This window comes from Mesoplodon densirostris, chromosome 5 (assembly GCF_025265405.1).
Source record: "Mesoplodon densirostris isolate mMesDen1 chromosome 5, mMesDen1 primary haplotype, whole genome shotgun sequence".
Lineage (NCBI taxonomy): Eukaryota > Metazoa > Chordata > Mammalia > Artiodactyla > Ziphiidae > Mesoplodon > Mesoplodon densirostris.
In genome coordinates this window covers 101,719,340-101,780,287 of record NC_082665.1, presented here as the reverse complement: position 1 = coordinate 101,780,287, position 60,948 = coordinate 101,719,340, and the positions used below count along the sequence as shown (strand labels likewise).

The 60,948-nt window shown below is 38.0% G+C and overlaps 1 protein-coding gene across 4 annotated transcripts; it reads left to right on the top strand.

The window, feature by feature from the left end:
- Positions 1 to 24,414: 24,414 nt before the first annotated feature.
- On the top strand, positions 24,415 to 53,861 carry ZMAT3 (zinc finger matrin-type 3). Of its 4 annotated transcripts, none has more exons than XM_060099152.1 (7): positions 24,415 to 24,621; positions 24,797 to 24,886; positions 28,155 to 28,481; positions 44,811 to 44,930; positions 48,096 to 48,262; positions 48,385 to 48,485; positions 50,439 to 53,861. In XM_060099152.1, exons 3-7 carry the CDS (start codon positions 28,212 to 28,214, stop codon positions 50,645 to 50,647), a joined length of 867 nt encoding a protein of 288 aa, XP_059955135.1. In that variant the 5' UTR covers positions 24,415 to 24,621; positions 24,797 to 24,886; positions 28,155 to 28,211; the 3' UTR covers positions 50,648 to 53,861. The 4 variants fall into 4 exon arrangements, with proteins under 4 accessions (XP_059955135.1, XP_059955132.1, XP_059955133.1 ...); XM_060099149.1 differs by having other exon boundaries at positions 50,436 to 53,861; XM_060099150.1 differs by lacking the exon at positions 24,797 to 24,886 and having other exon boundaries at positions 50,436 to 53,861.
- Positions 53,862 to 60,948: the final 7,087 nt, after the last annotated feature.

The window sequence follows — 60,948 nt, the reverse complement described above, 5'->3', positions numbered from 1 at the left end:
ATTTAATGTCATTTTTAGGTGGGACTGGAAGAAGAGGAACTAAACATCTACAATCAATGTGCCATCCATTTCTGTCCATTTTAATGTATTTATTCTTCCTGATGAACTTATAATCAGTTTCCATGTTATACTAACTCACCTACCCATCCACACACGGAAATTTATATAAAATTACATTGAATCCATAGGTTAATTTGAGAGGAACTGATATTTCTACAATACTGAATCTTCCATTCTCCATTTATTCAAGGGTTCTTTGATATGTTTCAGTAAATTACTCTCAGGTTCTTCTTATAAATCTTGTATGTGTCCTGTTTCCTGTAATTGTACTGATAGATATTTCATCTTTTTGATTGCTCTATGGAATAACCCCCTACTCCAACTACCCCCATTACATTTCTAATTGATTATAGAACAGATTTGTATCTTGTACTGATCACTTTGATGAACTGCAAGTTCTGAAAAAGTATAGTTGATATTTTTATGTAAGTGTGTATAAATGTAATTAATAGATGTGTATCATTTTATAACAAGAATATGAAATGAAAGCTGTTTTATTAAGCTTGGTAAATTTTGTTAATAATTATTACCTTTTATTTTCTTGTAGCAGTTAATCTGTGAGACTTTTTTTTGTTTTCTTTTTATGCAAATAAGCATTATACGTTAGAAGTTCCCTTGATGGAGACCTATTCACAAACTTTCATTTGAGAAGTATTCCATGATCAAATAAATTTGAAAAATGCTGTCTTAAAATACCCGCCAACACTTAGCACAGTACTAGACACTTAGCAGTAGTTCAACAAGAACTTACTGAGTAAACAAATATATTTAATCTTCCCAACCATCTTCTTTCCTTCAGGCTTATTCTCTAAACTCAGACAGATGGGGAACATTTTCTAAAAACTCTCCAAGGTGAATATTTCATAATATCCCTAGAAACCCATGTTAGTGTTTGACAAATCTCAATGTCAGGAAACTTCCTTACCCTAAGGCTATTTTGCTGTAGTTTAAGTCATTTCCTTTTATTCTTTCTTTAATGCTGTTAGAAAATAGTTTTCCATTCCTTGTGTATAAATCTGAGAAGGTTACATGGAACTAAAATTTAGTTTAAGGTGTGCTTTAGAAATTCTTTTTTCCTCTTTCCACTATGATTCTGTAAAATGAGGATAATTCTGCCACCCACCAAAAAAAGTGGATTTATTTATTTTGTTTATTTACTTATTTATTTTTGGCTGTGTTGGGTCTTCGTTGCTGTGTGCAGGTTTTCTCTAGTTGCGGCAAGCGGGGGCTACTCTTTGTTGTGGTGCGTGGGCTTCTCATTGCAGTGGTTTCTCTTGTTGTGGAGCACAGGCTCTAGGCTTGCGGGCTTCAGTAGTTATGGCACGTGGGCTCAGTAGTTGTGGCTCACGGGCTCTAGAGTGCAGGCTCAGTAGTTGTGGTGCACGGGCTTAGTTGCTCTGCGGCATGTGGGACCTTCCCGGACCAGGGCTCAAACCCGTGTCCCCTGCATTGGCAGGTGGATTCTTAACCACTGCACCCCAAAAAAGTGGATTTATTTATAGCAGAATATTGGAAAAATATGTCCAACAATTTTAGAAAAGTGATACTGCAATATGAAAATGTTTACCTTGCTCTCCTCAGAACTCTTTAAACCAATGGTTTCCAAACTTGACTAATTTTTATTTTTTATAAATTTATTTATTTTATTTATTTATTTTTGGCTGCTTTGGGTCTTCGTTGCTGCACGTGGGCTTTCTCTAGTTGTGGTGAGTGGGGGCTACTGTTCGTTGCGGTGCGTGGGCTTCTCATAGCGGTGGCTTCTCTTGTTGCAGAGCATGGGATCAAGGCATGCAGCTTCAGTAGTTGTGGCACATGGGCTTCAGTAGTTGTGGCACGCAGCTTCAGTAGTTGTGGCTCACGGGCTCTAGAACACAGGCTCAGTAGTTGTGGAGCACAAGTTTAGTTGCCCCACGGCATGTAGGATCTTCCTGGATCAGGGCTCAAACCCATGTCCCCTGAATTGGCAGGCAGATTCTCAACCACTACGCCACCAGGGAAGTCCCTTGACTAAGTTTTAAAAACACTTGGGGAACTAAATAGATATAAAGATTTTTGGTCCCATGAAAATGTACTGAATTTGATTACCAGAAGGGTAGTGCTTGGAAACTTGTAATTAAAAAAAAAATCCACTCTGGAAGCTTTTAGGATCTCCTTTTTATTTCTAGTGTTATCGTGTTTTGGTTTGGGTCATTTTTCACGCTTTGTGCTAGGCAGTGGGGAAGTTCTTTTAAGAAGTTAGAGATGTGTCCTTCAATTTGGGGAAAATTTTTAATTTAATTATCCCCCCTTTTATTTTCTTTGTTTTCTCTTCCTGAAATTCCAATTATTTGGGAATTTGAGCATCTGGATTAAAACTGTGTTTTTCTTACCATTTTTCTGAGAGTAACCATCTCTGACTTTTTAACTTTACCTTTTAATGTGCCTACTAAATTTTTTTTGATGGTCATGCTGTGATCATATTTATAATTTCCTAGAGCTATTTTTCTTCTTGTGTGGTGGGTTAAAGTATTTCCACAAATTCTTTGATGCACCCATCTAAAAGCAAAGCCTAATAATCCTCGCTTTGAGTATGGACTAGACTTAGTGACTTGCTTCTAATGATTATAAAAAAAAGTACAAGTGAGAGTGTGTGGTTTTTGCATACCAGGTCATAAAGGGCAATGTGGCTTTCTTATTGCTCTTTCTTTGGATTACTTGCTCTGGGGGAAGCCAGTTGCCATGTTGTGAGAACACACAATAGTGTTACAGAGAGTTCCATGTAGTGAGAAACTAAGGTCTCCTGCCAACAGCTATGTAATAAGTCATGTGAAGGAAGATCTTCCAGCCCCTGTCAAGTCTTCAGAAAACTGCAGCAATCTCATGAGAGACTTTGAGCCAGACCATGCTGCTAATTTCCTCCCAGATTCATGACCCACAGAAACTGTGTAAGATAGTAAATGTTTGTTGTAAGTTGCTTAGTTTGGGGATAATTTGTCATGCAGCAATAGATAACTAACATATCTTGCCTCTGAATGTTTCTTTTTATAGCATCCTATTCTTGTTTCTGATGCCCTATCTTCTGTCATTTCATAGTACATTAGTAATCTTTCTTTGCTTATTTTAAGTTTTCTTTTCCTCACTACATTTCCTCTAATTCCTTTGAATTTCTTTTTTTTTTTTGGATTCAGGGTAGTTGACAAAAAAACCAAAGAGATGGAAGCGGGTACAGATTCTGGACATGAGGTCACGGGAGAGGAGGCAAACAAACAGCTAACATCTGCTACAGGAATCAAGGAAAACAAAGTAAAAGGAAAAACTTAAATAGCCTGTAAGAGAAAGAGATGTATGAATATATTTTAGAGGTGTTTGTTTGTTTTGCTCTTTGTTTGTTTTGCTCACGATATCATCAACTATCATCAGTACTCAGATTCCTTAGTCCACAGCATCTTTGGCAAAGATTTCTAATATAGTGTAGGTTAGAAGTACTCAGTGGTGCCTCTTTACTGTTTTACTTGGATTGAATTCTCCTATTCCTAAAGCTGTATTATAGATAAACCAAGGTGTTATAAGGCTGTGTTAAGAAAACCTGCATATTGTTTGTATAACTAGTGGATTGAGAGTTGAGTTAGTCTGATGGTAGGTTTCAGACAAAACTAAAGGTCAATGGAATCATTGTAGACTCCATCACCTACTGTCTGTCACCTTGAGTATGTTTTTCAAATGTTAAGAGCCTCTTTTGTCAAATGGGAATAATAATAGATCCTACCCTGGGGTATTATAAAGATTTAATGAGATAAGTTGCTTAGAAGAGCACTTGGCACCCTGTTCCCTTTTTTCCTCTTATTCTCCATCTGCTTCCCTTTCTTCTCTCCTTTCTTCTCTTCTCATTCTTTTCTTCCTTTTCTGCTTCTCTTTCTCCACCTCATATTTCTCCTTATTACAGGCATATATCATTTTATTGCACTTTGCAGACATTGCATTTTTTACAAATTGAAGATTTGTGGCAACTCTGTGTCGAGCAAGTCTATTGGCACTATTTTTCCAATAGCACTGGTTCACTCCGTGCCTCTGTGTCACATTTTGGTAACTTTCACAATATTTCAAAATTTATTATTATTATTATATTTGTTGTGGTGATCTGTGATCAGTGATCTTTGATGTTACTACTGTAATTGTTTTGGGGCACCACGAACATATAAGATGGCAAACTTAATGGATAAATGTTGTATGTATGCTGACTGTTCCATGGACTGGCCATTCCCTAGTCTCTCTCCCTCTCCTCAGGCCTCTCTATTCCCTAAGACACAATAATATTGAAATTAGGCCAATTAATAACCCTACAGTGGCCTCTAAATGTTCAAGTGAAAGGAAGAGTTGCATGTTTCTCACTCTATATCAAAAGCTAGAAATGATTAAGCTTCGTGAGAGAGGCATGTTGATAGTCAGGATAGGCCAAAAGCTAGGCCTCTTGTGCCAGTTAGCCAAATTGTAAAAAAGTTCTTGAAGGAAATTAAAAACGCTACTCCAGTGAACACATGCATGATAAGAAAGCAAAACAGTCTTATTGCTGATATGCGGAAAGTTTTAGTAGTCTGTATAGAAGATCAAACCAGCCACAACATTCCCTTAAGCCAAAGCTTAATCCAGAGCAAGGCCCTAACTCTCTTCAATTCTATGAAGGCTGAGAGAGGTAAGGAAGCTGCAAAAGAAAAGTTTGAATCTAGAAGAGGTTTAAGGATCCACCTCCATAACATAAAAGTGCAAGGTGAAGCCTCAAGTGCTGATGCAGAAGCTGTAGCAAGTTATCCAGAAGATCCATGAAGGTGGTTATTCTAAACAGATTTTCAATGTAGATAAAACAGCTTTATATTGGAAGACTATGCCATTTAGGACTTTCATAGCTTGAGAGGAGAAGTCAATGCCTGGCTTCAAAGCTTCAAAGAACACAGTGATTCTCTTGTTGGAGGCTATGCAGCTGGTAACTTTAAGTTGAAGCCAATGCTCATTTACCATTCCCTAAATCCTAGGGCCCTTAAGGATTATGATAAATATACTCTGCCTGTGCTCTATATGTGGAACAACGAAGCCTGGATGACAGCACATCTGTTTACAACATGGTTTACTGAATATTTTAAGACCACTGTTGTAACTTGCTCTTCAAAAAAAAAGATTTCTTTCAAAATAATACTGCTCATTGACAATGCATCTGACCACCCAAGAGCTCCAATGTAAATGTGCAACAGAGTAATGTTTCCATGTCTGCCAACACAGCATCCATTCTGCAGCCCATGGATTAAGGAGTAATTTCAGCTTTTAAGTCTTATTATTATTTTTTTAAATAAATTTATGTATATATTTTTGGCTGTGTTGGGTCTCCGTTGCTGTGCACGGGCTTTCTTTAGTTGTGGCAAGTGGGGGCTACTCTTCGTTTGCGGTGCGTGGGCTTCTCACTGCGGTGGCTTCTCTTGTTGTGGAGCATGGGCTCTAGGTGCGCGGGCTTTAGTAGTTGTGGCTCGCAGGCTCTAGAGCTCAGGCTCAGTAGTTGTGGTGCACGGGCTTAGTTGCTCTGCGGCATGTAGTATCTTCCCAGACCAGGGCTTGAACCCGTGTTCCCTGCATTGACAGGCGGATTCTTAACCACTGCACCACCAGGGAAGCGCCCGTCTTATTATTATTATTATTTTTACATCTTTATTGGAGTATAATTGCTTTACAATGGTGTGTTAGTTTCTGCTTTATAGCAAAGTGAATCAGTTATACATACACATATGTTCCCATATCTCTTTCCTCTTACGTCTCCCTCCCTCCCACCCTCCCTATCCCACCCCTCTAGATGGTCACAAAGCACCGAGCTCAGGGACTTCCCTGGTGGCACAGTGGTTAAAAATCTGCTTGCCAATACAGGGGACACGGGTTTGATCCCTGGTCCAGGAAGATCCCACATATCATGGAGCAACTAAGCCCGTGCACCACAACTACTGAGCCTGTGCTCTAGAGCCTGCAAGCCACAACTACTGAGCCCACCCACTGCAATTACTGAAGCCCATGGACTCAAGGGCCCACATGCCTCAACTACTGAGCCTGTGTGCTGCAACTACTGAAACCCACGCCTAGAGCCCATACTCCGCAACAAGAGAAGCCACCACAATGAGAAGCCCACGCACCACCAATGAAGAGTAGCCCCCACTTGCCACAACTAGAGAAAGCCCGTGTGCACAAATGAAGACTGAACGCAGCCAAAAATAAATAAATAAAATAAATAAATCTTTTAAAAAGGAAATATATTTTTTAAAGGCTATAGCTGCCATAGATAGTGATTCCTCTGATGGATCTGAGCAAAGTAAATAGAAAATCTTCTGGAAAGGATTTATCATTCTAGATACCATTAAGAACATTTGAGATTCATTGGAAGAGGTCAACATAACAACATTAGTAGGAGTGTGGAAGAAGTTGATTCCGATCCTTATGGACGACTTTGAGGGGTTCAATACTTTAGAGGAGGATTTAATTGCAGATGTGGTGAAAATAGTGAGAAAACTAGAATTAGAAGTGGAGTCTGATAATGTGACTGCATTGCTGCAACGTCATGATAAAATTTCAAGCTTGAAGAGCTGCCTTTTATGGATAAGCAAAGAAAGTGGTTTCTTGAGATGGAGTCTACTCCGGGTTAAAATGCTGTGAAGATTGTTGAAATGACAACAACGAATTTAGAATATTACATAAATTTAGTTGATAAAGCAGTGGCAGGCTTTGAATGTATTGTCCAATTTTGAAAGAAGCTCTACTGTGGGTAAAATGCTATCAAACAGCACTTCATGCTACAGAGAAATCATTTGTGAAAGGAAGAGTCAATAGACATGGCACACTTCACTGTTGTCTTATTTTAAGAAATTGCCCCAGCTGCCCCAAACTTCAGTGATCACCACCCTGATCAGTCAGCAGCCATCAAAACATCAAGGCAAGACCCTCCACCAGCAAAAAGATTACTACTCACTGAAGGCTCAGATGATGCTTACCAATTTTTAGCAATAAAGTATTTTTAAATTAAGATATATATGCTTTTTTAGACATAATGCTATTGCACTCGTAGTATAGCATTACATGTAAACTAAACTTTTATATGTACTGGGAAACCAAGAAGTTTATGTGACTCACTTTATTGTGATACTCGCTTTATTGAGATGGTGTAGAACTGAATGTGCAATATCTCGGACATGTGCCTGTATTAGTGTTATGTAACAATGTGTCATCACAAACCTTGAATCTGTTTTGGAGGGAATTCTGGTCTATTGACCACTTTTACAAGTCTTATCCTTATGGTACCACAACGAACTATAAGATATTGGCACTTACATTTGTTAGTCATAAGCAGACCTCTAACACAGAAGCTTGATTTCCTGTAACACAGCTAAATCACTCAACAAAATTTTACAGAAGGCCTCCTCTGTAAGAGAAGCTGCGCTGGGTGGTGACTATATAAAAATGTGACACACTGCTCATAGTCTAGTGGAGAAGACAGTCAAATATAATACAGAACTCCCCACTATTGTAGGCATCCTCAGGATGCTGTGGGAACTTAGAAGAGTGAGCTCTGATATGCTTATGATAGTCACTGAAGGTCAGGCAAAGAGAAAGCACTTGAAAGGGGTGGGGTGTGTGTGTGTGTGTGTGTGTGTGGTGGGGAGTTGGGCATAATTCCAGATATAGAGAACAATATATGAAAAACTACAGAGGTATGAGAGTGCATGTTGTGACTGGAAACTAGTAAGTAACTGAATGTAATATCTGAGAACCTACTATGTATCGAAGTTATACAGTAGATGGGGAGTCTTCAAACACCAAAACATAGCTCTTTGTACAAGAGCAACAAAGTAAGTCCTCGTGTGGTATCTAAGAATTATAGAATCCGCGTAGAGGAAGTACTCCCATAGTACTTTGTAGTAGTCTAAATTTTTGTTTAATAATTTGTTAATGTTTGTTGAATGAAGGAATAAATAAATGATAAATCTTAAAGAATGTTTATGAGTCAGCCAGGTTTTGTTTTTCTTTCTCAAATATTACCATTATGTCTCTACTCACTCCAGCGCTTCAATATTTATGTGATACTCAAATATTTTATTTGGCCCTTCTAATTATTTGCTGCCATCTAGTGTAATAAAGTTGATGTTGTAATTTTTCCCCCAGTTTTATTGAAAACTAATTGACATACATCAGTGTGTAAGTTTAAGGCATACAGCATGATGGTTTAATCTAAAATATTGTGAAATAATTACCACATCCATCTTCCCATATAAATACAATAAAAAGGAAAGAAAGAAGAAATAGATCTGCTGTGATGAGAACACTTAGGATTTATTGTCTAAACAACAGTCCTATTTATTGAACAGCAGTGTTAGCTAGAGTCATCCTGTTGTATATTACATCCCTAGTACTTATTTGTCTTATAACTGGAAGTTTGTACATTATGACCACCTTCCTCCAATTCCCCTTTCCCATACCCTCCACCTATGGTTATCAAAGTCTGATCTCTTTTTCTAGGAGTTTGGGTTTTTTGTTTGTTTGTTTTTTGAAGATACCACATATAAGTGAGATTGTACAGTATTTGTCTTTCTCTCTCTGACTTTTTTCACTTAGTATAATGCCTTCATGGTCCATGCATGTTGTCATAAATTGTAGGATTTCCTCGTTACATATCTCATAACTTCTTTATCCATTCATCCATCAGTGGACACTTAGGCTGTTTCCACATCTTGGCTGTTGTAAATAATGCTGCTATGAATGGGGGGGGGCAGGCATCTTTTTGAATTAGTGTCTTTTGTTTTCTTTGGATGTATTCCCAGGAGTGGAATTGCTGGATCATATGGTAGTTCTATTTTCAATTTTTTGAAGGCCCTCCATACTGTTTTGCATAGTGGCTGTCTCAATTTACAATACCACCAACAGTGGGATTAAAGCTAAGTCAGTGAAAGAACCTGATATAAAATTCAAGGAATTGTGGGTACAAAAGGTAACTCATATAATTTTAAAAATTAACACTATGAAGTAGTGCAGTGGAATGTGGTGCAATCTGGAATACCCTCTGTCCAAGGTTGCTCTCTCCTGGGTTCATGTACTCCATCTGCTGAAAGTTCATTAATGTTTTCCTCTTGATGATTTTTAATGCTTAAAATGATGTGTATCTTATCATTTCTTGATAATTAAAAAAACCCTAAGTAAATTAAGGTCAGAAAATGCCATTTAATTTATTCACTGGCTTTAATTTGTCATATGCCTATCACACTGTCATTCTCTCTTTCTCCCTCCACCCCATCCCCTTTCTTTTTTATTCTGTGCAGAGGAAAATACTGCTTTGGTTTTTATTTCATTTTTAGAAAACTTGTGGTCCTGAAGGAGAGTTGGCTGGGTAGGTCAGCCATGACATCATCACTAGACTTTCAAGGCAAAAGTAAAATTAAGTTGTTTTTGAAGCCAGTACTTGCTGTGATGGAAGAGACTCCGGAAGGAGGACTTCCTCTCCTTCCAGGCTTAGGGGCCCTTGAAGTTTCCTCTGAGAAGTACCAAATTAGAATTGGAATGATTTATTAGAATATTTTATCTTTCTCCTTTTCCCCAATTCTCTATCCAGTTGTACCATCAACACCATGAATTCCTAAATAGAAGAAACTCTAAGCCAATGCCAGGAGACCTGAATTCTAATTCTGGCTCCTGTTGGAAGTGGTGGTGTGACACATGGACCTTACTTTCCTTTTTTATAAATTCAAGCCTTGAATTTAGATTTTTGTTTTGTTTTGCTTTTATCTTTCAGTCTCTAAGATGCAGTGATTTTTCTTGCTATTTACTTTGCTGAGCTTTATTTATTCTCCAGTTTTGAGGGGAATGCAAACCTTGATTAGAAAACAATTCCTGAAGGGTGGGGAATTGTAGTGAAAGAGTTTTTGGAGCAATAAGGAAAGTTAACTGTTTGCCATTCTTCTTTTAAGTCCATCTGCTAAAAGGTAGCAAAATCGTTTCAGGCATATCCTCATCCTCTCACAATTAAACAAAAATCCAGAAGATTAAGTCTGAACATGTTTCTATAATTAAAAGGATTCAATATCCAGTATTGGGAAAGATGTATGTTTACAATATGCAGTTTATCACAAAGAAACCTAAAGCTGGGGGGAGAGAAAATAGAATGGAAGGTACAGTAAGTACTGGAAGCATGTTTAAATATTCAAAACACATAGAAGATGCAGAATATCTTGACTCCTCTATGACAAATTGCAGGCTGTAGCCATCTACTTAAATTACTTGTGGAAACTGGAGCTCTTTTTTATGAAGAAGTTACTGATTTTCTAGGGTGGTTTATGGAATTGGTCTTATTATCTCATAAATAGGATATTAGACTTGAACACATTCTTCAGATAATCTGAAAAAAGAAAGAATTTCACCTTTTTTAAAAAGTGGGGCAATTTTACTTCATTTGGGGATAGCAGCAAGGAACCACTTAACCTTATGAAAAAAATAGAAAGTTATGTGTCAGATTGAGAGTTTATCACTGTTAAGAACTTTTCCCAGGAGGTTGTATTACGGGAAAGAAGATTCAAGCACTTCTTTCTTTTCTATATTCTGCTTTCAAGCCCCTCTAACCTATTCAAACCTATTTGTTTAGCACCAGTTTCCCACTATTGCAAGGGCCCCTTGTTAAAAACATAAAAAAATTTATTATGCCCATCTCATTGAAATTATATTTTTGTATCTAGTAATTAGAAGATGAAACATATATAAAAACCTGCCATAAATGTAGAGCACTTTTAATAGAATTTGATTAGTTATGCCTAGCAGTTCCATGCATTTGAAACAAAGTACAACAAGTCCCCTACAAGTTGCAAACTTTGAAAGATGCGAACGTGCCTTTTCACGTCCAATCACATAAGTTAGTTCACATGTCTGGCGTACATTGTCACGTGCATGCGTCCTCTGCAAGTGGTTGTGCTTTTGTGTACTTACATTGTGCAGCTTACTAATGAAGACCTGATGGAATTGGAGGCCCAGAGAAAGGACAAAGAGAGACAAGAGGAAGAAGTAACTGAAGAACCGAAGAGATTCATGATGCAGGAAATGGCAAGGGGATTTTCTTTATCTGAGGAGGCACTGTTAGTTTTTGAGGCACAGGACCGAAGCGTAGAACAGTACACAAAGTTTGCAGCAGTCATTCAGAATACAATCCAGTGCTACCATGTCATCTACAACGAGAAAAAGAGCTACTATCCAGACATCACCGGATCGTTTTTTCAAGAGGGTAGATGGAATTGAATCCAGCAAGGAACCAGAACCTGTGCCATCAACGTCAGGCGTGAGTGAACTTGCAGTTGCCCTCCATCTCCTATTGCTGATGATCCTTCAGCTCTACCCTCTCCCACCTCCTCTACTCCTCTCCCTCCTCTACTCAGTAACTCTTCTTGCCTGTTCACTCAATGCCAGCCCCTGGATGCCAGCTGTTGTACTCTACTACTGTACTTTTCAATGTACTGTACTGTAAGATTAAAAATGATTTCTTTATTTTTGTGTGTTTGTTTTTTATGTGTTATTTGTGTGAAAAGCATTGTAAGCCTATTACAGTACAGAACTATATAGCCGATTGTGTTAGTTGGGTACCTAGGCTAACTTTGTTGGACTTACATCAAATTGGACTTACAAACGTTCTCTTGGAATGCAACTCATTCATATGTAGGGGACTAACTGTACATATATTATCTGTAGACATTCTTCAGACTGTAGGTAATGTTAAGTGAGCAAAAGTGTTGTATAATCTCTTGTATTATCTCCACAGGCCAAGGGGCAAAGGTAGGAAGCTGTCTATCTACTGCTCTGGAACACTGAAACTCAAGCAGGTTGGGGTGGGGAGAGGGCCTGAGGTGCACGTTGGTTGAGCTGTCTTGTCTGGAGTTTGTGTTATGAAAACAAAGTGTATACTGAAAGTATGTATGTTTTTGTCCCTCAAACATGGCCTTGCCTTGAGATCTGTGCACTGCCCTGCCACCTCCACCACCATCCCTCAATACTTCTCTAGGAGCAGTGGTTTCTGCACTTAGTGGTTTCATGCACAGGGAACATTTAATAAGATACAACCAAGCAAAAACACATAAATATTGGGAGAAATGGGGAAACTGTGTGATTAAGAACATTAAAACCCCCCCACAATATACTATCATTACCATATTCTAAAAGAAGATACATCAAGATTAGAAAGAACATAATCTCAATATAAACAGCCAAATTTTAGTTAAATAAATTTAATTTAATGGAAAATTGACTGCATTGCCCTTATTTTTCTTATTTTCTAGCAGACAGGTGAAATTATCTTTGTGGACTAGTGGTTCCGAATCACTACTCAGAGGATAAAAGCATAACCTTCATTTCAAATGGCTTATACTTCTGTTGAATATTTTTTATTTTTTCCTATCTAGAACTTACATCCAAATCCTTTAAGAAAGCCTCAGATGATAGCTTTGTTTCTTCCATGTTGAAGAAAGCTTTAAACTTAGGTCTAGCATGGAATACTAACTTCTTTACTTATATCTTGTTATCCTCCTCTGGTTATTTTTCTTCATTTTGTCATAAAAAATACTTTGCCTTATTCCCATAAAACTATTTGAGGTGGCTTTAGCATATATTGTAATAAGAGTATATAAATAGAAGAGGAAATTGAGATAAGAAAAAAATAAAAATAAGGAAATAATGTTAAAACACAAAAATACATGCTGAGCGTCCTGTATAAATTTTAGAGGTGAGCCTCATATTTGAATCTAGGATTCCTAACAGTCCAAAGAAAGAGGGAAGCAGATTGATAAATGACCTATTACTGTATAACAAATTACCTCAAAACCTAGCTGCTTAAAATAGCAAACATTTATTATCTCTGAGGGTCAGGAATCTAGGAGGGGTGTAGCTGGCTGCTTTTGGCTCAAGGTCTCTCCTAAGGCTGAAGTTACGATGTCAGCTGGGGCTGCAGGATCCCTTTCCAAGATAGTTCATCACATGGCTGTTGGCTGAGGCTGATGGTCTTGGTTCTTGGCTGGCTGTTGGCAGAAGGCGTTGATTTTTCACCATACCTCTCCACAGGGTTGCCTGGGTGTCCTTATGATATGACAGCTGGATTTCCCAGAGTGACTGATTTAAGCGAGAAGGCAAGAGAGGAAGCCATATTGCCTTCTGTGATCTAGTTTTGGAAATGACATACCATTACTTCTGTAGTATTCTGTTTGTCACACAGACCAACCCTATTACACTGTGAGATGCAACTACACAAGAATATGATCATTGGGGATCACTGGGGGCCGTCTTGGCAAATGGCTTCACCACAATCCAATTAAAAGAATCAGCATTATTAATTTAAAAAACAAAGCAGTTTTGTGGGAAAAAGAAAATTGTTTCCCATCCCCCCCTCCAGACTGAGATATGAAAGAAATTTAATTTATTTCATGGAACTGCATAAAGAGAACATTATATGAAATCACAGACAAGCTCTCAACAATATACCTAAAAGAGCTCTAGTATGAGTTACATATGAATTTTTTTTTATGTTCCAAAATTTATCATATATATGTTGTATGATATTGGGAAGTGAGGCTTTGTGGAGGTAATTAAATTTAGATGAGGTCATGAGGTCATGGGGGGGCGGGGTCCTCACCATGGGAACTGTGTCCTCATAAAAAGAGACCTAAGAGCGTTCGCTTTCTCTCCTTTTCTCTCTCTCCCTCTCTCTCTCTTTCTGCCACGTGATGGTACAGGAAGAAGGTGGCCATATGCCAATGAGGAAGAGAGTGCTTTCACCAGACACTGAATATGCCAGCACTTTGATCTTGGATTTCCCAGCCTCCAGAACTGCGAGAAATAAATTTCTGTTGTTTAATCTACCCAGGCTATGATATTCTATCATAGCAACCTGAACTGTCTGGTACCCCTTAATGTAAACTGGTGGCATAGAAACAAAACATCACTAAGTGAAAGCACTGATATGAAAAATCTACACACTCAAAATTGAAAGTGTTCAGATGTACTAGCGTAATACAAGGATAATCTTTAGGGAAATTGGAGTGATGTTTCTCAAACTGAGGTAATTCTGTCCCTGGGATTATATATATCAGCGTACTGGGGATACTTAAAACCAAAGAATTAACATGTCCCATCTTTCTGAAGCATTAAATTTTTGTGAAGATTTTGGGGGAAAGTTGTGAATATTTTTTATTAAAACATTTTGTCACATAAGTCCACAAGAAAAATCAGTAGTTACCTTGTGTTTTTATGTCTTTTACCAGTTTTATGTTTTACATTTTTTCAATTTTTATATGTTTTAATATTTTTATATACCGGGAATTACTGGGAAATTTGGACTTTGGTATCATTAAGGAAACCTTGTTTATTTGCCCCTTTGCCCCCTCCCAATTGGGTACATTTTTGCTGTGAACCCACTTCCACTCTATTATTCATCCTCTGCCCCCTAGATCTAGACCATATGATTTTTCAGTCACCCTGTGGAGGATCACACATTTAGTATTTTGAAAAGGTAGCCTCTTTTCAAACCCCTGCATACATTTGTTTGTGTATTTGTTTATATATAATTTAGATTGTAGAAAATAATTTTCTCACAAATCAGCTCAATTTCCTAGCATAATTTCCCATAATTAAATCTTTTGTTTATAAATATGAAACTTAGTTTTACTTTCCTTGGCGGCTAGTTCCCTTGTAATACAAATATACCTGAAATTCTGCTTTAAAAATTACTGTAATGCCTCTCTTTTTCTTCTTAAAAATGTAATATTATACATTTAAAACTGTATTTTCAACTAGGGCCACCCATGGGTAGTGGCAAATGAAAATTTTGGTGTACAGTATAAGCTTAAAACGTATGAATATGTAAATTATTCATACTCGAATAAAGAAAATAACTGAAATGATCAAAGGTTGTGAGCGAGTGGCATTTTCCGTGAAGACTACCTCATTGGCAGAAAATAAAAGAATTAGCATTACTCCAATCACAGTAGGGAGAGTCAGCAGTAATCAAAAATTGTAGAATGGGGCTTCCCTGGTGGCACAGTGGTTGAGAATCTGGCAGGGGACACGGGTTCAAGCCCTGGTTTGGGAAGATCCCACATGCCGCGGAGCAACTAGGCCCGTGAGCCACAATTACTGAGCCTGCACATCTGAAACCTGTGCTCCACAACAAGAGAGGCCGCAATAGTGAGAGGCCTGTGCACCGCGATGAAGAGTGGCCCCCACTTGCCGCAACTAGAGAAAGCCCTCACAAAGAAATGAAGAGCCAAAACAGCCAAAAATAAATAAATAAAATTTAAATCAACCAACCAAAAAAAACTATTCCCTTTAAAAAAAAATTGTAGAATGTACTCAGGTGCTAGGTTATGCTAGGTTAACAAATTAACCTCAAAATCTTAGTGGCTTAATAGTACAGTGGCTACTTTTCACTTGACCAGTCAACCATGGGTCCAGTTGCTCTGCAGGGCAGCTCTGTTCCAAACAGGGACTCAAGAATCTAGTTTGCTTCCATATTGTGACTGTTATCTCAAAACCTGGCTTCCAGATTGGAAGATCACATACTGGCTCTTAAAAGCTTTGAGTTAGAAATGACATACATTATTTTCTTTCCCAACCCAAAGCTAGTCACACAGGCTTATCTAACTGCAAGTGTCTAAGGAAATGTGGAGTAGCACATGTATATTTGGTGAGGAGTACAGGACTCTACCATTGGTGCTTCTTCAAGCATGAGTCACTATTATGGAGGTGCAAAATAGCTTGAACCTTAGCATGACTTACGGGGATAAAGTCAGAGTAACTACATAAAGTGACCCATCTTCCAGTGGTTTTTAAAAACCAACCACACAAATTATGAAGAAAATCACTAAAAGTTTTAAACAAAAAAGTTTTAAACAAAAATGAAATAATTAAAGCTGCCTTTGAAATTACTTTCAGAATTCTTGTAGAAAATGATGCTACTGAATGGGAGAAAGTTTGGAGAAGATTTGGTACTGTAGATTTAGCTAAAATATGTTTTGCCTCAAAAATTGGTATCCAAGCTGAAACAACTGACCTTTCTGAACTATACTGTTGAAAGACACATTTTTATATGTTCAAAACATGTATACAAACATGTTGATGACAAACATTATTGATCTAGCTTCTCATTGATTTTTGTTTACTATTGTTTACAATGAGAATATTTGTGAATTCATGTTTATTTGCAAAGTACAAACAAAAATATTTTCAACAAGATGATGAATTTTTAGTGAACAGAATAGAAACTGAAAAAATTAATAAATGTGGTGAAATCACATATAAAGTTGGGAGGTGCTTATCTCCTGAATTTATTAGCTAATACTGTAGAATTTATTGAGAACATTTCACAGGATGGTAAAAATGATAAATTGTGAATGTTTTTACTGAAAACAATAGTGTTGCTTCAATGAAAAATGATCTTTGAGGGTAGATCTTGAGGATTGAAGAAGAAGGTTGATCTTGAGGGTCATGAACCATTTGAGACTGTTAAATATACATGTGATTGAAAATTATAGCTTTTATGGTAAAATCTCACTTTCTTCATTGAAAATGTCTTTTGACAAGTAATCCCCAACTTGTAAAATATATTGACCCTGGATTAAGGAGCCTATCAGTCTTTCTTATGTCACTAGTGACTTGTTCTTACAGAATGTCTAACATTAGCCTGATGTTTCTGCTTGCACCCACTTATCTTTGTAGCTGCATTCTGAGTGCCTCCTCTTGATTTCCCTTCATAGCTTGAAATGTAGTAAAAGCAAACACATACAAACAAAGCTCTTGTTATCTCTACCTACACATTTATGGGGTTCTGGGTCTCCAAAATATTCTTACCTCAAGAGAATAGAGAAAATTTAGAAGAAATTGAAAATATGTTTGGTAGGAGCTTGCTTGAATCTAATTTTTCAAATTGGTGTTCACTGTTACAGAATTCTGTCAATTTACCACAAGACATGCTTTTACTAAAATTTTCCCTAGCAGTGACTAATTCAAAACATTGTTTCTATATTCAAACAAACATATCATAAAGTAGGATACAAGAGTTCTAATAGGTATTTTTTTAATTCTGGAGATCCCCACTGGGTATGCCAAGACTGTCAGATCTACATTGGTTTTTGGTGGCTTTTCCTGCCTAGTCCTGCTTTATTCCCTCTAACTTTGATAGATCTCACCCTCCAATAAAACTCTTGCACTCCTAATACTACCTTAGTGTCTGCTTACTCAAGGACCTGAAGTGATGCAGTAAGGCACCAGCAGTGAAGATTATGAACTGGATAATTCACCATCTGGCTGGCATCCCAAGTGGTATGTGTGGCAAAGATAGTTTCTAGCACAAGATGGCAGCCAAGTTGTTTACACTTTCACCATTAGTGATTTGGGAAAATGTTCTGGTGGAGAATGCCTTGACTGGTACAATAATTCAAGCTTTTGAAAAGTGCCAGGGTGGTAGTGGGTGAACAATGAAAACAATGACATGAAATTTGCTGACTGATAGTAAGTTGCATTGATGCTTTACAGGGGGCTAAAGAAATGTTGAGGGAATTTAACAAACACTTGAAAACTAAGTGTGAATGTCATAAGACCTCTTTGGTAATTACAAAAGGCCTTTATCTCCTGCAATGAGAGAACAAAAATTGCTGAAAACCATACTCAGTACTTAGTTTGAGTCACCGGTCTTCAAAGACAATTGACTTCTTAGCTAAGGCAGGACTGCTATGTCAAGGTGAGGGCTTTGGTTTGAAAACTTGGGTCCCTGATGTATGGGATGAGGATATTTGTGTGGATAACCTCAAAGATCTTGAATCCCCAGATTCCTCTGAACCATCAGAGCCTGCAGAGATATCCCACCCCTCCGTATTAAGAGCTAGTACTCCTATCTTCTGTCCCCCATGGGGGAAGATACTACAGAGGACTATTCTGCAAAGCAGTGAAGGTTCCCTCAAGATCTGTCCTTACTTCCTCTTCTGGCTTCCAGGCCAATAACTAAGATTAAGTCACAACATAACCCATCCAAGGACATGCTGGACTTGACATGGAAAGAAAGAGACCATACCCCAAAGGAGCTGCAAAAATGAGTCAGCATGTACTGACAGGAGCTAGGGAAGGTTCTTGATCAACGTGACTAAAATTTAAGACTGGATAAGGAAGAGGTTATTGACTTGGGGCCACTTTCTTAGGATATGAGATTTAACATCCTGACAAGGATGCCAGAGGATGGCGCAAACTCAGAGCTAGGATGACTCTTAGAAGCTTGGAGAAAGCAATGGCCCAGGCTGAATGAAATTTAAATGGCTGATGGTGGAGGAAGGGATTAAAAGGCTTAGGGATTGGGCATGCCAAAATGTTTATATTATGCACCACCAGAAAACCCACCAAGGAATTATAGCCCAAGACCCAGAGGACACATCATTACCAAGACCATCCTGAGTGCATAAGTGAGAGGGGAATAACTAACAAGGTCAATGGTGGCTCTCCTTTGTAGGTTATAACTGATGGAAGGGGAAGTTGTCACAGAGCTTGGCTCATGATAGCAATGGGAACAATGGGACCCCAAAGTTATAGAGGACAGAGGGTGATGCTTATCTGCCAGAAGCCAGGGGGTTGCAATTATTGTAATGTCCGGAGGGGCTGGAATGGCAGCTGTCTTAGTCAGCTTGGGCTTTTATAACAAATACCATACATTCGGTGGCTTACACTGCAGAAATTTATTTCTCACCATTCTGGAGGCTGAAAGTCAGAGATCAAGGTGCCAGCACGTGTGGTGGTTTCTGGTGAGGGCCCTTGCCCTGGTTTATAAACAGCAGCCTTCTTTCTGTATCCTCACATGGTAGAGAGAAGAAGCTCTGGTCCCCACCTCTTCTTACAAGGATGCTAATCTCATCATGGAGGTACTACCATCATGATCTCATCTGAATTTAATTACTCCCCAAAGGCTCCACCTCCAAATATCATCACATTGGGGATTAAGCCTTTAAATGTATGGCTTTTGTGGGGACACAAACATTCAGTTCATAGAGGCAGGCTTGAACCACATAACGTTGTGAAGATGGTTAACAGAGCATGGCATCCCTAGAGACTAAAGAGATGAGCATGCAATGAGGGTGCTGTTTAGTACATATAATCAAAAGAAAGTGGCAATGGATAAGCAGGCAACTGAGGGTTATCTTCCATTAAAAAGTAAAGAAGAAAGGTGATATATGAATCCATTTATATGAAATGTCTAGAATAGGCAAATCCATAGAGATAGAAAGTAGATTAGTAGTTGTCAGGGGCTGGTGGGGGGTTGGTGGGATAGCGAATAGTGACAACTACTTAATAAGTACAGATTTTCTTTTTAGGGGTAATAAAATGTTTTGGAATTAGATAGGGGTGATAATTGTACAACATTGTGAATGTGCTAAAAATCACTAAATTGTACACTCTAAAGTGGTTAAAATGATGAATTTTGTGCTATGTAAATTTTACCTTAATTTGAAAAGAGATGATCACTTGCCCAGACCTGAGTCAGTGTTCAGGTCCAGAAACTGCTACATGAAGAGGTAGCTAGATTCCCAAGAGGAAGGTCTCTGAAATACCACAGGAAGTATATGCCCTGATGGTAGCCTCAGTCTTTGCCCAAAGGGACCTATGGCCATTTATTCAGGTGACAGTTCTGTTCACTGAGGAAAGGGAACAGTCCAGACATGTTGAAGACTATTAGACGCTGCAGGAAATAAGTTGACATTGATAAACAGAAACCCAAAGTGTCATAATGCCCCTATATTAGTCTGCTTGGGTTGCTATAACAAAATACTACAGACTGGATGGATTAAACAACAGAAATTTATTTCTCACAGTTCTGGAGGTTGGGAAGTCCAAGATCAAGGTGATGTCAAGGTAGGTTTTATTCTGAGGCCTCTTCTCTTCACTTGTAGGTGGTCACCATCTCCCTGTATGCTCACATGACCTCTTCTATGTGCACATGTGAAGAGAGAAAGAATGAACTCTCTGTTGTCTCTTCTTATAAGGGCAACAATCCTATTGGATCAAGTCCCCACCCTTATGATCTCACTTAAACTTAATTACTTAATTACTTATGTCCTTACAGAACTCATTTCCAAATAGAGCTACACTGGAGGCTAGGTCTTCAATATATGAATTTTTAAGGGACACCAACATTCAGTCCATAATACGCCCTATTAGTTTGGAAGCACATGGGGGGGCAGGTAATGAATGGAGTCCTGACCAAAGTGTGACTTCCCACTGGTCCATTAGACTGCAGACCCACCTAGTGTTCATTTTCATGTTGCTAAATTGGGAACGACATTCTTGGTTATGTCAAGCATGTCATAGCCCCATAATGGGTCTTGGTTTGTGAGGTAAGAAATATCATACCAGGGAAAACTAAGTGGAAGCCTTTGAAACTTCTCATCCTTACCCCCAGCCAAAACAGTAAATCAAAAGCAATGTTGCATCCCAGAGAAGACAGTGGAGTGCGTCCCTTAAATATCTAAAAGATGCAAAGATGATAATCTCGATTTAATCCACCAGACTGGCCTCTGTAGTAGCCATATAGATCCTGCAGAATAACTGTAGACTACCTCAAGCAATAGCCTCGCTGCAGTAGTCACGCTGGGTGTAGTATTTTTGTTAGAACAGATGAATGTGGCTTCAGGTACATTATTTGTGGTCACTGATTTTGGTAAATAAATTCTTTTCCATCCCAGTGAGGAAAGAGGATCATGAACATTTGCATTCACATGAAGTGGATAACAAAACCTTACACCTAATGGAACTAGAAAAAGAAGGACAAACAAAACCAAAAGTTAGTAGAAGGAAAGAAATAATATAGATCAGAACAGAAGTAAATGAAATAGAGACTTAAAAAATAGAAAAGATTAATTTAACTATGAGCTGATTTTTGAAAAGATAAAACTTAAAAAAATATTTATTTATTTTTGGCTCCATTGGGTCTTCGTCGTTGCGTGCGGGCTTTCTCTAGTTGCGGCAAGCGGGGGCTACTCTTTGTTGTGGTGCCTGGACTTCTTGTTGCGGTGGCTTCTCTTGTTGTGGAGCATGGGTTCTAGGCGTGTGGGCTTCAGTAGTTGTGGCACATGGGCTCAGTAGTTGTGGCTTGCAGGCTCTAGAGCGCAGGCTCAGTAGTTGTGGCACACGGGCTTAGTTGCTCCGCGGCATGTGGGATCTTCTCGGACCAGGGATCAAACCCGTGTCCCATGCATTGGCAGGTGGATTCTTAACCACTGCGCCACCAGGGAAGTCCCGAAAAGATAAACAAAATTGATAATGCTTTTGCCAGACTCATCAAGAAAGCAATTAAAAAATAAATAAATAAAATCATAAATGAAAGAGGTTACAACTAACACCACAGAATTACATAAAAGATCACTACTAACAAATACATGCCAATAAAATGGACAATGTAGAAAGAGTGGATAAATTCCTAGAAATGCACAATTTCCCAAGACTGAATCAAGAAGAAATAGAAAATATGAATAGACAAATTACCAGTAATGAAACTAAATTAGTAATCTAAAAAACTCCAAACAAAAAAAGTCCAGGGTCAGACAGCTTCACAGATGAATTCTGCCAAAAATTTAAAGAAATTCTGTCCTTCTCAGACTATTCCAAAAAGTTGAAGAGGAAGGAATGCTTCTGAACTTACTCTACAAAGCCAGCTTCACCCTGATACTAAAATCAGTCAAGGACACTGCAAAAAAAGAAAATTATAGGCCAATATCACAGAATGTAGATGCAAAAATCCTCAACAAAATATTAGCAAACCAAATTCAGCAATATGTTAAAAGTATCATGTACCTTGATACAGTGGGATTTATCCTAGGGATGCAAGGATGGTTCAGTATTTGTAAATCAATCAACATGATACACCACATTAACAAAAGGGAGGATAAAAATCACATGATCACCCCACAAATGCAGAAAAAGCATTTGACAAAATTCAATATCCATTTATGATAAAAAAACTCTCAACAAAGTGGGTACAGAGGGCATATACCTCAATATAATAAGGGCCACATATGACAAACCTATAGCCAACATCATACTCAATGGTGAAAAGCTGAAAGCATTTCCTCTAAGATCAGGAACAAGACAAGAATGTCCACTCTTGCCACTTTTATTCAACATAGTATTGGAAACCCTAGCCACAGCCATCAGAGAAGAAAAGGAAATAAAAGGAATCCAAATAGGAAAGGAAGAAGTAAAACTGTCACTATTTGCAGATGACACAATACTATACATAGAAAATCCTAAAGATGCCACCAAGAAACTATTAGAACTCATCAATGAATTTGGTAAAGTTGCAGGATACAAAATTATACAGGAATCTGTTGTAATTTTATACACCAACAACAAACTATCAGAAAGAGAAATTAAGGAAACGATTCCATTTACCATGATATTAAAAAGGATAAAATGCCTAGGAATAAACCTACCTAATGAGGTAAAAGACCTGTACTCAGAAAACTATGACACTGATGAAAGAAACTGAAGATGACACAGACAGATGGAAAGATATACTGTGTTCATGGATTGGAAGAATCAGTATTGTTAAAATGACAATAATACCCCTGGCAATCTACAGATTTAATGCAATCCCTATCAAAATACCAATGGCATTTTCACAAACTAGAACAAATAATTCTAAAATTTGTATGGAAACACAAAGACCCTGAACAGCCAAAACAATCTTGAGAAAGAAAAACAGAGCTGGAGGTATCATGCTCCCTGTCTTCAGACTATACTACAAAACTACAGTAATCAAAGCAGCATGGCACTGGCATAAAAACAGACAGATCAATGGAAAAGGATAGAGAGCCCAGAAATAAACTCATACTTATATAGTCAATTAATCTATGACAAAAGAGGCAAGAATATACAATGGGGAAGAGACAGCCTCTTCAATAAATGGCGATGGGGAAAAAGGACAGTTTCATATGGAAGAATCAAACCAGACTACTTAAAAACAATGTGGCCATTTAAAAACTTGACATATAAAGTATGTATATATAAACAGAAAATTAGTTCAGAAAAACAATTTGTTTTCTACCTAAGCATGATGGATTACTCTCCCCAAATGGCCTGTGTACACTAGCTGTGGGTGTGATTGCTAAACAATGTATTTATTAAGTCATTTCTAGAAAACAGTCAATTTGGTGTGTTGGTGGTAGCATTGGATGGTGTGTTTCAACCAAAGAAACAGCTTTAATTTCCTGCAGTAGTTTGCCTACTACTAGGGCACATCTTTCTATAAGTAGGTCTCCTTGACATTTTAATTAATGATTAAAAAATAAGTACACAACGTTGTGAATGTACTTAATGGCACTGAACTGAACATTTAAAATGGTGAAAATGGTAAATTTATGTTATGCATATTTTACGTGCCTCCCCCCCACCCCAGAAATATTCCTATGGGATAATTTACAAGTTAACAGAACTTCAGAGCTGGAATTTTCTCAGCTCATCTCTCAATGTCAACCCTGAAAAGTGTTGAGGTTGACTATGAGAGGATGTGACATTTTGGCCTTAGCCCGTCTCTTCCTAGTCTTTCCTGTTTTGCAGGCGAGGCTGGTGTGTGTGTGTGTGTGTGTGTGTGTGTGTGTGTGTGTGTGTGTGTGTGTGTGTGTGTGTGTGTGTGTGTGTGTGTGTGTGTGTGTGTGTGTGTGTGTGTGTGTGTGCGCGCGCGCGCGCGCTCAAGAGAAGGTCTTCTCTATCCCTTGCCCACTTTGATGCTGGGGAGAGGGCAAGTCTGTCTGTCTGTCTGTCTCTGTCTCTCCCTCTCCCTCCGTGTTTTCTTGTGTGATTGGAGACCACTGAGTAGGCAGCCGCACTAGTCTTCCTCCTTCCTGGGGAAAGGTGCAATTTAAAGGTTCTGTCGCAGCAGGTTAAAAGACCCTGGATATTTTGGCCACTCCACTCTGCTGCCTTAGCCGGCAATCAGCGGACTGAGGGTGGGGCTGGAATGAGAAAGGTTTGGATCTCAATGAGAGGAGATGAAAGCTGCAAAAACTCTGCCCAGGTTTCCGCTCTGGATCAACTTTCCAGGTTATATGATGAACAGGTCTTAGGACTCGCGGTGGTGCATCCTCCCTCTGACTCGTGCCTTGGTTCGCCGCTCCTGCTCAGCGCCCCTGCGCTCACAGTCCCCGTACCTGCTGGGCGCGCGCCCCACCAGCCCGGGGCTGGAGCCTCCGCCGCCGCTGTAGTTGCCGCCGCCACGGGGCCTGCTCCACCAAGCACATGCGCACTGGCGACGCCGGGCCGGCGCCTTCAGTCTCCTCCTCCGCCGCCTCCGGGTTCCGCAGTCACTTCCTGCAGCTGTTTCCCTGTGGGTCCGGTTGGACTGACTTTTGACAGTCAGCCTTTAGCTGCGGAGGGGGCTCGGCGGGACCACCGAGAAAGTTGCGGGGAGGGAGGCGGAGTTGAACCGGGCCGAGCTGGGTGCGTAGGACAGAGGGCGGCGGGCGTCCAGGGCAGACGCGGCGCCCAGACTCCCGGAGCGTTCCGGGGGTTCCGGTAAGTGCGGGCGATCGCGAGCCTCAGGGCATTTAGGACGAGCACAGGAGCGACGGGACTAAGAGTTCCTTTCCGGTGCGGGCTTTCCACCTGCCCTCCACGTGACAGGCTTGCGCTGCTTTTATCTATCTGTTTGTTTATAAGCATTTCACGTGTACTGTTTGGATCATTTTAGGCGTGCAGCTGCCTTGGCCCTCGCGCTTGCCCCCGCCCCGTGGGAGACCGGGGATTCCATCTTTCGTGATGGCATCCTTACGGGATTGAGGTGCGTGTGTATGTGTATGTACGTGTGTGCGCGCTCGTGTGTATGCATGCACATTTTAAGAATGTAAGGTATATGTGGGCGATGCTGAAGTATATGTAGCTTTGATTCAAATAACGTGAAAGGTTCCCTGGGATTAGGAACCGTCATAGCTGAGCCTAGAGAACATTCGCCAATCCACCATGGCCTCTTCTCCCCCAGATTCTTCCGTTCTTTTAGGTCTTCCTTATGTGTTATACCTTACCTCAACTGATTATTTTTCCATTTTCCTCTCTCTCATTCCTTCTCACTGCGTTCTGATGACCTTTGAATAATGCTCACCGTCTTTCCCTCGTTTCCAGAATTCCCAATTACAGACTTCCCTAGTTTGCTGAGGTGCCAGTAACCTGTTCCTTTATTGTGTTCCCTTTCCTCGGAAGATTTCTCCAAATGAGAAAGTGGTTGTCTTTAATACAGTAAGTGAAGAGTAGGCCCCAGTCCGATCATGAAGACTGTGCTATATGATCATTCGTTTTCTTTAAATAGGGTACACTGAAGCTTTGATTTTCTTTATTGTCCCCTCAACCCCTTCCAAACCGGGATATTAACCACCATAAATCCTTCATTTATGCCACTTCAAGCATCAAACTGAATGGCTTTTATGATCCAAGGAATATTTTATTTACATCAGCTATCAAGTTAGTTTCTTTTAATGTAATGCGGTAGTTGAGCAGATCTGAGTCGCAAGTGCTTTGAGTCTCTTTATAGTCCACCATTCCTGCTTTCACTGAAGGCTTCGTTTTAGTATTTCTTTTAGATTTTTATTTTACGCTAGGTTTTTTTTTTTTTTTTTGCAAGTATAGAAATACCTGATGTAATTGTCATGCACAGATGCTTTTGGGGGGAGTTGACATCGTTTTGATTATTGTTAAATATTACAAGAAAGAATTTTGGACTATCTAGCTATTCTTTAAACATTATAAAGGTAAGATGCAATAATGGGTAAGTCTGTACTTAGTGAGAATTTTTTCTTCAATTCAGAGGATTTTATAAGGCCTTTATTTTGATGGAAGCCTGTAGACAACACTGGGGGAGACACTTGCTGGTATTTCCTCAAGTGGGAGTAAACTTTCATAAAACAAGTCCAGACATGTCTAGGCATTTGGTAGCATTTGATTTTCTGTTTATATTGCTGATTTCCTTTATCCAGATGTTTTGACACCCTCCTCCACCATTTTTCTTCTGAGCTGGCAGCTTATCGTTGGCACTTTGGTATCAGTATGTCTCTGTACAGGTGGTATGTGTAGTTTTGTAATATTATGAATTATTATAATTAGGTAGTTGAACTTTAAAAAAGTGGTCTTTGTCTCCTTAGTTTCCCTTTTCAAAATATCCATATCTGCCTTTGCTTTCTGAATGTCTTTGATTTAATTGAGAGAAATAATATGGTTATAGAGACCCTGACTTTTTAAATGTTCTAAATCTGTATTGCTTTTTTAAAAAATATTCTCAGAGAAATGGACAGCATACTTCTGCTTGAGAATAAAATAATATTGTTGTTTTTCTAAATATAATGTTTAATGAGAAGTGTTGTTAAGTACTATGACTAATAATTTATGTACTTTATCCTTTACTATATTATTTTCCCATTGCACTGATGTCCTTTGCTGCCCCAAGACCCTGAATTTAGTATAAAAGCTGTTACTTGGTTGTAATTTCCATGTGTATGTACTTATTAAATGTGGTAAAAGAGACTTCTAACTTTTCAAAATGTTCTTGGTTAATTTTAGTAAATCTATTATTGTCATAAAATGTACACATTTCTATTGCAGATGGAAAATTTCAGCAGCTTAAAATAGCCATATTCTATTGACCAAGAAAAGAGGTTTTAATAGTATTGAGAGTGAAAAGGATAGAGGATTTTGAAATAAGGATTTTAATTTGGGTTAATTAGAGTCATGGGAACTCAAAGTGCATACTGTGGTTCATTTTGAGATACTCAGGGTTAGAAGTTGCCATCTGGGTGGGAGGCCAGAGAAATCATCGATAAAATTGAAGTGGGATTGGAACATACTGGGTCCTTTCTGAGGGAAACAGAATAGAGACTATCAGTTATTTAATAAGAAGGGGAAAGCAAGTAGTCGAAAGACTGAGGAACTAGAATTATATTGGGGCTTGTGGTAGTGTGATTCAGTATGCCATTGGACATTTACTTGATACACTATTACATGGAGGTAATTTACCTCTAGAGGGAGAGAAAATACTCTGATTTTATAGTGGACTCATGAACACCATCTAAGGCTGTATGAGGTGGGGTCTTAAACTCAAGCTTACAGGGAGCAGGCAAGTAATATGAATATAGGCAGCAGGCTGAGTGAGGACTGAGGTGACCTAGAGAAGGCAAGCTTGGCTACCCCGGGACAGTGCCTCTCAGCACTAACTAGCTAATTGTTGCCCATGTAGGACCATGGGCCAAGTATTGCCAGATCACCCTTTTATCAAGAGGAGCCACAAATCTTTTGATTTTTAAATGTTGACTTTAATTCGATTTAAAAATGAAAGCAAAACAAAACACTGTATATTCCAAACAGAGCACATCTGTGGCTGCATGTGGCGTATAGGTTGTCTGCTTGCAGCCTCTGCTCTGAGGAGTCATTGGCTCAATTATTTAAATATTACTAGTTGATCAGAAGGTACATTTTATTTATTTTTGTCACATGGTAACTCAGATTTTTTCCTAGAGTTCCGTGATATTTTAGCTAGTTCTAGAAGTGCTGGCAGTAATCTGAGCAGTGACACTCTTTATTTCATTCTTTTTGATATCATTTGGATAGAAAGACTAGTTTGCATGGAAAGGAGATATTTGCTAAGGTTCTTTGCTGGTGGTGGTTTTTTGTTTTTTGTTTTTGTCTATTCATGATTATCATCAGGAGTGTTTAAGTGTGCGGGAGGGAAGGGGTCTGGACTGGGTGACCTTTGATGTCCATTTCAGCCATGTGATTTTTAGATTTAATTAGCCACGGATGCAATACTGTTAATAATGTTCCTGGGCCAGAGGGACTGCATTTGGAGCTGTGCCAAGCAAAATCAAGCCAGATCTCTAAAGCTGTTCTCAGTGGAAGAGCACTGTGTCAGTGTGGATTAACACACAGGGGCAGTCTCCTGGATGAGGTAAAAGGAAAGGAGTCCTAAAGATGGTTTGGAGAAGCAGAGGAAGGGGCAGATGGTGTGGTCATTTACACGTCATATTGCAGAGGACACATTTTTAAGTATTTTTTTGCTGTTGATTCAGATTTGAAGACCCGACTTCTCATCACCCACTGGATTATGCCCAAGTCTTTCCTACCCAATGATCCTCTTGCAACACGCTGGGCTTCCTCCGCCTAAGCGGCCCTCATCCTCTCCTCCTATGTCAGTGGCCGCCAGGTCTACAGGAACCTTGCCGCTTCCGCCGCAGAAGCCTTTTGGGCAGGAGGCTTCCTTGCCTCTGGCAGGGGAAGAAGAGTTACCTAAGGGAGGGGAGCAAGACACTGCCCTGGAGGAGCTATGTAAGCCCCTGTACTGCAAGCTCTGCAATGTCACCTTGAACTCAGCACAGCAAGCCCAGGCTCATTATCAGGTAAGGGAAGAAGAGAAAAATCAGGCATTTAGTGGGAGAACATTTCAGGGCTCTACCCAATTCAGAGTTGTCTCTGAAGTGACCAGTTGTGCCTGGAATAATAAGATGGCTAAGTATTAGTTTGTTTGGCTAAAAACACAATGTTCCTACTTTAAAAGAAAGCATCACTTTTCATAGGATGGCGTCTCTCTTAACCTCCTACACTTAGCTGTGTGGCATTTGATAGCTTACCAGTTGTTAAATGTAAATCGTCTATGCGCGTTTGAACCTGTGATCCTAAGGAGAACAGCTGTTTGAAACATGGTGTACCAAACTCAATCCAGTGTCAAAATTGTTTAGAAGAATTAGTTTTATAAATGTTCTCTTCTAGCTAATACAGTTTGTATCAGTTCAGGGTATTCTCTGTCTATGAATCTTATGCTTTTCCTGTTGACCTCTGTCACTGCTAAGGAAAACGCAGGTATCTTTCTGTAGTGAGAATAAAATGACATTGCAGTATTGAGCCCTGTTCTTCATTTTTAATAATCATACTCTGACTCCTTTTAGCCTTTAGTATGAGCTGTTACTTATTTCAAAGATGTGAAGCTTCCACCTCCATGTAGAATAACTAGTGGAAAGGACAATTTTAAAGGATGTTATTACCTAAGAACAAATGGAAAATTAAATTTTGGCTAGAAAGAGAGTACAGTATTTCTTTTTATTCTAGATTGTTTTCTGTATATAAAATTATATCCTTTTTTCGAGAAAAGAGCTCAAAGAAGCAGTTGAGGCCAAATGCCATTGAATGAAAGTGTATCTTCTGGGTCATCATTGATTTGACTATCTATTCTCTGCATGAATATCTAAAATAATAAGACAGTATGGTAGAAAGATGACTGTTACAAAGATGTTTCTCCTATTGTGCCTCTACAACTTTCTCCAACTTAAAGTTTTTATTTACTCTGGGTGCAAGTCTTTTTTGTTTTGTTTTGATCTTGAAGACTGATAATTGTGTCACTTTGTGATTGTACATCAGAAACATTTTGGTGGTGAATTGTTTTCTCTGGGATTTAGGGGTAAACATGATATGTTACTTCTCTGGAGTTCCCATTGTTTGGGTTTGTTTTGCCCTCTGGTGCAAAAAGTTGAGTTGATTATCACCCAGATCTTGGCACGTGTCATTATTGGTTCATAAAGGCCTCTTCTGGTTTTAGTTTACATTTTTTTCCTTTTCCTCAACCCATACTCTCATTCTCTCTGTGTACCACTCCCCACGACGATGGTTTAATACAGGCTCTTCCTTTGCCTGTTTTGCCATTTGGTTGGAGTCTGTTAGGATGGATGATCTATCTCAAATCCAAGATACAGTGCTAGTTTTTGTCTTCATTTGTTCCTGTGGAATATTCGGTTTTATGGCCAACGACTCATTATGAAGAATCAAGCCTGGATTCTAAAGTTTTGATTTTTAGCTGTGTAAAGCCCCTAGTAAGCCATTAACTTGGGAGCAAACCCACTTGTGTGTCATACAAACACATAATTACTCTTTACAGAAGAGTTGTTTACTTTTATGAGGGAAGACTCGCGGGCAATGTATAATTTTAATATGTGTGCATGGATTGTGCATATACCTCCTGCCTTTTTTTCTCCTGATAGCACTTTGTGACTTTATAGACAGTGATGGATGCTTTTGGTTAATGCATAGAGAGAATTCAGTTTGAGCAGGGTCGTTGGAGTCTAAGGCTTAAACTAAATAAGAAAGAGAATCAACATTTATTTAGATTTTTTCTTTTCTTCTACATTTCTGTGTGTGTGCGCTCTGAACTTTTTAGCTGACGAGTAATATATACTTAATTTCAGCTCCCTCAGTGATACAGTGAATATATAAATTAGAAAATATAAGAAAATGGAAGTAAATTTTAGAGAAATTTCTCAATAATCAGAATTTTTAAGTGGAAAAGTTGGAGGAAAAGGACAGCCTGTCATAGAAACAATTTAAGCAGCCAAAAACTAAGGAAGGTTAGAGTAGAGAAGAAGCAAGCAGGTATCAAGAGAGTGGAACCTAATGGAAAATGAAAAGTTTGGGTGTAATAAAAGCTGATTCCTAAGAGCTTAGAAGCAAAGATTTGAATGAAACCAATGTCACTGGTAATTCTTAAAGAAGAAGAAATTTTCTGCAGAGAAACAAAGCAAAGCAGTTCATGTATACAAGTACAGAGCAATTTCATTAGGATAGCATAGACGAAAGCTAATTTAGACGTGAAATCTGGATTTCAACGAGATAGAAATGTCAAGTTGAGAGAGTGTGGATCAAAGAGTAAATGAGAATAATAAACAATCAGAACATGAACACAACCTAGAGGTGGGTGAACCAACATAGAAGGAAAGCATAGAAATGTTAGCCTGAAAGATGCATCAGAGACTACACCAAGGGTACATGAATAGGCTGTGATTTTAAAAGGCTGCTAAAGACAAGAGTAAGACTAATGAGTAAGTCTTATTGTGAACCAGAAATAGGCAGAATGGCAATGATTGTAGACTAATAAAGCTAATGGCTGGTGAGATGGTGGGAGTAAAGTTTTATTTCAACTCTAAAAACCTGCTTTGTAATTTTTAATACAGAATGATACCAAGACTGCAAATTCATTATTTCAATTATGTGTGAGATAAAAGGGGTCAGTGGTAGCTTATTTATAATCTAGAAACACATTCATGTGAGGTAATAAATCACGGTTGATTACACTACTCAAAATGTTTTAGTTAGTTGATGCCATTGTTGAAATCTCAAAGTTTCAAATTGCCCAGGGTATTATAAACAACCTTTAGTCTGGTTTGAGTGGTGTTACACTAGAGTCTGACCGTATCATGTTCCAGTAATCCAGGACACACAATGGAAACTGCTCAATAAATACTTCCCTTTAAGCTCACTGCGATCTTTCCCTGCCATCCTTGTGTTCTTAAGTTGGGGCTGCCTTAGCAATGACCCATGCGTATCAGTGGTCATCACAGATTTAGTTTTATTCTCAGGACTTTTTAACCGAGTCAGCTTGCTTCAAAATACCCTTAGCTGTGTTTAATTTTTAATGAGGGTACATATTTTTGTGGTCTCAAAATTATGGTTTTAGTTATAATTTAAAGTAAAACCTTTGGAGGAAAAACATGTCTTCATTTTATTAAAAATTGTCTGCAGGCTTCAGGTTACTTAGGGTAAGCCTGTCATGGAGTAACATAACACTGTTTCAGCAGTATAAATGCCCAGAGGAAGAACCACTTTAGGATGGAAGGTCATTAAGAGAAATTTAAAAAGCAAAAGCATGGATAAATTTTGCTAAAGCATCTACATTTTAAAATAAAGTCAACCATTTTTTTTCTGTTAATTCCTGTACTCTTTTGAAAAAGAACTAGTTACTCAAGGTAAATTTTAAAAATCTGTCATAAACATAGATTTCTATTTGTAATATTTAGTAGCCAAATAATAACCTATCATAGTAATCAGGTTAATTTGAAAGAGAGATAGGGACTTCCCTGGTGGCGCAGTAGTTAAGAATCCACCTGCCAATGCAGGGGACACAGGTTCGAGCTCTGGCCCTGGAAGATCCCACATTGCTGTGGAGCAACTAAGCCCGTGTGCCACAACTACTGAGCCTGTGCTCTAGAACCCGCAAGCCACAACTGCTGAGCCCGTGTGCCACAACTACTAAAGCCTGCATACCTAGAGCCTGTGTTCTGCAACAAAGACAAGCCACTGCAATGAGAAGCCCACGCACCTCAATGAAGTGTAGGCCCCACTCGCCACAACTAGAGAAAGCCTGCGCACAGCAACAAAGATCCAATGCAGCCAAAATATATTAAAAAAAAAAAAAAGAAAGAAAGAAAGAGAGATAGAACACAGGGGGAAAAAGTAGCTCTAGAATTGTAATACTGAAGGTAGTGATCTTAATTCATAATACAGAGAATGCAACTGATGTTGTCCCCAAATTTAAAGTACTGATTTTGGCACATACATTTTCATATTGATCACCCAGCTTTGGATAGCATAATCTCTAATTTCAGCTAATTTTTATGTTTTCAAAAATTTCCCATCTGATTGTTTTTCATATGAACTTGCAGTGTACTGAGAATGGTCAAAATACACTTCATTAGTGGATGAAGAAGCTCTTTGTCATCCTGTTAGCTGGATCTCACCGCCTTTCCGCCACCCAAACTGAATCCATCCCTACCTCATTTCTTTGTATTTCAGAAGAATAGATATCCCTTCTTCTGTACAAGGCTGATTCCTCATCCTGTACTCTGGATTTCATCACCTGTCGTCTCTTCTTTACCTTAGTCAAATTAAAAACATGCTCAGGTTTTTTCCCCATGTAAATAAATATAGCAACAGCAACCTTCCCTTTCCTTTTAATTCTTCTTGTTAGCAACCTTTCTTTTCTTCTCTCCTGTCCTTAGAGTTCTGCTGGGTATACTTGTCCTCTTCAGGTCTTCATTTCCCAGCCCACCGTACTCTGGTTTCCATTCCAATATTCTCGTGAAATGGTCTTTTCAAGGTCATCTGTGACTTTACAGGCCAAATCTAGCTTTCTCACTTGACCTCTTTGTAGCATCTGCACTGGTAACAGCTTTCTCCTTAAAACATTAAAAGATATTTTTTGCAAAATAATGCCTATAGAACAAAGTACTTATAATGAAAAGTAGTAATCACCTGTTCTCCCTTCCTTATCCATCCCCTACCTTTTCTTGCTTCTCCATTCTTCTTTCTACCTCCCATCTTGGATTGGCTGTAGTTTTATTTTGACACTATCAAGGTTTATCACATTTTTGTTTATTCTATAATCAAATTAAGTTTCCCATGCTTCATACTTGCAGGTTGATTCCAACTGTTGAAAATTGATATTCAGCTTTTGCATTATTTACAGTAGGGAAATATTCACTGCAAAACTGTTTCTTTCTCTTTGTTTCCAATGTCATGATTCCATGCTACTTAAAAGAGGTGTTCAGATGGGTAGCCCTTTCTTTTAAGTCACCAGTTACTCAAAATCATGTCCATTTTAGTTTGCTTCATATGTGGATTATAACTTTGAAATAGCTTTTTGTTTTTCTTTGAGTTTCTCACACTTTAAAAAAATATACAGAGAGGAATCTTATGCCTTAAAAAAATCTACTAGTTTCTTAACCTTTCTGTTTATTGTTTACAGTCCATTTCACTTATCTTCATGAAACCCACTGATTTCCTGTTCTAATTTGGACTAGATATTTTACATTTGGATCATGACTTCATTGTGTAGATTTTTGTATTCCCTATAGTTTTTCATTGCTTTTCTTTTCTCCTTTCTTTTTCTTACGTAATGTATTTTTATCATATCCTCATTTTCCCTTCCAACTCTTGATCACTCTGTCTATTGTGTGGGATCCTTCCCCCGACCCTGCCTTCTGGATCCCTCTGTCTTCTTGCTCCAGTCTCAACTGGTTGCCCTCTGGCTTTGCTGCACAGCTGTTAATTTTGAACTTCTCTTCATTACTCTATGGCTTAGGCTACTATTTCTAAATATACATGTTTTCTTTTTTTTTTAATCTTGTTTTGTTGGAGAAAATCTTCACCTTACTTGAAGGAAGAAAGGATAAATATAAATTTATATTACAACACATCTCTCTCTTTAAAGTGAGGGAGGGACTTCCCTGGAGGTCCACTGGTTAAGACTTCACCTTCCAATGCAGGGGGTGCGGGTTTGATCCCTGGTTGGGAAGCTAAGATCCCACATGCCTTGCGGCCAAAAAACCAAAACAGAAACAGTACTGTAACAAGTTCAATAAAGACTTTAAAAATGGTCCACATCAAAAAAAAATTTTTCAAAAAAATAAAATAAAAAATTGATGGAGTGATGAATGGGAAATAAATTTTTCTGAGCCTTTGTGTTTCTAAAAATGTCTGTATTATATCTTCATATTTGACAGTTCAGTTCCAGGCTGAAAATTATTTTCCTAAGAATGTTAAAAGCTATACTGCATTTTTTTTTTGTGTTTGTGTATGTGTGTGTTTTGTTTTGATCTGTTTTGTTTTTTCTCTTCCTAATGTTGCTGAAGAGAAATCTTATTCAGATTTTTATTCTCTTGTGGGTGACCCACATTAATTTGGAGCTTTTTTTTTCTGGAAGTTTTTAGGCTTTCTTTTTATCCTTGGTATCTGAAATTTCACAATGATGAATGTGTCTAGGTCTGGGTCTCTATTCATTTGTCCCTGTCAGCACTAGTGGATCCTTTCAGTTTGCATACTCCTCTTTCTCTTGAACTCTGGGGAATTTTCTTTGGTACTATTTCCTTGATAATATTCTTCTCTATATTTTCTCTCTCTTTTTTTTTCCCGGTAATTCTTTTAGCTCTATCTTGGATTAGCTGGATTGATTCTTCATACTTCTTATCTCTTCTCTCTTATTTCTTTAATTTCTGAGAGATATTCTTAAATTCTAATGCTATGTTGAATTTTTTTTTATTTTGACAATCATATCTTTAATTTTTAAGGATCTTTTGATTTCTTATTGTTTTCTTTTCTAGCATCTGTTTTATAGGATATTAGTTAAGAACATGAAATCATGGACTTTGGGGTTAGACTAGTGTTCAAGTTGTAGTCTTACTACTTACTAGATGTATGATATTGGAACTATTTCCTCATTTCTCTATGCCTCATGAAGATGATGATGATAATGGTGATACTTATACCTGCAAGTTAGTATGTTTAAGACATTTAGAACAGTTCCTGATACCTGAGTTAGTCTTTAATTGTGTTTAGTTGTCCTAAGGTGCAGTGGAGCATGTTGGTATGGGCTCTGGAACAAGAGTGTCCCCAGCTCAGGCATTTACTTGTGGCTTTGGGCAAGTTTTATTTTATTTTATTAACTTTTTAATTTGAGTAACTTTTTTTTTTACATCTTTATTGGAGTATAATTACTTCACAATGTTGTGTTAGTTTCTGCTTTATAACAAAGTGAATCAGTTATACATATACATCTGTTCCCATATCCCTTCCCTCTTGCATCTCCCTCCCTCCCACCCTCCCTATCCCACCCCTCCAGCTGGTCACAAAGCACCGATCTGATCTCCCTGTGCTGTGCGGCTGCTTCCCACTAGCTATCTACCTTACGTTTGGTAGTGTATATATGTCCATGCCTCTCTCTCGCTTTGTCACAGCTTACCCTTCCCCCTCCCCATATCCTCAAGTCCATTCTCAAGTAAGTCTGTGTCTTTATGCCTGTTTTACTCCTAGGTTCTTCATGACATTTTTTTTCTTAAATTCCATATATATGTGTTAGCATACGGTATTTGTCTTTCTCTTTTTGACTTACTTCACTCTGTATGACAGACTCTAGGTCTATCCGCCTCATTACAAATAGCTCAATTTCATTTCTTTTTATGGCTGAGTAACATTCCATTGTATATATGTGCCACATCTTCTTTATCCATTCATCCAATGATGGACACTTAGGTTGTTTCCATCTCCGGGTAATTTGAGTAACTTTTAACTTACAAAGCACTGCTAAAAAATTTCTGAATGCACCTCATCAGATTCTCCAAATTTAATATTTTATATAACTGCAGTGTAATTAGCAAAATCAGGAAATAAACACTGATAACAACAATATTATCTAATCCACAGACTGTTTACATTTCACCAATTGTCTACTAATGTACTTTTTCTGATTCCAGGATCCAATCCAGGATAAAATTTTGCATGTAGTTGTTATGTATTCTTTAATCTGGATGGGTTAAGTTTTTCTATGCTTTTTACCATCTTGCAATTTTTGAAGAGTTGTTTTGTAGAATGTCCCAGTTTGGGTTTGTTTGTTGTTTTCTCATGCTTAAATTCAGGTTATGTGGTTTTTTGGACAGGAATACCATAGAACCAAGGTTGTGTCCTTCCCAGTTCCTCATATTGGGAAGGACATGATGTGAATATTTTGCATCACTGGTGCCGTTAACTTTGATCACTGGTTAATGTGGTGCCTGCCAGGGTTCTCCTTTGTAAAGTTATTATTTTTCTTCTCATGTTTAATAAGTATCATATGGGAGGATACTTTGAGACTACGTGAATATTTCTCATTATATTTTTACTCAGTGATTTTGGCATCTATTAATGATTCTTCCCTGCAACGATTATTACTGTGGTGTTTGCCAAATGGTGATTTTTCTGTTTTAATCATTCTTTCTACATTTATAGTTAGAATTTTACTTTAAAGAAGAACTTTTTTCTTCTTAATTAGTTAATTAATTAATGAATATCACTATGGATTATGGATTCTTATTTTATTCCAGGGATATAAACACTTACTATAATTTATTTTGATGTTTTAACAGTTTCACATTTGACCAGTGTGTGTCCCTTCAGGCTGCTGCTTATGTTCTTTTGATATGTCTCCATAATTTTTTGCATAGTTCCTTACTTTCTGACAATACAAAATATTCCAGGATTTTGTTGTACCTTCCCCATGCCAAGCATTTCTTCAAGGAGCCAGGTTTCTTTTATTGGAGAATGGTATTTAGAAACCAAAATCTAAGTGTTAGGTGTGCCCTTTGGTACTGGAGTGTCATTGCTTCTAGCTCTTCTCATGACAGAGCTAGTAATATATATGTATGTATACATACATTTGTATTTATCTATATGTACACATATTGAAAACTGAGTTCAGGCTGATGCTTAAAATTTCAGTACAACATGACAGTGTTCATTCCAGCTTTCCATCTTATCTTAATGTTTAACTCCTTTCTTTGATACTGAGAAACCTGGACTTTCATTATTCACAACACAGACACACACTCACTCACTCACAGTACACATAAAGTAGTTCAGGGATTGATAATCTATGTCCTTTTGAAAAACAAGCCTACTAATGAGAAGAAAATATTTGTGCATTGTTCTTTTTGTCTTTAGCATTACAGTGTGTAGTTAAAATACTGTTTTACAAAGTTACTTAGTTTATAAAGGTGCTACCTGCTAGGTTTGTCCTTTGTAAAGTTACTGTTTTTCTTTTTGTGCTTAATAAGTATCATGGGGGCCATACTTTGAGACTATGTGAATATGTGAATAGTTTTTTTCTTCCCTCCACCTTCAGTGCAGTTATGTTATTTATTTTTTCATATAGTTAGGCTTATTTCTGCTTGTATGTATTTCATTTTGGGTCTTCCCCAGTTCTTGTTGGCTTTGATTCTTTTTCTGAGTCTGTAAAATGTTAACATAGTTCTAAAAGTCAGAATCATACATAAAGGTATATTTAGAAAAGTGTCACACCATACCATCCTTTGTAGTCCATTTTCATTTTCTTATTGTTTATACTATTTAAAATGATTTTACCAGCCTGTTTGGTTATTTAATGTTTTACTGTCTGGTTTGTCAGTTTTTAATGGTATCCCAACAGTTGCCTATTGCAGAATCAATAGCTTGTTCTACTTTCCTCTTTCCTTTTTCTTCCCATTTTTTGTTGCATTATTTCCATTGTATCATAATGTATAATATTTGAACATTGATCTTTCACCCTCATCTTCACCTTTTATTTAGTCTTTGATACAATTAGACATATAAAAATACATACCATCAGCCCTTTTGCTGAAGTTTTCCCAGTCATTTCTTTGTTGAATGAAGCTCTAATAGGTTTCTGAAGAGTGACTTTTCAGTATTGAATTCCTAAGGTCTTATATATTTAAAAGAGTTGGCTGGACATAAAATCCTTGTTTCACACTTTATTTTTTTTTAAATGCTGCTCCATTATTGCCTTGTTTTGCATATTGTGGATGCCATTCTAATTCTTTTGCCTTTGTAAGTTATTTGATCTTTTTGCCTGGAGAGCTTGAGGACTTTTTTCTTTTTCTTTGAAGTCTCATACCTTTTAAAAGATCTACCCCAGATTTGACTGTTCTGGGTTAATTTTCCCAGATACCTGGTATGCCTTTTCAGTATGTAGATTCAGATCTTCATTTACTTTTGGACAATTTTAGACAATTTTGGACAATTATAGTTTCAAATATTAGTTTTTCTTTTTTCTTTTTGGCCATGCTGAGTGGCATGTGGGATCTTAGTTCCCCACCCAGGGACTGAACCTGCACCCCGGGCACTGGAAGTGTGGAGTCTTAACCACTGGACCGCCAGGGAAGTCCCTCAAATATTAGTTCTGTTTGATTGTTTTGCTTTTCTTCTTCAGGGACTTCAGTTTTACGTAAGTTATTCCTTCTTTACTTGTCTTCACTTCCATTGCTTCCTCTCTGACCCATTAAAATTTTTTCTTTGTATCATTTTTATTTTATTGACTGCTTTTCTGTCTTTCTTCAATGCCTCATTTTACATTTTCATTTGAGTCTATTCTTCTTTGACACTTGTATTTACTCCTCATTTTTGACATAATTATCTTTTTCTTTCCTGAGTTTAATTTTCCTTCTTTTCATTTCTTGTTACGTTTTGCCCATTTTTCTTTGTACATTTTGAATTCCTGATTCAAGGTGATTTTTTTATATCCTCAAAGTTTTGTTTGAATACTATATTTAATTCAGTTTGGAGTGTTGTTTTCTTCTGTTTTTTTTGTTTGTTTGTTTGTTTTGTTTTTTGCAGTACGCGGGCCTCTCACTGTTGTGGCCTCTCCCGTTGTGGAGCACAGGCTCCGGACGCGCAGGCTCAGCAGCCATGGCTCACGGGCCCAGCCGCTCTGCGGCATGTGGGGTCTTCCCGGACCAGGGCACGAACCCGTGTCCCCTGCATCGGCAGGCGGACTCTCAACCACTGTGCCACCTGGGAAGCCCTCAGCAGGCGGACTCTCAACCACTGTGCCACCAGGGAAGCCCTGTTTTTTTTTTTTGAGCGGTGGTTCATTTGCTGAGATGTATTGATTTTTTTGGTAGTAACTTTGTATAGAATTGATTTGTTTTTGTCTATTCATTATGTGGATTTTGGGTAGTTTATGAGATTCTTAATTCTTAATGGCAACCTCTTCTATCACTGTATCAAAGTCCAGTTCTTTAATAACTTGTGAGGTTTTTTTTTCTTTTAGGGTGGTCAGGAGAGTGTTTGCATGTCCTCTGATTTTTGCTTTGTTCTGTTTTGTCCTGAAGGATGCTAACTTTTCCTGTTTTGCTTCTTTTCCCCTTCACCTGCCAGTTGCCAAAGGGTGCCTCTCCCTTCCTTTTTGCCTTTTTTCTCCTCTAGAAGCCACTTTGAAGATACCCACTTCAGATCATGTGTACATTTAAGTCCCTCTCCAGCAGTCAGTGAGTGGATCGTGTTTTAGTATTTATAAAAATTAAGGGATTTACTTTTTGTAGTAGTGGTTATAAAGCAATTTTAGGCCTGCTGCTAGCTCCCTCTTTTCTCTGTCCTTCAGTTTTTGTTGGACTCCTCTTGCTTACTGTGAAGGCTTGTGGCAGGAGCATGAGTGATTACTCACTGGGATTTGATGTTTTTTCTTTTTCACTTACAGTTATTTTGGAGTCTGGGCATTCTGTGGCTTCTAGTTGTATGGAGGACATGGTTTTTGTGCAGTTTTATTTGTTTTTCTTATTGTTCTATATTGTTCATAGAGGATATGTGTAGAAATGCAAATCTGGGCAGCCTCTACCTAGCTGTCTGAAAGCTCTTGGGCAAATTTTTAACTCTCTGAACTTAGTTTCCTCATATGTAAAATAGGGATAATAATTATACCTACTTGATAGGGATTTTGTGAAGGTTAAATGAGATAATATTTATGAAGTGTTTATAATACTCCCTGTCACATAAGTGCTCAAAATTGTTAATTGCCATTATTATTGTTATGTATGGATGCAATATCTGCTCGAATACTACTGTGGATACTGCTTTGGAAATAAAATGCTTGACACTCTCAGAAGTTGATCCCTCCTGTAGTCCTGTGTACCTCATCTTCTTCTGCCTTTTTATGGACTATGCTTCTATAGCTATGCTTTAGCTACTGCATCATCTGTTCTTTTGTTTTTATTGACTTCCTCCTGTTGTCATGCAAAGAAGCCTAAGCCATCTTAAAACAAATCTTCTGTAGACCTATTTCCCCTTCTAACTCTGTACCCTATTTCTCTGCTCCCTGTCATGGTAGAAGTCTTCTCTATAGCTACCTATATGGGTTGTCTCCATTTTCGCATCTCCCATTCTCTCTCTAAGCCACTTCATATGACCTTTTATCCCCTGCTACTCTACTGAAGTGGTTTTTACCAAAGTTATTCTTGACCTGTGTCTTTTCAAATCCAAGTATTACTTCTCTGTCCTGACCTGGTGAACCACTCCTTTTTTTGTTGGTGTCTTAAAATCATTTTGAAGTCCCTCAGGCATAAAAAGTATTTAATATAATGAACATGTGTATTTGCCATCTAGCTTCAAGAGTGAAAATTATCAATTCAATTGAAGCTGTGTCCTTTCCCAACAGTAGATGCTCCTATGCTCCCAGATGTAGCCACTATACTAAGTTGGTATTTATTGTCCACGCCCCCCACTTTTTTGTACTTTTGCTACATATGTATCTTCCTATAAAAAATGTAGTGGTTGGGCCTCCCTGGTGGCGCAAGTGGTTGAGAGTCCGCCTGCCGATGCAGGGGATACGGGTTCATGCCCCGGTCTGGGAGGATCCCATATGCCGCGGAGCGGCTGGGCCCGTGAGCCATGGCCGCTGAGCCTGCGAGTCCGGAGCCTGCGCGTCCGGAGCCTGTGCTCCGCAACGGGGGAGGCCACAACAGTGAGAGGCCCGCATACCGCAAAAAAAAAAAAAAAAATGTAGTGGTTTTCATATTTTAACCCCCAGATTAAAATGATTACTCTTACATATCTTCTTTTCCAACATGTTCTTTTTATTCAGCGTTTTGTTATGAGAATCATTTATGTTGACATGCATGGCCTAGGATGTGTATTTTCACTACAGTATAGTGTTACATTGTATGAACAATTTATCCATTATCCTGTAGTTGGACACTTAAGTTGTTTCCACTTTTCAGTGGTTACAAACTGTCAAGTTGTTTCCAGTTTTCACTGGCTACAAACCGTCCTTCTGGGAACATTTATTATAGGTACCTCCTTATATGTATGTTTCTGTTTTGTAATACCTGGAAGTAAAAGTTCCTGGGTTAATAATGTATATACCTAGACTCTTCGTTTGAAACACCTTGTTCTAGACTTCCATAATGCCACACTTCTCTGGTTTTCCTTTTACTTCATAAACCAGGCATTCTCAATCTCATTTTTCTGGATCCTCATTCTCTACTGCACTATATTGTATCATCCTAGGGCTTTGTCTTTGGCTCTCTTCTCTGTCTTCACATTTCCCATGATCTTTATCAAATGCGATCCAGTCATGTAACTGCTTTGCTTAAAGTCATTCAGAGGCCCCCCTACTGCCTCTAAAGTCTGAGTTCTGTATCATGGACAAAACCATGAATAATTAGCTCCCTGTGTATATCAATTCCTACCTCTTTTCCAAAGGATCCTGAAGACCATCTCTCCAGCAGACTGGGCCTTTGCTCACACTATTTCCTCTTTCCCAATTTTCTTTCCCCTCACTCCCTACCTGCCTAGTAAACTTGCTCATTTTAAAAGATAACTCACACGTCCCCTTTTCAGGGAAGCTTTCCCTGGCACACTCAGGCAGAAGTAAGCCATTCCTTCTCTGTGTTCTCCTAGCAGTTTGTTCCTTATCTCCACTATAATAGTGATTCATTTATCTAACAAATATTTATTGATTGCCTACTATATGGTAGAAACTGTTCTAGAAATTGGGGCTCTACAAGACAGACAAGGCCCTTATTTTCAAGGAGTCCACATTCCAGAGGGTAGGAAAGAGGAAAATACAAGCAAACATTATTTCAGATGGTGACAAGTAGCACTATGATAAAGTGAAAGCAGACAGTGTGGCGGTGTGACGGAGAGTGTGTGTGGGGAGTGGGTTTGGGCAATGGGGGTGACACCTCAGGTTGAGTGAGATGCTGTTTGAGTTGAGACCTGAAAGATAAGAAGGAGCCAGCCATGTAGAGACTGTAAAGAAGAACATTCTAGGCAGAAGGAATAGCGAGTACAAAGGCCCTAGAGTCCATGTGTTGGGCATGTTTAAGGAACAGCATGATAGGCCGTGAGGCAGGAACGTGATGAGGAGGAAGGGGTGCTGTGTGAAATCAGTCCGAGAATAGACAGGACCAGATCAAACAGGACTTACAGGTAAGAGTTGTGGATTTTAGTTTGTGTGTAGTGGGAGACCATTGGAAGATTTTAAGTGAGAGGTGACAAGATGTGACTTATGTCTAGAATTGTCAGTGTGGCTTATATGAGGAGAATGCTAGGGGGATGAGAGTGTAGAGCAGAGACCATTAGGAGGTGCTGCCTACTACAAGTGAAAAAAGTTGGTAGCTTGGAGTATTGTGGCATTTGAGTGTCCATGGAAAGAAATGGAATGACTTAGGAAATATATTTTGGAGGTAGGCTGACAAGACTTGCTGATGGGTTGCATGTGTTGGCTTTAAGGAGGGATGGACTCAAGAAAAGGACCCCTCGGCTTTTTTTTGAGTAACTGGGTGGAGAGTAGGGCCATTTACTGACATGTGGGTGAATAGTGGTGGTGGCACTGATGAGAAAGTTCTGTGGTGGGGAGGGAACCCAAATTTATGTTTTAGATGTTTTAAGTTGGATACGCCTCTTAAGAATGCAATGTGTGGATCGCACGAAGGCAGTTGGGCATATGGCTCTGAAGGTCAGGGATTGTCTTAGTCTGTTGGGGCTGCTATAAAGTTACATAGGCTGGGTGGCTTAAACAACAGACATTTATTTCTCACAGTTCTAAAGGCTGGAAGTCTGAGATCGGAGAGCTAGCATGCGTGGGTTCTGGCGAAGTCCTCTTCCAGATTGCAGACAGCCTTATATCCTTATATAGAAGGATAGAAGGATATCTCCTTATATCCTTACATGGTGGAAAGAGGGCCGGGGAGCTCTCTGGCCTCTTCTTTAAAGGGCATTAATTAGGCTCTACCCTCATGACCTAATTACCTCCCAAAGGTCCCACCTCCAGATACCATCCCATTGGGATTAGATTTCAAAATAGGAATTTTGGAGGGACACAAGCAATCAGCTCATAACAGGGATGGAGATAGGTAATTTTGGGAGTCACCAACTTATTGATTATATTTTAAAGCTGGGAGACTGGGTATAACAACCTAGAGTTTGCATATAGATGGAGATAAAAGAGAGCTGAGGGTAGTGCATTGGACGCTGCAGCATAGAGAATGAGAGGTAGGGAGGTAAGAGGTAGTCATAGAAGACAATAGAAGGAGGGAGTATGAATAGTTTGGTGCTTCTTAGAGTGAGAGCATAATGACAGCACAGACGTGACTGTTGTTTTTGACTCCTGGAGATCACTGTGACCACGGCAAAAGCACCTTTACAGCATTCCAGTGGCCAAAAAGTGGAACTTAGCTCATTCCTTTAACTGCTTACATATCTGTCTCCTCCTCTAGACCATATGCTAGTCCTATTTATTTCTAGGGCTTAGCATGTAGTAGATGGTGAATAAATATTTGTCTACAGGTTTGGATTTTACAGTGCAATTTAAAGAATAATATACGGTTTTACCCTCATTTAGAATGCTTTTAGACCACTGACCCTTCCCACCAGTTTGTATCAGCTCAGCCATAAACTTGTGACTAATAAATTAAATGAAACATGATGAGAGAGGAAAGCCATAGAGGTTCACAGTGTATACTGAAGCCATCATGCTGTACTGAAAAAGGGCCTTGCTTTGGATTCAGAAGGCCTGCCTCAAGCTCCGGCCCCACTGCTAGGCCTCCTGAAGGTGTTGGGGGCAAGTTCCCCACACTCTGGATTGCAGTTTCTCAGCTGTCATATGTGGATAACATTAACAAATTTCTCTTACAGGATTTTTGTGAGTGGCAAATGAGCTAATGCATATGAGAGTTCTTTGTAAGTAAAAAGATGCTCTGTAAGTGCTATTTTTGTCAAAGTAATTGGATTACCCATTTCATTACTGACTTATAAAGTAGATTAGATCAGAGTGTCATAAAATTCATATTTAGGCGGTGGCATATGAATGGCAACAAGTTGGGAGAGGACACAGATCTGGAAAATGTGGTACTTTTCCAGAAATATATAGGAAATTAATGTCTTTTGGCTTTGTTCTCTTATCGTTCCCAGATAAATTTAATCATTCTGTTAGAATCAAAGAGTAGACTCTTCTACTTTAAGATGTAATAATCAAATCTAGCTAGTGGTCTGTTTATCCCACTGTTGCATATCTCTGAAAGAATAAAATTTATTTATTAATAAATACATTAACTCAATTTGACAAATTTTCCTCACAGTGATTTCTCATCTCATTTTACTTCTAGGGTAAAAATCATGGTAAGAAACTCCGAAATTACTATGCAGCAAACAGCTGTCCTCCTCCTGCCAGAATGAGCAATGCAGTGGAACCTGTGGCTACTCCAGCTGTTTCAGTCCCTCCGCAGGTGAGACACGTGTGTCAAGGTGGGTGCTGTCCTATGCACAGATGGTCACGGGTAAAATTTGTTGTCTATGTGCCCATCAAGGTACAGTTGAGCAAATATTCCTAAAAGGTCCTACTTAGTGCTTTTAACTCCTTGAACTCCGTGGTGCTGGATTTAATGCATGCAAAAATCCATGAATCCCAAGATTTCTCACTGGCTTTGGTTATGGTGCATGAAATGATGAAACAAAATTATTTCATGAGTCTTTCTCTATGCATTTCTCAAAATTCTGGGTTATATGGCCCTGAATGTCTAGGCGAAGCCCTGAATGAAAGATTTTTAAACATTTATATCTCTATTGCAGTTAATCCCATTGGCTTTATATTTTGCTTTCCAGCAAGATCAGTTTCTTGAGGCTGCCCTTTTCTTACCTCTATGCAGAGAGCCTGTATAAACTCTTTCTGGACTTTGGTATCATGACACACACTTGAGAGCCAAGTTCCTTTCACTCTTTGGGAGATAGATCGGGTGCTTTGAGGCAAGATATTCCTGTACTTTAGTAGCCTCTGAAGTATGGATGCTACTCTGTCTTTGAAGTATTATTTTTCTATAGGTCATAAATAATAATAAATAATAATCACTTTGATTGAGTACTTACTGTGCCAGGTACTCTGCTAAGCACCTTTCATGCATTACTTCATTCAGAGCTGGACCTAGGGTGAGATGAGGGATGCACTTGACTTAGGCACAGAATTTAAGAGGGAGCCAAAATACTCAGTAATCAAGATAAATAATGTGATATTTTAAAAATTCAAAATTAACGTGAAAAAGTCAACAGTGAACAAAATGTCAAAAACTTAAAGACAGAATAAGTGTTATTAATTTTCCTTTTGCCTTAGGCAGCAATGTGGCTTGGCATGGCACTGTTGCTGATCCTGTCTTTATTTAAAAATTTGATATTTTGTTCCTGTTTGATTTTTTTGCAATAAGTTTGATTGGTAAAAATATTCCATTAAGTATTTTTTAAATTCTATTTATTTATTTTTGGCTGCGTTGGGTCTTTGTTGCTGCACGCGGGCTTTCTCTAGTTGGCGGCAAGCGGGGGCTACTCTTCGTTGCGGTGCACAGGCTTCTCATTGAGGTGGCCTCTCATTGCGGAGCACGGGCTCTAGGCACGCGTGCTTCAGTAGCTGTGGCTCGTGGACTCAGTAGTTGTGGCTCGCAGGCTCTAGAGCACAGGCTCAGTAGTTGTGGTGCTCAGGCTTAGCTGCTCCACGGCATGTGTGATCTTCCCAGACTAGGGCTCGAACCCATGTCCTCTGCAGTGGCAGGCGGATTCTTAACTGCTGTGCCACAAGGGAAGCCCCCCATTAAGTATTTTTAATCCTGATTGCTGAGTTTTTTGATGCTCCCTTAAATTGTGTGCCCATGGCAAGTGCCTCCCTTGCCTCATTCTTGCCCTGGGTCCTGACTTCTTTTAATGTTTGCAACAACTCGGAGGTATTGACCTTATTTCTCAAAGTATGATCCATGGGCCAGCAGCATTAGTTTCACCCGGAAGTTTATTAAAAGCCCAGGTAAACTAAGTAACTTGTCCATCGTGTTACAAATTTTATAAAGTGGTGGAGCAATGATTTCTCTTGACCTTAGACCTCTACTCCTAAACACCATGGTATAATTTTACTTTTCTGAGTGTCAGTTTTTCAGTACTTACAGTGTGGATAGCAATATCAGCTATTCATGTCCTCATGAATTTGTGGGGAAAATGAGATATGTTAAAAAGAGAATCAGAGGGGCTTCCCTGGTGGCGCAGTGGTTGGGAGTCCGCCTGCCGATGCAGGGGACGCGGGTTTGTGCCCCGGTCCGGGAAGATCCCACATGCCGCGGAGCGGCTGGGCCCGTGAGCCATGGCCGCTGAGCCTGCGCATCTGGAGCCTGTGCTCCGCAATGGGAGAGGCCACAGCAGTGAGAGGCCCGCGTACCGAGAAAAAAAAAAAAAGAGAATCAGAGGACAGGAAAATACCCAGAGAGATCTTCAGGCTGAGTAGTTGTCACAGTGCTAATACCTGAAGGCTGCTCTAAAAATGGACACCTACTTCCTGTTAGGGACTGTTTTCAACATGCTCCACCCTCCTGGGCAAACAGCCTTAGGCTTCTTTCATAGCATAGCCCTTTGTGATTTTTGAAAACAGTTATCCTGTCCCCATAAAAATCTTCCCTTCCAGGTGAAACAGTGCTATTTCCTTCAGCTGGTCCTGATATGATATGCTTTCCAGATTCTTTATTGTATATTTTATTCTTCTTTAGCCAAAATCTAATGTGTCATGTTTTGTTAACCCAGTAATACTTACTGAGTTCATACTATTTTCCAGGCACTGTGTTAGGTTTCCCTTAACTCACTGTTTCCCAACCTGAATACAATTGTCTGGATCTGCTGGCTATTTCCCCCCTAATTATATTATATCTGTAGCTAATTTATAGACTCTGAGGACAGGGGCTCATTTTTTAAATACATGTCTGTATATCACTTTTGCATTAGGTAGCAAGCCCTATAAACAGTAGGCATTCAGTAAATACTTGTTGATGGATTCTGGGAGGACTTTGTTCTTTCTGGTAATGTGATTTTAGGCCTTACCTGTACTGCCCTAAATCTTACATATTGGGGTTTTTTTCCTTTTTTTTTTTTTTTTTTTGTGTGTGTGTGCGGTACGCGGGCCTCTTACTGTTGTGGCCTCTCCCGTTGCGGAGCACAGGCTCTGGACGCCCAGGCTCAGCGGCCATGGCTCACGGGCCCAGCCGTTCCGCGGCATGTGGGATCTTCCCGGACCAGGGCACGAACCCGTGTCCCCTGCATCGGCAGGCGGACTCTCAACCACTGCACCACCAGGGAAGCCCCATATTGGGTTTTTAAACTTCTTTTCTAAAATTTCTTCAATGGAGATAGCAATGAGGCATTCATCAGTTTGGTACACAGGTGATTGTAATGCAAAACCATGATTGCCTCCCAGCCATTTTTTCTTTTTTTCTTTCTGGAATGAATTATTTCCTGTCCTTATAAAGCTGAGTGTTCGTGGTCATGCCATAACGTTCGGTTATTTTTCAACTCTTAGAAGGAAGGAACTTTGAGAAGAAGAAGAGAATAAAGTGCACATTTTAAAACCTTGTTTCTCGTGTCTTTGCTGTCAGATGAGCTCCTTTAAGCCAGGAGGCAGAGTGATTCTGGCCACAGAGAATGATTACTGTAAGCTCTGTGATGCCTCCTTCAGTTCTCCGGCTGTGGCCCAGGCTCACTATCAAGGGAAGAATCATGCCAAGAGGCTGCGGCTGGCGGAAGCTCAGAGTAACTCATTCTCGTAGGTATTGCTCTTTTCTCTTAGGCCAGCGTGTTATGTGAGACTAACTGTCTCTAGAGAGAAAAGAGTTGAAAGGGATCCTTGTTTAGAAGTCTTACTCTTTTAAAATTTCTCTTCTCCAGAGAATCCTCAGAGGTTGGTCAACGGCGGACCCGGAAAGAAGGGAATGAATATAAGATGATGCCTAATAGGAGAAATATGTATGCAGTACAGAATAATTCAGGTATTCTGTGGATTTCCACATACCTTCACTATGTTCTGCAAATGGTCTCCTCTATTTTTATTTCCTTTAATGGTAATAGATAGCCCTGAGAATTTGGGGTTAGCTGTTGTTTTGTGGAATTGGTCTAGTGGTTTTTCAAGCTGGTGTTTATTTCAGGTCTTATTTATTTATTTATTTATTTATTTATTTATTTATTTCCTATTTAGTGTATTATTTATTTCGATTTTAAATCAAGTCTATGTTTTAAGGTCTCTTATCATAGTACCTTTATGTTTCTTCTGGTATTTGTCAGCTGAGATATTTAAATGCATTATAAAAATGGGCTATTTGGTTTAAAGTTGCACCATATTAAATCCCCATTTATTGGGGAAAATAAAAATTATAGCAGTGGTGTTTAACCAGGATAGTGACTCAGATTATCTGGGGAGTTTTTATAAAATACACATGGCTGAACCATGACTTAGAGATTTTCAATCAGGAAATTTAGAGTGGTTCTCAGACATATGTGTGTTTTGAAAATGCTTCCTCAGTGATTCTGATATATACCTTCAGTTCAGAATTACTAGTTTATCGGAATATTTCCTGCATTTTCTGATTACCTTCAGTGGGGAGAGTAGGACTGAGCAGTCCCTCATCCTTTCCCTACCCCAGCCTCCAATGCATACACATATGAGCAGAGGTCACTCATGTGAACAGTAAAACAAACAGCAACAACAAAAAGCTAATTGGAAAGGCAAGAGAAGCATAGAAAAAAGGGACATGTAGAAAGCACAATGTAATAAGATTAATGAAAATCTAAACACATATCAATAATTGCAATAAATGTAAACTTACTAAAGTCCCAGTTAAAAGACAAAGATTTTAAGATTAGGTAAAAAATATTCAGCTGAAATGAAGGAAGCTGAGATAGGTCTCTTAATATTAGATTAAAAAAACTTTAGGATAGAAGGTTGTTTAGACTTATGTTTTCTGATCGGAGTACAATTAAATGAGATGTCAATAATAAAAATATAAAAAAGCAAACAAAATTTTTATGTGTTTGGAAGTTTTTAAACATTTCTAAATAACTCATGGGCCAAAGAAGAAATCATACTGGTGATGGAGAATTCTTAGACCCAGATAGTAATAAAAATACATCAATATTTGTAGCATGAAGTTAAAGTAACATTTTGAGAAAAGCCTTAAATGTTTATTATTATAGTAGAAAGGAAAAGCAGAAAATGATTGCACTACTGGTCCAACTTAAGAAGTCAGTTACGTAAAGAAAAAAATTATCAATAATTCCACCATTCCAGTTCTTTGTGTATGTTACTTCTGTAAAGTGGAAATGTAATCATATTTTGTGATATTCTTATTTTACTTAATAGCATATTATAATCAAATATTGTTACTAAGGAGTTTTCTATAACATTGTTTTTAGTGACTGTATAGTTTTTCATTGCATTCATTACCATGATTTTTTGAGTTATATTTTTGGATCTTTCCTTTCCCCTCACCCTCCCAAAAAAGCTTTTATAAACTCTGATGAAATAAATGTCCTTGCTCATAAATCTCTATGCAAAAATTCTCAACATTTTCTTAGTATAATTCTTAGAAGTAGAATTTTTGGATTAAAGAATTAGCATAATTATACAGATTTTTATATAATGCTTGGAAATGAAAGTATTTTATAAATTATATTTACTTTTTAGAGACATTGCCATTTAGAGTTTGGGTCTGGCTCTACAGTAACATTTCTGACGATAGTTGGAGGAATCATTTTAGCTTTTTTAGGTTGAACCTGTATAAAATTGTAATTTAAAAAACCCATTAACTTTACATTCTTTTAAAGCTAGGAATCTGTGAATTTTATACTTTGAGCTTAGAATTACAAATTACGGTGATAATTGGTCAGACCACCATTCACTTAGTATGTTGAAGTGAATACATTACTTTTGCCTCTTGCTTTAGCAGGTCCTTACTTCAATCCCCGCTCTCGGCAGAGAATTCCACGTGATCTGGCCATGTGCGTTACTCCAAGTGGCCAGTTTTACTGCTCCATGTGTAATGTTGGGGCTGGCGAAGAAATGGAATTCCGGCAGCATTTAGAGAGCAAGCAACATAAAAGCAAGGTGTCTGAACAGCGGTACAGGAATGAGATGGAGAATCTGGGATATGTATAGTGATTGTCATATTCAGATAGAGCAGCTTGTCCTGCCTGTTTTTTGCCTTCTGTCAACATGTTCTGCTTTGTGGTTCTTTTGATATGAGTACATTCCTCTGCTTAATGTTAATACACCTAACCTGCAGTGGTATCACGAGGTGTCAAAACTGGGGAAGGAAGAGAACATGCTTAAGTCATGATGCTTTTTCAGGTCAGTTGTGTTGATCTGCTTAAAGCCTGTGACCTACCTACCCCATGAGAAATAACTTTTTATCTTGACCAAGTTCTGGTCAACTAGTAGCCTGACCACTTAGAGCTTTAGCTATTTAAAAACTTCATCTTTTTTTGTAATTTTAATGTTACATACTGCTAAATAAATAATTTTATTGAGTTCTTGCTTCAGATCATAGTAAAAACAGGTAAGCAAAGATTTTAGTTTCCCAAGGCTTCTTTGGAATCACCACCTCAACTCAATGCATTGTCAGTAGGATATACTATGTAAAACTGCATTAGAGTCCTTCCCAGGACAGTTTTTCTCTTTATCATGTCCTCCAATTATTGAAATGCAGGTTTTCTTGGATTCAGACAGTTCTAACGTGCTTGTGTACTTCCAAACAGTGAAACTTCATTTCCAGTTGTGAATTTCACAAAGTTAAATTCACCTTCTTCCCGCCTCTTTTTTCCCCCCAGTTGAATTAGCTTATCCAATAAGCTCATTTTCATGCCCCAGCTATGTTGTGGGTTTTCCAAGCCCCACAATTGAATATCCAATGAGTTTAGAATAGATGTGATTTAAAAAAAAAATACGTTTTTTTCAGTTGGTTTTAGGAAATGAAATGTGTTTGATATTTCAATTTAGACTTACTTGATGATAATAACATGTACTTATATGATGGTCTCAACTGTAAGTTCATATCCCTTGATGTTTGTTTTGGTAGACTTTTTAGGTAAACAGATCCTTACGTTTTACTTACATTCTTCTTTGTCTTGCTAGTTTGTTGACTGTCCTGAAAAATACCATACCTTTACTATTTCTGAGATAGAGAAGAATCTTTTTTTAAAAGTTAATCAAATTTTAGTGTCATCATTTCCAATAGAAAAATACCTGAACGTTGGCATTATTCTTTATAATCTAGCTTCCTTGAAGATAATAAAAATATAGATTACTTTCATATCTGATAATTTCAACAGTATTATTATTTTTGTTCTTTGTTTTTAAAACGAGAAGCTCTAGTGTTATATCTAGATTAAATAATGGAGGATTCTATGAACTTTCATTAACCATATTTTACCTATTTACTATATTTACATGGATAAGACTGGTGCTCATCCATACTTCTTTTGAAAGGCCATGTTCACCAGGTAGTTTATATTGAGCAGTATCTTTGCACTATGGTAAATTCACTTTTGATTGCTTATATTATTAATTAAAAATAAAACTCCTATTTTTCCTTGAAAATTCTGTAGGCAAAGAGATGAGGAGAAGGAAAATTATAATCATCATTCCTCTCCTTTAGTACTTCTGAACAATTTTTAAACACTAGACCCATATTTAAAATTAAGTGTTGTGATTAACCTCTGGTACACCACCAAGTTGCCCTTCTGTTGACGTGGTGGTTTTTTGAAAAGTAAAATTGCTTAGTAATTTTATTTTCTCCCAGAAACAGAAGAATGAAATAATATTCTGTTGAGGTTCTATCTAGACCTGTGACTCTTAGTATAATAACCCTTTTTGTAGTAATCTATAAAGTATAATTGATTATTTTAGGGCAATTTAGAGCTTATCTTATTGGTCAGTAGGTTACTCATTTTGCTGCTAAGTATAATTTTTTGGTAGATTTTAATATGACTGTTCTGGCCACATGATTCTGTGATTATTTAAAAATCTCATTTTTTCCCCTCTCTGTATGTGTGACTATATATATGTATACACATGTATAGGTATGTATGTGTGTATATATATGTACTTATATATATACACACACGTATATGTATAAAACTATGTACATATAGCTTTATGTGCTCTATGTACCATAGAGAAGATTTCATTGAATCCTTAGATAACAGTGAAAGATTGTGGATAAGAATTTACATTTTATAAAAGTGGCATTCATCCACTTTCGGTTTTTCCTTTGCAAATAAAATTAAAGGAAGGATTCCCTCTACTCTCCCCACATAACAATTTCATTATATATATATAACAGCAGTGGACTTAAGGCCTTAATGTTTTTCCTGGCCTTGCATATTCAGGTTTCTCATCTCTCAGTGCCCTTAATGGATGTTATGAATCCATAAACGCATTTTCTTTTAAAGAAAAAAGTTAGATTTATAGTGTTAATTCTTACTTGTTATATTTCTTTGCACTAAAAAAGAGTGATGTATTTGTTTTATATGACACTTTAGATACCATATTGCCTACAATAGCTGGGTTTGCTCCTTAATTTCCAAACTCTAGGAAGTTGATAAATAACTTCTGTGATCATTTATAAAGGTTACATACACATCCAAAAAAAATCACACATCTCTCTGACAGTGGGTTGTGTTTTGAGCTTGTTACCTTGCAATGTTCTCCTGTGTTCCATAGGTGAAGCAAAGGGTGACAGAGGTGTCAGAAAGGAAATGCCTAAATAAGTACATCTCTTCATGGTACAATTTCTCATACTCATGCATTCCTTACAGACAGTGGTTTTTTTTTCCCCTGTCAAATAAGGCTGTTGTTACTACTGCAGTCAGTGATACGTGATCTCATTTGGTTTCATTTAGTGAAATCGAGTCCTGCTCTTTATTGTGCTTTAGAATTTGCACCCTTTGCTCCCCAGGAATCACGTTAGTATCTTTTTATATTCTGTATATAAGGACGGACAGAGGCCTAACCAATGGAAAATCTTTAGTCAAATAAGTAGATTCCAGTAATCTGCAAGAAGAACTCAGAGCATCAAAGTCTCTTTTCTCTGAATATCTTTGTGTAAGTTGTCATTCAAAAATCAGTGTTCGAAGATAACAATTAGAAACTCTTCTAAGATATTGAGGGCAAGAAGTTGTGAAGGAAAAATTTTGGTGTTCCAATTAAAAGATTGGATTGCTTATGCCTTCGAAGTGTTTTTTCAAAAATGTTCAGCTACAGAACCAAGTGTGCCATGTAATCCTTTGGACCCCACATTGAAAACACTTTGTTGGTCTTGTCTTTGTGTATCACGTACTACAACTTGTAAATATGTGCATGTTGTTTATGACGTTTGTCTGCTTGTCTCTTTTGCACTGAATTCTGCAAGGTGAATAATTGTTTTATACGATTCATTTAGAAAAAGTTCCGCCTCCAACTCCTCCTCCCTATTGCCCCTTTTCATTAGTTGGTAAACTTAGAAAACCATTTAGAATTTTTGAAACCCTGAGATTGAATGAAGAATCATGGCTATCAGAGATCATCCCCATGTCCCTCTTACTTAAACAGCTAAAAGGAAAGCATGAGATCCTCCACTTTATTTTACAGAGCTGTTCTCCAGTACTGGTGTGCTTGCTTGTAGCTACACTATCTACACTTTGAACAAGGATAAAAGGATATATGTATATATCTATGTGTAGTTAAATCTTCTTCTGTAGATAGACTCGAAGGATTAGTGGTGGGATTAATGATTCCTTCACTCCTGAATTGGCTGGGATTATGAGCAATGACAGTTTGAGGACTATCCAGTGACCCATGTGAAACGAGTCTTGCTTGTGTCAGGGGACACAGGTAACTGTTCTGCATAATATCCTCTACAAAGAGGCCTAGGAGTGATGGATTTGGAACCTAATCTGTTTTGTTTCCTCAGTGTCAGACACAGGCTGGAAGTACCTTGTAAGAAACTTGGTGGGACATGTACTAAAGAAAACAGAGCTGCTTTAGAGATAGAGAAATGTTTTGTCAGTATAGGCAAAAGTTTAATGCAGGCTTTTGAACAGATATTTTAAAAATACTCCACCTTACCAACTTTTTTAATTTTAACCAGCCAAATCACCCTTCAGGAGCTTCAGGCATAATAAAGAATGTTTTGTTGTTGCTTTAGTTTTTTGGTGGTGGACCCCTGCCATTGTGAGCTATTACTATCAATCTAACTGAATGGACAAATAGCTGTGTAAATAGCTTCTCACATGATATTTCTACTGATAGCTGTTTGACTTTGCCTTCTTGTTATGAATGGGAGGATCATTTATCAACTCCCTTTCTGGGTAACTACCAAAAAAAAAACTGGCTTATGGTACCATGTGACCCTGTCTTTGATAAGCCCAGAATATGAGTGCCTTTAGCAAGTTTTAGCATTTCACAGAGAGAAGACATGATAGAATTATTGCCATTAATCACGATTCATAAAACAGGAGCTTGGAATAAAAAAGCTTTATGTGCATTCTGTGTTCTACATCTTTTTTTTTTCTTTATGCAATCTCAATTTGATATTGAGTAAGACTGTATCATTATTGATCAGGAACCATACATCCTGAAAATGAATCCAGTTGTCCCAGGCTGGCAACAGTCATTCATTTTTGTTTTCCGCCTTGATCTGTATTATATTTATATTTAGTGAATAGTAGTGTGGTGGATTGGGAGAGCTTGATATTGAAGTCTGGAAAAACTTTATTCCAGTGTCTTTTTCAAACTTATCTAATACTGTAGAGAGGATAGAATTATGTATTTGCAAATGAAATGTGTGAAGAGACTGTCTTCACAATACTTATTAATTGTGCTAGTTCATCTCTACATTAAAAACAGGCATCTTCACAGATCAGGTTCAAGGTGTTTTAAAGCAAACTTTTCCTTACTTCAATTAATTTAAAATTTTAAATTGCCTGAGTACTTTGAGTCTTTAAAACACACTGCTAAATTAATTTTATTGTAGAAATATTAACATTTTTCTTGACATTTTATTATGAAAAATTTTAAATATAGAGTTGAAGAATTTTACAATACACTACCACTAGATTCTACCATCAACATTCTCCAGTACTTGTATTACTGCGTATCTGTCTATCCCTCTATTTATCCATCAAACAATGGAGTTTTAAAAAATACACACTTTAATGTAAATTTCAGACATTTCCCTTAACTACTTCGGCATAGGTGGCATTAACTGTAGTTTAATATTTGTCTGCATATTAACATCTTTTAAAAAGCTGTGTATGAAGTTGAAAACCTGAGCCAATTAACATATGTCCTTTTCTCCTGTGGACTTTAGCCTTCCTCTTTCAGTTTCTGTATGTGCTTAGAGTGAGGGAAGATGACTCCTTTTCAAACTGAAGTTTTCCGGTGTTGGTCGTTTTAAATGCTAATTGTCATACATTTTAAAGCTTCATGACAATAATTTTTTCTTTACCCCTCCTCTTATGATGTATTTTTGCTGAACTATGCAGCTTCTTTAGAAAACTGTAAATTACTGATTGGGGTTTATTAAATCAGCTTATACCTCATTTCAATCTACTGCTGCTTTTCTCCATGGTATCACTTCTTTTACTACTTTCACATGTTCTACCAGAAGGTAGAGAGGAGTAAAGAGTCAACCCCATAGACTACTAGCTGTTTTAATCAACTCTACGGGAACAGATTGAGTAGTTTAGAAAGTGGAACCATTAATTTATCTAAAGCCTTTGACTTCCATGAGAATTGTAATTGCCCATGCTTTCTCTTAGCCATAATTAGCAGGATTAAAAATGATTGTACTGTACGATGAGTTGTTGAAATTGTGAGCCTTAGTAACCATCTTCAGCTTTACTCTAGTACTGTTTAGGAAAAAGTTTTGACATATGCCTTTATTTTTATGCCAATTTTTTTTGTGGACAAAATTGGAAGAATTTAAGTGACTTATTGCAGGTCATGAAGATTCAGTGGGTAAGTCAGAACTGAAACGTCAGTATTCCTGATGCATGTTCTTGTGCTTGCTTGATAAAATTCATGACTTTCAAAATAACACTTCCTTTGGGGCCCTTAAAATGAAAATATGTATTTTTACTAATTAGACTTTCATTTTTAGACATTTCACAATTCTTTGAACTGCAAGATTTTTCCATGGTCAGAGTTCCTCATTAAGTCAATGCAACTGCTAAAAATCTCACTAACAATACAGGTTTTATCAGATTTCCTTTTGCATTATATAACCTTCTTGATTCATTCATAACTCTTTCTATGTAAGTGCTTAAGTGACCCCCTCACTAGTGAAAATAAATGTTCTATATCGCTGATTATATGTATATTCTCTACATGATATATTTTTTTAAGGAAAAGTAACCCCATGTGTCTGGATGAACGATATTACCCTAGGGCAAAGCACATATAAAGCAGTTTATTTCTACTCTGAAAAATCTGGCATTTATGGGAACAAAACTCTTTTAGAGTGGCTGGTCATTGTTTTGCCTTCTTTTGGTACTTGAGCATCTTTCTGTGGTTTTGTAAATTAATGTGTCTTTTTGTAAGAATTTCATGTTATTCTGTATTAATTGGTGTTCACCTTGTGGTATCCTCGGCTGCCATAATAATTTACTTTGGGTATGGTGTGTCTGCTTTGAAATGCCTTACTAGAGTATGTCAGACTCTGCTCTAAAGCATTTCATGTATCTGCTAGGACAATAAGTTGCCTCTCTTGGATGTATGCTCTAGATCCAGAAGCAAAACTGATTTTGCTTTCACTGTTAATGTTGCATTTTAGCGCAGTCATTGTTTTAAATTAGAGAATAAAATCATGGAAAACCAAGGGAGGCTTTAGAACCCTTCATTTAATGGCATGGCAAACTTTTAAAACTGCTTTTACTGTTTCACTAGGACAATGTCTCTGGTAAAGGATATAGCTAAAAAATACCAGCCAAAACTGTATGAAATTGGGATTGTTTCCTACAATTTTCCCTAAATGTCATACAGGGGTTTAACATCAGTATATGCTGTATATGCTATGTGCCAGTCACCACTTTGGAAATCTGTTTGTGTTCTGAGGCTACATAAATTGACAAAAGTGTCATAGGATTAAAACCACTCAACTGTGAATTGTGAAACTGAAATTGCTCTTTTGGTTTTATTTTCTTCAGCATATTGGATAGAGAAATCTGAAAGTTATTTAAAATTTACACTGCTTATGTTGATGGCTCATTTTGGCTGTGTATACTCACTTATATATTGATTTCTGATAAAGGCTTGACATTATTATAACAGTCATTTTGTGTTCAATTTAATAAAAGAGTTTCTGAGTCTTGTCTGCACATCATTTGCTTATGAGTTGGAGATCAAGGAAAGAAGGTACATTGTCAGCACTGAGGTGCTGAGGTGTTCTTTTTGATGCAGATGGTTGATGGCTGTGGATTCACCATTCATCAGTCTGCACGTACTCTGCCACCTGCTTCTTGAGCTCATGCAGAGTATTGTCAGCTACTTGGGCTTGCAGTAGAATTGACCCAGCTGCCCACACTACCTACCCCTTTCCCCCATCACTGGAGTTCGCCTGGGACTGGAGCGAGTTCTCAATTTTATTGATATATTTTAAAGTTTATCTTTCCTTCAAATTCTGAGAAAAGTTGCTTAGCGGGACCATAACTGCTGCTTCTGGAAATAAACACATATTAAAAGGCGTATATGCCCGCTAATCTTCTGTGTATTTCACATATAAAATACTCTTGCAAATACAATCAGCTTATATAAACAATATATTATTGGGATATGGTCTTTTAAGCACTCTGGTTAACTGTATGCAATGTGCTTTTGAATTTGAGTGCTTATTTTAAAAAGATTATAGGCCTGGAAGGTGCTGTTGTAGTTTTTTTAATTGGGATGCAAGACACATACACTTACTGTCGTGGGAAAAATTCTTGTGTCTGCACAGAAAAAGTGTTTCTGAATGAAGTGAACAGATTGCATTGAATCTGTGTGTTGTAAAATACTCAAGGCATTGGCACATTTTATTAAATCATCTACAGGAGACTTTTAGCTTAAAAGAAAGCCACGACAATGGGCATAAAAACAGAGTTTTAAACCACTTGAGCTTGTCAGATTTTCTTTCTTCAGGCATTTCTGAGGCTTATGTGTTTGCTGAAAATCTATTCAAGGTCAAGCATGGGGGGTTATCTTTTAAAATTGCCTGTATGGAAAAGACACACTGAATTTTCCCAGTCTGTTATAAATTGATACAAGATTGTTAAGATCAGAAATAGATCTTTTGGGGATAAGTTTTAAGATTTTTATCATCTGAGTTGAAACTTAACCCACCAAGTTTTATTCCTATGTGTGAGACATTCATAAACTGTTGAAAATTGGGAACTTAGAAAAAGATAAAGACAGGTAACTATTTTGAAGTATAAATATTATTTAATAGAGATGTGATTATGAGTTCTTACCCTGTATCAGAAAACAAAAGTCACCTGAAAATACACTGCATAGTTGTGTGTGTGTGTGTGTGTGTGTGTGTGTGTGTGTGTGTGTGTGTGTGTGAGAGAGAGAGAGAGAGAGAGAGAGAGAGAGAGAGAGAGGTGTATTGGGAGGAGTAGATGGAAAGATGGAAATATGTTATGTTTAAGATGATCAAATACTTGTAATGAAGTATGTCCAAAGGGACAGATGGAAATTTGCCACTGGAAGAAATATGCTCCACCATGGGTAGTCTATAACTTCTGCTTGGCATTTTGGATAAGTTTTTAAGTATGTAATTGGAGCTTCAAATGTGTTTTGGCTGGCAGCCATCCCTCCAGACAGGAACAAGATGTCTTTCATATTAGCCTCAATTTTTTAATCTTTGCTGATGATAGAGGCTCTTCTCTATCCTTGTTTTCTGGAAACAGCTTACCAGGTTATGGACTTTGACCAAAGGTATCTAGTGCCACCCTGTGGACTCTTTAAATCTTGCAGTTAGCAGTTTGAATGTGGTTGGTACACTACCTTTGAAGCAGGATCTTCGGCTAAAAAACATGTAGTGGTGGAAAGGACTTTTTATCCGTAAATAAAGCAAAGGCAGATATGTCTTTGGGAGATATTGAGGAGTGTATTCTTTTATAGCTTTAGCTGCTAAAGTGTGCACAGTGGGAAAAGTGGCGGATCTGGATTCAGGATACATATGTCTGTATATGTCTGTATATATATGCATATGTGTCTATGATTTTGCGATGTTTTAAAAATGTCTATTTTGCTTTAAAGAATCCATTATCCATACATTTTGGGGTATTTGAACAACAAGCATGGAAACTACATTAATATGATGGTCAACAAAAGTCCCAAACTAGAGGGAAAGGACTAGAAAAATTTTTCATCAAAGAAGATTGTTGAAAATTTTAAAAATTATATACAGGGACAAATGTTAACAGACGTGTAAATCATGCTGACAATATACAAACTAAACTAGATAATACTGAGGTTTTCTCAAACATAATTTATTTTGGAGAACATAATGTTTTCTGCCTCAGTAAGCTAGCAGTACATAAAGAGACATATTTTTAAGTCTTTTATTAAATATTTCAAACATTTAGAAAAAGTACATACTAAGATAACTGGTTCCAGTTCTGTTACTTGTGTGCTCTTGTGCATGTCACTTAACCTCTCTAAAATTCAGTTACTCAGAATTGGGGTATTAGGTGTGAATTCTAGTTATTTATTTTCATCCTTCTTAGTAGTATGGATAGTTTAGAGAATTGATCATTTAAAAATCAGTTGAGGGGCTTCCCTGGTGGCGCAGTGGTTGAGAGTCCGCCTGCCAATGCAGGGGACACAGGTTCGTGCCCCAGTCCGGGAAGATCCCACATGCCGCGGAGCGGCTGGGCCCGTGAGCCATGGCCGCTGAGCCTGCGCGTCCGGAGCCTGTGCTCACAACAGTGAGAGGCCTGTGTACCGCAAGAAAAGAAAAAAAAGTCAGTTGAGTTTTTTGAATAGATAAGTCTTGGTCTCACCCCTGAACTCATGCTTCCCTGTTTCCTTCCCCAGAGGCGATCACAGTTACCAGTTTCTTAGCTATTTTCCCAGAGATAGTCTATGCAATATGAATGGTGGCATTTCATACACTTTTTCCAGTGACCAATGTGCCTTGGCAGTCATTCTATACCAACACATGTGGATCTCATTCTTTTTGACAGTGTGGTGTTCCCTTGTATAATTTCCAAAATTTCTTTTTTTGGTCCTCTACTGATGGATGTATATATTCTTGTGATTTGTTTAAGTTTAAAAACCTTTAAAAATCGTAGTAAAATATACATAACAAAATGTATCATTTTAACCGTTTTTAAGTCTACAGTTCAGTGGCATTAAGTATAGTCACATTGTTGTGCAACTATTACCACCCTCCAACTCCAGAACTGTTTTCTTCTTCCTAAACTGAAACTATGTAA

What these genes read in the sequence shown, in the direction of transcription:
- ZMAT3 (XM_060099150.1), top strand. Translation starts at nt 28,212, where the DNA reads ATGATCCTCTTGCAACACGCTGGGCTTCCTCCGCCTAAGCGGCCCTCA. An exon ending in GCTCAGAGTAACTCATTCTC is followed by an intron (nt 48,263 to 48,384) that starts GTAGGTATTGCT and finishes TCTCTTCTCCAG; the next exon opens with AGAATCCTCAGAGGTTGGTC. An exon ending in TGCAGTACAGAATAATTCAG is followed by an intron (nt 48,486 to 50,435) that starts GTATTCTGTGGA and finishes CTCTTGCTTTAG; the next exon opens with CAGGTCCTTACTTCAATCCC.